Here is a 71,219-nt window from a genome sequence, read left to right as displayed (position 1 = left end):
TCTGCTCTCTGCTCTGCCATGCCCTACCCACTCTGTGTTCTGCTCTGCTCTGCCATGCCCTGCCCAGCTCTGTGTTCTGCTCTGCTCTGCCATGCCCTACCCAACTCTGTGATTCTGCTCTGCTCTGCCATGCCCTACTTGGCTCTGTGTTCTGCTCTGCTCTGCCATGCCCTGCCCAGCTCTGTATTCTGCTCTGCTCTGCCATGCCCTACCCAACTCTGTATTCTACTCTACTCTACCATACCCTACCCAACTCTATATTCTGCTCTGCTCTACCATGCCCTACCCAACTCTGTATTCTACTCTACTCTACATGCCCTTTACATTTAAGTCATTTGCTCTGCTCTTATACCCTACCCAACTCTGTTATCTACTCTACTCTACCATGCCCCTACCCAACTCTGTATTCTACTCTGCTCTACCATGCCCTACCCAGCTCTGTGTTCTGCTCTGCTCTGCCATATCCTACCCAACTCTGTATTCTACTCTACTCTGCCATGCCCTGCCCAACTCTGTATTCTGCTCTGCTCTGCTCTGCCATACCCTACCCACTCTGTGTTCTGCTCTGCTCTACCATGCCCTACCCAACTCTGTATTCTGTTCTGCTCTGCTCTGCCATACCCCTACCCAGCTCTGTGTTCTGCTCTGCTCTGCCATGCCCTACCCAGCTCTGTGTTCTGCTCTGCTCTGCCATGCCCTACCCAGCTCTGTGTTCTGCTCTGCTCTCTGCCATGCCCTGCCCAGCTCTGTGTTCTGCTCTCTCTGCTCTGCTCTGCTCTACCCTGCCATGCCCTGACTCTGTGTTCTGCTCTGCTCTGCCATGCCCAACTCTGTGTTCTGCTCTGCTCTGCCATGCCCTGCCCAGCTCTGTATTCTGCTCTGCTCTGCCATGCCCTGCCCAGCTCTGTGTTCTGCTCTGCTCTGCCATGCCCTACCCACTCTGTGTTCTGCTCTGCTCTGCCATGCCCTGCCCAGCTCTGTGTTCTGCTCTGCTCTGCCATGCCCCTACCCAACTCTGTATTCTGCTCTGCTCTACCATGCCCTGCCCAGCTCTGTGTTCTGCTCTGCTCTGCCATGCCCTACCCAGCTCTGTGTTCTGCTCTGCTCTGCCATGCCCTACCCAACTCTGTGTTCTACTCTGCTCTGCCATGCCCTACCCAGCTCTGTGTTCTGCTCTGCTCTGCCATGCCCAGCTCTGTGTTCTGCTCTGCTCTGCCATGCCCTACCCAGCTCTGTGTTCTGCTCTGCTCTGCCATGCCCTGCCCAGCTCTGTGTTCTGCTCTACTCTGCCATGCCCTACCCAACTCTGTGTTCTACTCTGCTCTGCCATGCCCTGCCCAGCTCTGTGTTCTGCTCTGCTCTGCCATGCCCTGCCCAGCTCTGTGTTCTGCTCTGCTCTGCCATGCCCTGCTCTGTGTTCTGCTCTGCTCTGCCTGCCCTACCCAACTCTGTGTTCTGCTCTGCTCTGCCATGCCTGCCCAACTCTGTATTCTGCTCTGCTCTGCCATGCCCTACCCAGCTCTGTGATTCTGCTCTGCTCTGCCATGCCCTGCCCCCAGCTCTGTGTTCTGCTCTGCTCTGCCATGCCCTACCCAACTCTGTGTTCTGCTCTGCTCTGCCATGCCCTGCCCAGCTCTGTGTTCTGCTCTGCTCTGCCATGCCCTGCCCAACTCTGTGTTCTCTACTCTGCTCTGCCATGCCCTGCCCAGCTCTGTATTCTGCTCTGCTCTGCCATGCCCTACCCACTCTGTGTTCTGCTCTGCTCTGCCATGCCCTGCCCACTCTGTGTTCTGCTCTGCTCTGCCATGCCCTACCCAACTCTGTGTTCTGCTCTCTCTGCCATGCCCTACCCACTCTGTATTCTGCTCTGCTCTGCTCTGCCATGCCCCCAGCTCTGTGTTCTGCTCTGCTCTGCCATGCCCTGCCCAACTCTGTGTTCTGCTCTGCTCTGCCATGCCCTGCCCAGCTCTGTGTTCTGCTCTGCTCTGCCATGCCCTGCCCATCTCGTTCTGCTCTGCTCTGCCTGCCCTGCCTGACTCTGTGTTCTGCTCTGCTCTGCCATGCCCTACCCAACTCTGTTCTGCTCTGCTCTGCCATGCCCTGCCCAGACTCTGTGTTCTTCTGCTCTGCTCTGCCATACCCTATGACTCTGTGTTCTGCTCTGCTCTGCCATGCCCTGCCCAGCTCTGTTTCTGCTCTGCTCTGCCATGCCCTACCCAGCTCTGTGTTCTGCTCTGCTCTGCCATGCCCTACCCAACTCTGTATTCTGCTCTGCTCTGCCATGCCCTGCCATGCCCCTACCCAACTCTGTATTCTGCTCTGCTCTGCCATGCCCTGCCTGACTCTGTGTTCTGCTCTGCTCTGCCATGCCCTGCCCAGCTCTGTGTTCTGCTCTGCTCTGCCATGCCCTGCCCTTGACTCTGTATTCTGCTCTGCTCTCTGCCCATGCCCTACTTGACTCTGTGTTCTGCTCTGCTCTGCCATGCCCTGCCCAACTCTGTGTTCTGCTCTGCTCTGCCATGCTCTGTTCTGCTCTGCTCTGCCATGCCTGCCCAACTCTGTGTTCTGCTCTGCTCTGCCATGCCCTGCCCAGCTCTGTGTATTCTGCTCTGCTCTGCCATGCCCTACCCAGCTCTGTATTCTGCTCTGCTCTGCCATGCCCTACCCAACTCTGTGTTCTGCTCTGCTCTGCCATGCCCTGTACCTACCCAGCTCTGTATTCTGCTCTGCTCTGCCATGCCCTACCCAACTCTGTGTTCTGCTCTGCTCTACCATGCCCTGCTGACTCTGTGTTCTGCTCTGCTCTCTGCTCTGTTCTGCTCTGCTCTGCCATGCCTACCCAGCTCTGTGTTCTGTCTGCTCTGCCATGCCCTACCCAGCTCTGTGTTCTCTCTGCTCTGCCATGCCCTGCCCAGCTCTGTGTTCTACTCTAGTCTGCCATGCCTACCCAGCTCTGTGTCTCTCTGCTCTACCATACCCTGCCCAGCTCTGTGTTCTCTGCTCTGCCATGCCCTACCCAACTCTGTGTTCTGCTCTGCTCTGCCATGCCCTGCCCAGCTCTGTGTTCTGCTCTGCTCTGCCATGCCCTGCCTGACTCTGTGTTCTGCTCTGCTCTGCCATGCCCTGCCCAGCTCTGTGTTCTGCTCTGCTCTGCCATGCCCTGCCCAGCTCTGTGTTCTGCTCTGCTCTGCCATGCCCTACCCAGCTCTGTGTTCTGCTCTGCTCTGCTCTGCATGCCCTACCCAGCTCTGTGTTCTGCTCTGCTCTGCCATGCCCTAACCAACTCTGTGTTCTACTCTGCTCTGCCATGCCCTGCCCAACTCTGTGTTCTGCTCTGCTCTGCTCTGCCCTGCCCTACCCAACTCTGTGTTCTGCTCTGCTCTGCCATGCCCTGTAGCTCTGTGTTCTCTCTGCTCTGCTCTGCCATGCCCTACCCTGACTCTGTGTTCTGCTCTGCTCTGCCATGCCCTACCCAACTCTGTATTCTGCTCTGCTCTGCCATGCCCTACCCAACTCTGTGTTCTGCTCTGTCTCTACCATACCCTACCCAACTCTGTATTCTACTCTACTCTACCATGCCCTACCCAACTCTGTGTTCTGCTCTACTCTGCCATACCCTGCCTTGGCTCTGTATTCTGCTCTGCTCTGCCATGCCCTGCCCAACTCTGTGTTCTGCTCTGCTCTGCCATGCCCTACCCAACTCTGTGTTCTGCTCTGTCTGCCATGCCCTACCCAACTCTGTGTTCTACTCTGCTCTGCCATGCCCTACCCAGACTCTGTATTCTGCTCTGCTCTACCATGCCCTACCCAACTCTGTATTCTACTCTACTCTACTCACACCCTACCCAACTCTGTATTCTACTCTGCTCTACCATGCCCTACCCAACTCTGTGTTCTGCTCTGCTCTGCCCTTCTGACTCTGCCATTCTGCTCTGCTCTGCCATGCCCTACCCAACTCTGTGTTCTGCTCTGCTCTGCCATGCCCTGCCCAATCTGTGTTCTGCTCTATCTGCCATGCCCTACCCAACTCTGTGTTCTGCTCTGCTCTGCCATGCCCTGCCCCACTCTGTGTTCTGCTCTGCTCTCTACCATGCCCCTGACTCTGTGTTCTCTCTGTCTGTTGCCCTCTGCGTTTCTACTCTGCTCTGCCATGCCCTGCCCAACTCTGTATTCTGCTCTGCTCTGCCATGCCCTACCCAACTCTGTATTCTACTCTGCTCTGCCATGCCCTACCCAGCTCTGTGTTCTGCTCTGCTCTGCCATGCCCTACCCAACTCTGTGTTCTCTCTGCTCTGCCATGCCCTACCCAACTCTGTGTTCTCTCTGCTCTACCATGCCCTGCCCAGCTCTGTGTTCTGCTCTGCTCTGCCATGCCCTGCCCAGCTCTGTGTTCTGCTCTGCTCTGCCATGCCCTGCCCAGCTCTGTATTCTGCTCTGCTCTGCCATGCCCTCCCAACTCTGTGTTCTGCTCTGCTCTGCCATGCCCTGCCTTGACTCTGTGTTCTGCTCTGCCTGCCATGCCCTGCCCAGCTCTGTGTTCTGCTCTGCTCTGCCATGCCCTGCTGCTGAGCTCTGTATTCTGCTCTGCTCTGCCATGCCCCCTGCTCTGTATTCTGCTCTGCTCTGCCATGCCCTACCCTCTGGATTCTGCTCTACTCTACCATACCCTACCCAGCTCTGTATTCTGCTCTGCTCTGCCATGCCCTACCCAGCTCTGTGTTCTACTCTGCTCTGCCATGCCCTACCCAGCTCTGTCATTCTGCTCTGCTCTGCCATGCCCTACCCTGACTCTGTGTTCTGCTCTGCTCTGCCATGCCCTACCCAGCTCTGTGTTCTGCTCTGCTCTGCCATACCCTACCCAACTCTGTATTCTGCTCTGCTCTGCCATGCCCTGCCCAGCTCTGTGTTCTGCTCTGCTCTGCCATGCCCTGGCTCTGTGTTCTGCTCTGCTCTGCCATGCCCTGCCCAATCTGTGTTCTGCTACTCTGCCATGCCCTGCCTGAGCTCTGTGTTCTGCTCTGCTCTGCCATGCCCTACCCAACTCTGTGTTCTGTCTCTCTACCTGCAACTCTGTATTCCTCTGCCCTGCCCTGCTCTGTATTCTGCTCTGCTCTGCCATGCCCTACCTGACTCTGTATTCTGCTCTGCTCTACTCTGCCTACCCAACTCTGGTTCTGCTCTGCTCTGCCATGCCCTGCCCAACTCTGTATTCTTCACTCTACCATGCCCTGCCCAACTCTGTGTTCCTCTGCTCCCCTGCCCAACTCTGTGTTCTGCTCTGCTCTGCCTCTGCCCTGCCCAGCTCTGTGTTCTGCTCTGCTCTGCCATGCCCTGCCCAACTCTGTGTTCTGCTCTGCCATGCCCTCTCCCAACTCTGTGCTCTGCTCTGCCATGCCCTACCCAGCTCTGTGTTCTACTCTGCTCTGCCATGCCCTACCCAACTCTGTGTTCTACTCTGCTCTGCCTGCCCTACCTGACTCTGTGTTCTGCTCTCTGCCATGCCCTGCCCAAGCTCTGTATTCTCTCTGTCTGCCATGCCCTGCCCAACTCTGTGTTCTGCTCTACTCTGCCCTGCCCAGCTCTGTGTTCTGCTCTGCTCTGCCATGCCCTGCCCTGCCCAGCTCTGTGTTCTGCTCTGCTCTGCCATGCCCTACCCAGCTCTGTGTTCTGCTCTGCTCTGCCATGCCCTGCCCAGCTCTGTGTTCTGCTCTGCTCTGCCATGCCCTACCCAGCTCTGTGTTCTGCTCTGCTCTGCCATACCCTACCCAACTCTGTGTTCTACTCTACTCTACCATGCCCTACCCAACTCTGTATTCTGCTCTGCCATACCCTACCCAACTCTGTGTTCTGCTCTACTCTGCCATGCCCTACCCAACTCTGTATTCTCTCTACTCTACCATGCCCTACCCAGCTCTGTGTTCTGCTCTGCTCTGCCATGCCCTGCCCTGCTCTGTGTTCTGCTCTGCTCTGCCATGCCCTACCCAGACTCTGTGTTCTCTCTGTCTCTATCTGCTCTGTGTTCTTCTGCTCTGCTATATATCTCCCATGCCCTACCCAGCTCTGTGTTCTGCTCTGCTCTGCCATGCCCTGCCCAACTCTGTGTTCTGCTCTGCTCTGCATGCCCTGCCCAGCTCTGTATTCTCTCTGTTCTACCATGCCCTACCCAGCTCTGCCCTGCCTCTGCCATGCCCTGCCCAGCTCTGTGTTCTGCTCTGCTCTGCCATGCCCTGCCCAGCTCTGTATTCTGCTCTGCTCTGCCATGCCCTACCCAGCTCTGTGTTCTGCTCTCTGCTCTGCCCTGCCATGCCCTCTGTGTTCTGCTCTACTCTGCCATGCCCTACCCAACTCTGTGTTCTGCTCTGCTCTGCCATGCCCCCCTACCCAACTCTGTGTTCTGCTCTGCTCTGCCATGCCCTGCCCAGCTCTGTGTTCTGCTCTGCTCTGCCATGCCCTACCCAACTCTGTGTTCTCTGCTCTGCCATGCCCTGCCTGATCTGTGTTCTCTCTGCTCTGCCATACCCTACCCAGCTCTGTGTTCTGCTCTGCTCTGCCATACCCTACTGACTCTGTGTTCTGCTCTACTCTGCCCTGCCCAGCTCTGTATTCCTGTCTGCCCTGCCCTGCCCTCTGTGTTCTACTCTGCTCTGCCATGCCCTGCTTGACTCTGTGTTCTGCTCTGCTCTGCCATGCCCTGCTTGACTCTGTGTTCTATCTACTCTGCCATGCCCTTTGGCTCTGTGTTCTACTCTACTCTGGCCCTACCCTGCTCTGTGTTCTTCTGCTCTGCCATGCCCCCAGCTCTGTGTTCTGCTCTGCTCTGCCATGCCCTACCCAGCTCTGTGTTCTGCTCTGCTCTACCATACCCTACCCAGCTCTGTATTCTGCTCTCTCTGCTCTGCCTAGCTCTGTGTTCCTCTGCCCTCTGCCATGCCCTGCTCTGCCATCTGTGTTCTGCTCTATCTCTGCCATGCCCTACCCAACTCTGTGTTCTGCTCTATCTACCATGCCCTGCTTGACTCTGTGTTCTACTCTATATCTGCCCTACCCAACTCTGTGTTCTGCTCTCATCTCTGCCATGCCCTGCCCTCTGCCATGCCCTTCTACTCTGTTCTCTCATCTGCCATGCCCTACCCAACTCTGTATTCTGCTCTGCTCTACCATGCCCTGCCCAGCTCTGTGTTCTGCTCTGCTCTGCCATGCCCTACCCAACTCTGTGTTCTGCTCTGCTCTGCCTGCCCAGCTCTGGGTTCTGCTCTGCTCTACCATGCCCTGTGGCTCTGTGTTCTGCTCTGCCCTGCTCAGCTCTGTGTTCTGCTCTGCTCTGCCATGCCCTACCCAACTCTGTATTCTGCTCTGCTCTGCCCATGCCCTACCCAACTCTGTGTTCTGCTCTGCTCTGCCATGCCCTACCCAACTCTGTATTCTGCTCTGCTCTGCCATGCCCTACCCAACTCTGTGTTCTGCTCTGCTCTGCCATGCCCTACCCAGCTCTGTGTTCTGCTCTGCTCTGCTCTGCCATGCCCTGCTCTGCCATGCCCTCTGACTCTGTGTTCTGCTCTGCTCTGCCATGCCCTGCCCAGCTCTGTGTTCTGCTCTGCTCTGCCCTGCCCTGACTCTGTGTTCTGCTCTGCTCTACCATGCCCTACCCAACTCTGTGTTCTCTCTGCTCTGCCATGCCCTGCCCAGCTCTGTATTTCTGCTCTGCTCTGCCATGCCCTGCCCAACTCTGTGTTCTCTACCATCTACCCTCTCTGCCTGCCCCTGCCCTGGCTCTGTGTTCTGCTCTGCTCTGCCATGCCCTGTGACTCTGTATTCTGCTCTGCTCTGCCATGCCCTACCCAGCTCTGTGTTCTGCTCTGCTCTGCCATGCCCTGCCCAGCTCTGTGTTCTCTCTTCTCTGCCATGCCCTGCCCAGCTCTGTGTTCTGCTCTGCTCTGCCATGCCCTACCCAACTCTGTGTTCTACTCTGCTCTACCATGCCCTACCCAGCTCTGTTCTACCCAACTCTCTACTCTGCTCTGCCATGCCCTACCCAATCTGGTTCTACTCTACCATACCCTACCCAACTCTGTATTCTGTGTTCTACTCTGCTCTACCATGCCCTGCCCACTCTGTGATTCTGCTCTCTCTGCCTGCCATACCCAGCTCTGTGTTCTGCTCTGCTCTGCCATGCCCTGCCCGGCTCTGTGTTCTGCTCTGCTCTGCCATGCCCTGCCTGTGTTCTGCCTATCTGCCATGCCCTACCCAGCTCTGTGTTCTGCTCTGCTCTGCCATACCCTACCCAACTCTGTGTTCTGCTCTGCTCTGCCATGCCCTGCTGACTCTGTATTCTGCTCTGTCTCTGCCCTACCATACCCTCTGTATTCTGCTCTGCTCTGCCATACCCTACCCTGCTCTATTCTGCTCTGCTCTGCCCCACTCATTCTGCTCTGCCTGCCATGCCCTACCCAGCTCTGTGTTCTGCTCTGCTCTGCCATGCCCTGCCCAGCTCTGTGTTCTGCTCTGCTCTGCTCTGCCCTGCCTACTGACTCTGTGTTCTGCTCTGCTCTGCCATGCCCTGCCCAGCTCTGTGTTCTGCTCTGCTCTACCATGCCCTACCCACTCTGTATTCTGCTCTACTCTACTCTGCCCTGCCCAACTCTGTGTTCTGCTCTGCTCTGCCATGCCCAACTCTGTGTTCTGCTCTGCTCTGCCATGCCCTGCCCAGCTCTGTGTTTCTGCTCTGCTCTGCCATGCCCTGCCCAGCTCTGTGATTTCTGCTCTGCTCTGCCATGCCCTACCCTGCTCTGATTCTGCTCTGCTCTGCCATGCCCTGCCCAGCTCTGTGTTCTGCTCTGCTCTGCCATGCCCTGCTCAATTCTGCTCTGCCATGCCCTGTGACTCTGTGTTCTGCTCTGCTCTGCCATGCCCTGCCCTGCTCTGTATTCTGCTCTACTCTGCCATGCCCTGCCTTGACTCTGTGTTCTGCTCTGCTCTGCCATGCCCTACCCAGCTCTGTATTCTGCTCTGCTCTGCCATACCCTACCCAGCTCTGTGTTCTGCTCTGCTCTGCCATACCCTACCCAGCTCTGTGTTCCTGCTTCTGCTCTGCTCTCTACCATGCCCTACCCAACTCTGTGTTCTGCTCTGCTCTGCCATACCCTGCCCAGCTCTGTGTTCTGCTCTGCTCTGCCATGCCCTACCCAGCTCTGTGTTCTGCTCTGCTCTACCATGCCCTACCCACTCTGTATTCTGCTCTGCTCTGCCATGCCCTACCCAGCTCTGTGTTCTGCTCTGCTCTGCCATGCCCTACCCAACTCTGTATTCTGCTCTGCTCTGCCATGCCCTGCCCAGCTCTGTGTTCTGCCTCTGCCATGCCCTACCCCAGCTCTGTGTTCTGCTCTGCTCTGCCATGCCCTACCCAACTCTGTGTTCTGCTCTGCTCTGCCATGCCCTGCCCAGCTCTGTGTTCTGCTCTGCTCTGCCATGCCTGTGGCTCTGTGTTCTGCTCTGCTCTGCCATGCCCTGCTCTGTGTTCTACTCTACTCTACCATGCCCTGCCCAGCTCTGTATTCTCTCTGCTCTGCCATGCCCTACCCAGCTCTGTGTTCTGCTCTGCTCTGCCATGCCCCCCAGCTCTGTGTTCTGCTCTGCTCTGCCATGCCCTACCCAGCTCTGTGTTCTGCTCTGCTCTGCCATGCCCTACCCAGCTCTGTGTTCTGCTCTGCTCTGCCATGCCCTGCCCAGCCTCTGTGTTCTGCTCTGCTCTGCCATGCCCTACCCACTCTGTGTTCTGCTCTGCTCTGCCATGCCCTACCCAGCTCTGTGTTCTGCTCTGCTCTACCATGCCCTGCTGACTCTGTGTTCTGCTCTGCTCTGCCATGCCCTGCCCAGCTCTGTGTTCTGCTCTGCTCTCTGCCATGCCCTGCCCAGCTCTGTGTTCTGCTCTGCTCTGCCATGCCCTGCCTGCTCTGTGTTCTGCTCTGCTCTGCCATGCCCTGCCCAGCTCTGTGTTCTGCTCTGCTCTGCCATGCCCTACCCAGCTCTGTATTCTGCATGCCCTGCCCAATCTGTGTTCTGCTCTGCTCATGCCCTAACCCAGCTCTGTATTCTGCTCTGCTCTGCCATGCCCTGCCCAACTCTGTGTTTCTGCTCTGCTCTACCATACCCTACCCAACTCTGTATTCTGCTCTACTCTGCCATGCCCTACCCAGCTCTGTGTTCTGCTCTGCTCTGCCATGCCCTGCCTAGCTCTGTATTTCTGCTCTGCTCTGCCATTGCCCTACCATGCCTCTGTGTTCTGCTCTATCTGCCATGCCCTGCCTGGCCTCTGTGTTCTGCTCTGCTCTGCCATGCCCTACCCAACTCTGCCCAGCTCTGCCTGCCATGCCCTGCAACTCTCTATTCTCTGCTCTGCCATGCCCTACCCAGCTCTGTGATTCTGCTCTGCTCTGCCATACCCTACCCAGCTCTGTGTTCTGCTCTATCTGCCATGCCTGCCCAACTCTGTGTTCTGCTCTGCTCTGCCATGCCCTGCCCGTCTCTGTGTTCTGCTCTGCTCTGCCATGCCCTACCCAACTCTGTGATTTCTGCTCTGCTCTGCCATGCCCTGCCAACTCTGTGTTCTGCTCTGCTCTGCCATGCCCTACCTGACTCTGTATTCTGCTCTGCTCTGCCATGCCCTACTCTGTGTTCTCTATCTGCCATGCCCTCTGTTCTGTGTTCTGCTCTGCCATGCCTGCTTCACCCCCTTAATGTGTTCTATCTGTCTGCCATGCCCTCTGATCTCTGTGTTCTTATCTGCTCTGCATGCCCTGCCCAGCTCTGTGTTCTGCTCTGCTCTGCCATGCCCCAACTCTGTGTTCTGCTCTGCTCTGCCATGCCCTGCCCAACTCTGTATTTCTGCTCTGCTCTGCCATGCCCTGTGACTCTGTGTTCTGCTCTGCTCTGCCATGCCCTGCCCAATCTGTGTTCCATGGCTCTGCCATGTTCTGCTCTGCTCTGCCATGCCCTGCCCAGCTCTGTGTTCTGCTCTGCTCTGCCATACCCTGCCCAGCTCTGTGTTCTGCTCTGCTCTGCCATGCCCTGCCCAGCTCTGTGTTCTGCTCTGCTCTGCCATGCCCTACCTGACTCTGTGTTCTGCTCTGCTCTGCCATGCCCCTGACTCTGTGTTCTGCTCTGCTCTGCCATGCCCTGCCATCGCTCTGTGTTCTCTATCTGCCTGCCCTACTTGACATCTGTGGTTCTATCTCTATCTGCTGCCATGCCCTGCTTGACTCTGTGTTCTGCTCTGCTCTGCCCAACTCTGTATTCTACTGATTGTGTTTTCTCTGTGTTCTACCTCTGCTCTGTTCCAACTCTGCCCTGCAGCTCTGTGTTCTGCTCTGCCACACCCCCCAAGCTCTGTGTTCTCTGCTCTGCCATGCCTACCCAACTCTGTGTTCTTCTACCTACCATACCCTACCCAACTCTGTGTTCTGCTCTGCTCTGCCATGCCCTACCCAGCTCTGTGTTCTGCTCTGCTCTACCATGCCCTACCCAACTCTGTATTCTGCTCTACTCTGCCATGCCCTACCCACTCTGGATTCTGCTCTGCTCTACCATGCCCCTACCCAATCTGTGTTCTACTCTACTCTACTCTGCCATGCCCTACCCAACTCTGTGTTCTGCTCTGCTCTATGCCATGCCCAGCTCTGTGTTCTGCTCTGCTCTGCCATGCCCTGCCCAGCTCTGTGTTCTGCTCTGCCCTGCCATGCCCCAACTCTGTGTTCTGCTCTGCTCTGCCATGCCCTACCCATCTCTGTATTCTGCTCTACTCTGCCATGCCCTATGACTCTGTATTCTGCTCTATCTACCATGCCCACACCCAACTCTGTGTTCTGCTCTGCTCTGCCATGCCCCTACCAGGCTCTGTATTCTGCCCTCTCTGCTCTGCCATGCCCTGCCCAGCTCTGTATTCTGCTCTCTGCTCTACCATACCCCTACCCTGCTCTGTGTTCTGCTCTGCTCTACCACACCCTACCCAACTCTGTATTCTACTATGCTCTACCATACCTACCCAACTCTGTATTCTACTCTACCCTACCCTACCCAGCTCTGTGTTTCTCTCTACTCTGCCATACCCTACCCAACTCTGGTTCTACTCTGCTCTGCCATGCCCTACCCAACTCTTGTGTTCTGCTCTGCTCTGCCATGCCCTACCCAGCTCTGGTTCTGCTCTGCCTCTGCCATACCCTACCCAACACTGTGTGTTCTGCTCTGCTCTGCCATGCCCTACCAATGACTCTGTGTTCTGCTCTGCTCTGCTCATACCCTGCCCAGCTCTGTATTTCTGCTCTGCTCTGCCATGCCCTGCCTCCACCCAGCTCTGTGTTCTGCTATGCTGTGTTCTCTGCCATGCCCTACCCAACTCTGTATTCTTCTCTGCTCTGCCATGCCTGCTGACTCTGTTTCTGCTCTGCTCTGCCATGCCCTGCCCAGCTCTGTGTTCTGCTCTGCTCTGCCATGCCCTACCCAGCTCTGTGTTCTGCTCTGCTCTGCCATGCCCTACCCAGCTCTGTATTCTGCTCTGCTCTGCCATGCCCTACCCAACTCTGTGTTCTGCTCTGCCATCTGCCATGCCCTACCTAACTCTGTGTTCTGCTCTGCTCTGCCATGCCCTACCCAACTCTGTGTTCTGCTCTGCTCTGCCATGCCCTGCCCAACTCTGTGTTCTGCTCTGCTCTGCCATGCCCTGCCCAACTCTGTGTTCTGCTCTGCTCTGCCATGCCCTCTGTGACTCTGTGATCTTCTGCTCTGCTCTGCCCTGCCCCCAGCTCTGTGTTCTGCTCTGCTCTGCCATACCCTGCATGACTCTGTGTTCTGCTCTGCCATGCCCTGCCCAGCTCTGTGTTCTGCTCTGCTCTGCCATGCCCTGCCCAACTCTGTGTTCTGCTCTGCTCTGCCATGCCCTGCCCAGCTCTGTGTTTCTGCTCTGCTCTGCCATGCCCACCCAGCTCTGTATTCTGCTCTGCTCTGCCATACCCCACACCCTGACTCTGTGTTCTGCTCTGCTCTGCCATGCCCTCACCCAACTCTGTGTTCTGCTCTGCTCTGCCATGCCCTACTCTGACTCTGTGGATTCTGCTCTGCTCTACCATGCCCTACCCAACTCTGTGTTCTACTCTACTCTGCCATGCCCTACCCAACTCTGTATTCTACTCTACTCTCTACCTACCCTACCCAACTCTGTATTCTACTCTGCTCTACCATGCCCTACCCAACTCTGTATTCTGCTCTACCATGCCCTACCCAACTCTGTATTCTGCTCTACCCAGCTCTGTGTTCTACCATACCCTACCCAACTCTGTATTCTACTCTACTCTGCCATGCCCTACCCAACTCTGTGTTCTGCTCTGCTCTGCTCTACCATGCTTTGTATTCTACTCTACCATGCCCTACCCAGCTCTGTATTCTGCTCTGAGTCTGCCATGCCCTACCCAGCTCTGTATTCTGCTCTGCTCTGCCCTGCCCTGCCCAATCTGTGTTCTGCTCTGCTCTGCCATGCCCTACCTGCCCTCTGTGTTCTGCTCTGCTCTGCCATGCCCTGCCCAGCTGTGTTCTGCTGCTCTGCCTGCCCTACCTGCTCTGTGTTCTGTCTCTGCCTCTGCCATGCCCTGTGCTCTGTATTCTTCTGCTCTACCATGCCCTCCAACTCTGTGTTCTGCTCTGCTCTGCTCTATGCCCTGCCCAACTCTGTGTTCTGCTCTGCTCCATGCCCTACCCAGCTCTGTGATTTCTGCTCTGCTCTGCCATGCCCTACCCAATCTGTGTTCTGCTCTGCTCTGCCCTGCCCTGCCTTGTCTGTGTTCTGCTCTGCTCTGCCATGCCCTACCCAACTCTGTATTCTACTCTACTCTACCATACCCTACCCAACTCTGTATTCTGCTCTACTCTACCATACCCTACCCAACTCTGTATTCTACTCTACTCTACCATACCCTACCCAACTCTGTATTCTACTCTACCCTCTAACTCCATACCCTACCCAACTCTGTATTCTACTCTGTATTCTACTCTAGTCTACCATACCCTACCCAACTCTGTATTGCTACTCTACTCTACCTGCCCTACCCAACTCTGTATTCTACTCTACTCTACCATACCCTACCCAACTCTGTATTCTACTACTCTACCATACCCTACCCAACTCTATTCCCTACTCTACCATACCCTACCCAACTCTGTATTCTACTCTACTCTACCATACCCTACCCAACTCTGTATTCTACTCTACTCTACCATCTACCCAACTCTGTATTCTCTACCATACCCTACCCAACTCTGTATTCTATTCTACCTACCATACCCTACCCAACTCTGTATTCTACTCTACTCTACCATACCCTACCCAACTCTGTATTCTACTCTACTCTACCATACCCTACCCAACTCGGTATTTCTACCTCTGCTCTACCCATACTCCCATACCCTACCCAACTCTGTATTCTACTCTACTCTACCATGCCCTACCCAACTCTGTATTCTACTCTACTCTACCATACCCTACCCAACTCTGTATTCTACTCTACTCTACCTACCCTACCCAACTCTGTATTCTACTCTAGTCTACCATACCCTACCCAACTCTGTATTCTACTCTACTCTACCATACCCTACCCAACTCTGTATTCTACTCTACTCTACCATACCCTACCCAACTCTGTATTCTACTCTACTCTGTCTGCTCCTACTCTACCACACCCTACCCAACTCTCTATTCTACCCTACCCAACTCTGCCATGCCCTACCCTACCCAACTCTGTATTCTACTCTACTCTACCATACCCTACCCAACTCTGTATTCTACTCTACTCTACCATACCCTACCCAACTCTGTATTCTACTCTACTCTACCATGCCCTACCCAACTCTGTATTCTACTCTACTCTACCATACCCTACCCAACTCTGTGTTCTACCATACCCTACCCAACTCTGTATTCTATGCCCTACCCTACCCAACTCTGTATTCTACTCTACCTCTACTCTCTACCATACAGTACCCAACTCTGTATTCTACTCTACTCTACCATACCCTACCCAACTCTGTATTCTACTCTACTTTACCATACCCTACCCAACTCTGTATTCTACTCTACTCTACTCTACCATACAGTACCCAACTCTGTATTCTACTCTCTACCATACCCTACCGAACTCTGTATTCTACTCTACTTTACCCTACCCTACCCAACGCTGTATTCTACTCTACCATACCCTACCCAACTCTGTATTCTACTCTACCCTACCCTACCCTACCCAACGCTGTATTCTACTCTACTCTACCATACCCTACCCAACTCTGTATTCTACTCTACTCTACCATACCCTACCCAACTCTGTATTCTACTCTACTCTACCATACCCTACCCAACTCTGTATTCTACTCTACCCTACCATACCCTACCCAACTCTGTGTTCTACTCTAATCTACCCTACCCAACTCTGTATTCTACTCTACTCTACTCTACTCTACTCTACTCTACTCTACTCTAATCTACTCTACCATACCCTACCCTACCCAACTCTGTATTCTACTCTACTCTATTCTACTCTACTCTACCATACCCTACCCAACTCTGTATTCTACTCTACCCTACCCTACCCAACTCTGTATTCTACTCTACTCTACCATACCCTACCCAACTATGTATTCTACTCTACTCTACCATACCCTACCCAACTCTGTATTCTACTCTACTCTACCATACCCTACCCAACTCTGTATTCTACTCTACTCTACCATACCCTACCCAACTCTGTATTCTACTCTACTCTACCATACCCTACCCAACTCTGTATTCTACTCTACTCTACCATACCCAACTCTGTATTCTACTCTACTCTACCATACCCTACCCAACTCTATATTCTACTCTACTCTACCATACCCTACCCAACTCTGTATTCTACTCTACTCTACTCTACCATACCCAACTCTGTATTCTACTCTACTCTACTCTACCCTACCCAACTCTGTATTCTACTCTACTCTACTCTACCATACCCAACTCTGTATTCTACTCTACTCTACCATACCCTACCCAACTCTGTATTCTACTCTACTCTACCATACCCTACCCAACTCTGTATTCTACTCTACTCTACTCTACCATACCCAACTCTGTATTCTACTCTACTCTACCATACCCTACCCAACTCTGTATTCTACTCTACTCTACCATACCCTACCCAACTCTGTATTCTACTCTACTCTACCATACCCTACCCAACTCTGTATTCTACTCTACTCTACCATACCCTACTCTGTATTCTACTCTACCATACCCTACTCTGTATTCTACTCTACTCTACTCTACCATACCCAACTCTGTATTCTACTCTACTCTACCATACCCTACCCAACTCTGTATTCTACTCTACTCTACTCTACCATACCCAACTCTGTATTCTACTCTACTCTACCATACCCTACCCAACTCTGTATTCTACTCTACTCTACCATACCCTACCCAACTCTGTATTCTACTCTACTCTACTCTACCATACCCAACTCTGTATTCTACTCTACTCTACCATACCCTACCCAACTCTGTATTCTACTCTACTCTACCATAACCTACCCAACTCTGTATTCTACTCTACTCTACCATACCCTACCCAACTCTGGATTCTACTCTACTCTACCATACCCTACCCAACTCTGTATTCTACTCTACTCTACTCTACCATACCCTACCCAACTCTGTATTCTACTCTACTCTACTCTACCATACAGTACCCAACTCTGTATTCTACTCTACTCTACCATACCCTACCCAACTCTGTATTCTACTCTACTTTACCATACCCTACCCAACTCTGTATTCTACTCTACTCTACTCTACCATACAGTACCCAACTCTGTATTCTACTCTACTCTACCATACCCTACCCAACTCTGTATTCTACTCTACTCTACCATACCCTACCCAACTCTGTATTCTACTCTACCATACCCTACCCAACTCGGTATTCTACTCTACTCTACCATACCCTACCCAACTCTGTATTCTATTCTACCCTACCCTACCCAACTCTGTATTCTACTCTACTCTACCATACCCTACCCAACTCTGTATTCTACTCTACTCTACCATACCCTACCCAACTCTGTATTCTACTCTACTCTACCATACCCTACCCAACTCTGTATTCTACTCTACTCTACCATACCCTACCCAACTCTGTATTCTACTCTACTCTACCATACCCTACTCTGTATTCTACTCTACTCTACCCTACCCAACTCTGTATTCTACTCTAGTCTACCATACCCTACCCAACTCTGTATTCTACTCTACTCTACCATACCCTACCCAACTCTGTATTCTACTCTACTCTACCATACCCTACCCAACTCTGTATTCTACTCTACTCTACCACACCCTACCCAACTCTGTATTCTACTATACTCTACCATACCCTACCCAACTCTGTATTCTACTCTACTCTACCATACCCTACCCAACTCTGTATTCTACTCTACTCTACCATAACCTACCCAACTCTGTATTCTACTCTACTCTACCATACCCTACCCAACTCTGGATTCTACTCTACTCTACCATACCCTACCCAACTCTGTATTCTACTCTACTCTACCATACCCTACCCAACTCTGTATTCTACTCTACTCTACTCTACCATACAGTACCCAACTCTGTATTCTACTCTACTCTACCATACCCTACCCAACTCTGTATTCTACTCTACTTTACCATACCCTACCCAACTCTGTATTCTACTCTACTCTACTCTACCATACAGTACCCAACTCTGTATTCTACTCTACTCTACCATACCCTACCGAACTCTGTATTCTACTCTACTTTACCCTACCCTACCCAACGCTGTATTCTACTCTACCATACCCTACCCAACTCTGTATTCTACTCTACCCTACCCTACCCTACCCAACACTGTATTCTACTCTACTCTACCATACCCTACCCAACTCTGTATTCTACTCTACTCTACCATACCCTACCCAACTCTGTATTCTACTCTACTCTACCATACCCTACCCAACTCTGTATTCTACTCTACCCTACCATACCCTACCCAACTCTGTGTTCTACTCTAATCTACCCAACTCTGTATTCTACTCTACTCTACTCTACTCTACTCTACTCTACTCTACTCTACTCTAATCTACTCTACCATACCCTACCCTACCCAACTCTGTATTCTACTCTACTCTATTCTACTCTACTCTACCATACCCTACCCAACTCTGTATTCTACTCTACCCTACCCTACCCAACTCTGTATTCTACTCTACTCTACCATACCCTACCCAACTATGTATTCTACTCTACTCTACCATACCCTACCCAACTCTGTATTCTACTCTACTCTACCATACCCTACCCAACTCTGTATTCTACTCTACTCTACCATACCCTACCCAACTCTGTATTCTACTCTACTCTACCATACCCTACCCAACTCTGTATTCTACTCTACTCTACCATACCCAACTCTGTATTCTACTCTACTCTACCATACCCTACCCAACTCTATATTCTACTCTACTCTACCATACCCTACCCAACTCTGTATTCTACTCTACTCTACTCTACCATACCCAACTCTGTATTCTACTCTACTCTACTCTACCCTACCCAACTCTGTATTCTACTCTACTCTACTCTACCATACCCAACTCTGTATTCTACTCTACTCTACCATACCCTACCCAACTCTGTATTCTACTCTACTCTACCATACCCTACCCAACTCTGTATTCTACTCTACTCTACTCTACCATACCCAACTCTGTATTCTACTCTACTCTACCATACCCTACCCAACTCTGTATTCTACTCTACTCTACCATACCCTACCCAACTCTGTATTCTACTCTACTCTACCATACCCTACCCAACTCTGTATTCTACTCTACTCTACCATACCCTACTCTGTATTCTACTCTACCATACCCTACTCTGTATTCTACTCTACTCTACTCTACCATACCCAACTCTGTATTCTACTCTACTCTACCATACCCTACCCAACTCTGTATTCTACTCTACTCTACTCTACCATACCCAACTCTGTATTCTACTCTACTCTACCATACCCTACCCAACTCTGTATTCTACTCTACTCTACCATACCCTACCCAACTCTGTATTCTACTCTACTCTACTCTACCATACCCAACTCTGTATTCTACTCTACTCTACCATACCCTACCCAACTCTGTATTCTACTCTACTCTACCATAACCTACCCAACTCTGTATTCTACTCTACTCTACCATACCCTACCCAACTCTGGATTCTACTCTACTCTACCATACCCTACCCAACTCTGTATTCTACTCTACTCTACTCTACCATACCCTACCCAACTCTGTATTCTACTCTACTCTACTCTACCATACAGTACCCAACTCTGTATTCTACTCTACTCTACCATACCCTACCCAACTCTGTATTCTACTCTACTTTACCATACCCTACCCAACTCTGTATTCTACTCTACTCTACTCTACCATACAGTACCCAACTCTGTATTCTACTCTACTCTACCATACCCTACCCAACTCTGTATTCTACTCTACTTTACCATACCCTACCCAACTCGTATTCTACTCTACTCTATGATATTCTGACTGAAACAAAGAGAAGGGAAGATCGGAGACTGCTTCCATTACACCTCTGCCCCACTGACAGAAATGAAATGACCATCTCTGTGTCTGTGTATTAATAACCATAATCTGTCTGAGGCTGACTGGAGTAAGATATCACATAAGATATTAACTCTCTTTCATAAGCACACCGTGCTCAAGGCATCAAATCACTGCTCCAGCATCTCTCTCTCTCCCTGTCTCTCTCTCTCTCTCTCTCTCCTCTCTCCTCCCTCTCTCTCTCTCTCTCTCTCTCTCTCTCTCTCTCTCTCTCTCTCTCTCTTTCTCTCCTTCACCTCCACCTATTTCTCTATTTTCACCTGGACCTGCTTTTGGGAGATTTTTTTAGGTCAGCAACATGAATAAAAATTTGACCTGCGGCCAAAATAATAAACAATATCCTTAAAAAACGGTATTAGTTTCATTATTCAATGTATTGTTTGAACTGACACACGCTATTTTGTGTTTTCCTTCGACTCTGCTCCAGTCCTGATGACTCCCTCCCGTACGCGGTGAGAGCCAATTTACTTAGAAACAGGAGGCCGCCTCATTCCTCACAGCCAGCAGATCCAGGTCAATATGTTTTTAAGAAATGAGGCTGAAGAAAAGAGAGGGACAGAATGGCCAGTATTACTACACAAGGGTAATAATTACATAACTAAGTCTATATTGATTTCAAATGAGGAAGATAGACAGACTAGGAATTGAAGGCAAGTGATGCTGCACACATAAGAAGATCAGACATGCTAAATGAACTCCCTTTGAATATAGAACAAACTGCAAAATGGGTACAGATCTCTGTGTGAAAATGAGGGGGAATTAGGCACTTGGGTGGTGGTGGATAGCAGTTTTATATATATATATATATATATATATATATAGTTCAAATACTGGGCACAGCGGGTACTCATGATGTAACCTCAGCGGGGATGTTAGTCCAAATCTATCTCACTAAGTTCAGAGCAATGCGAAGGGAATTTGGTGACCTGCAAAAGAGCTGTCTCTCAGATTTCTCCAGTGCTTCAAGAAACCAAGGCATTGAGGCGTGTGGGTTCCACTTGAGTTTAATAAAGGCAAAACACTGGTCCTCTGTGATTGGTCAGCTAGTCTAGGCCATTAGATGGGCAATGCAGTGCCATAAAAGATGAGTATGTTTCAAATGCTCTCAGTTCGCTCAGTAGCACTGAATTGGTACTGGTCCATCCCTTTAAAGCTAGACTCAATATCAGCGCCACGAGGAAATATAATTAGCATAATAATACAAATCCTGACGTGACTGACGAGTTTCAGAAGAATGTTTTTTTGTTTCTGGCCGTTTTGAGCCTGTAATCTCACCCACAAATGCTGATGCTCCAGATACTCAACTAATCTAAAGAAGGCCAGTTTTATTTCTTCTTTAATCAGAACAACAGTTTTCAGCTGTGCTAACATAATTGCAAAAGGGTTTTCTAATGATCAATTAGCCTTTTAAAATGATAAACTTGGATTAGCTAACACAACGTGCCATTGGAACACAGGCGTGATGGTTGCTGATAATTGGCCTCTGTACGCCTATGTAGATATTCCATTAAAAATCTGCCGTTTCCAGCTACAATAGTCATTTACAACATGAACAATGTCTACACAGTATTTCTGATCAATTTGATGTTATTTTCATGGCCAAAAAAAAGTGCTTTTCTTTCAAAAACAAGTGTCCCCCAAACTTTTGAACGGTAGTGTACATGTCGGTTGTTAAGCCCTAGGACATCCAAACACTTCACAAGACTCTGAAGGTAGCCCATACCAGTTGAATACATGAATGGAAGTATATATGATAGTATATATAAGTAGTTCAGTGCCACAAGCATTTGTTAAATATGGGTAACAAACTAAGAATAACTTCCTGATCATTCTTATATTTCTCAGATATAGGACATACACTTAAAAAAAAAACTTATTTTAGATTTGTTTCCATGTATTAGTCTGTTATTCAATGTATTTCTATTGGCTGATAGCAGTAAGGCCAAATTCAATGTCTGTTCAAATAATTTTTTCAATATATTTTTCTGATACAATGGAGCAAAAAAAGTATTTAGTCAGCCACCAATTGTGCAAGTTCTCCCACTTAAAAAAGATGAGAGAGGCCTGTAATTTTCATCATAGGTACAAATCTTGCTTGTTTGTAGGTGACCAAATACTTATTTTCCACCATAATTTGCAAATAAATTCATTAAAAATCCTACAATGTGATTTTCTGGATTTTCTTTCTCATTTTGTCTGTCATAGTTGAAGTGTACCTATGATGAAAATTACAGGCCTCTCTCATCTTATTAAGTGGGAGAACTTGCACAATTGGTGGCTGACTAAATACGTTTTTGCCCCACTGTACCTAAAGGGGTCCTAAAATTCCAAATCAAATAGCTAAATGATCCATGGTATGACCATGTTTAAACAATTCCATGTGTTAGTGTCCCGGTCGTCATAAAGAGGAGACCAAGGCGCAGCGTGGTGAGCAAGCATAACTCTTTAATAAAGAAAGAACACTGAACAGAACTAAACAAAACAAACCGTGAAGCAATATGGCTAGTGCAGAACAGGTAACTAAACATAGAATAACAACCCACAAAATAACTAAGGAATATGACTACCTAAACGTGGTTCCCAATCAGAGACAACGATAAACAGCTGCCTCTGATTGAGAACCAATCTAGGCAACCATAGACATATAAACACCTAGAGAAGCAAAACCCATAGACAATACAAAACCCCCTAGACAATACAAAAACTAAACAAACCACCCTTGTCACACCCTGACCTAACCAAATAATAAAGAAAACAAAGATAACTAAGGACAGTGCGCAACAGTTAGCTTAGTAGAACCCCCACCCCCTAATCCCCCTAGAGTCTTGAAGGAAGTTGATGCATGAAATGTCATTTCGGAGAATTACATTTTCTCTGAATGCTTTTATACGGTAATTACAATATTGTCTTTTGATGATCTGGTTCTATTTCACCCTTGCGTTTGACCTGTACGAGTCATTCTACTAGCAAAGATATGCATATTTAAGAACGTTGAATCACTCTAAGATACATTCAGGAAAATACAATCTATTTACATTTATAGAAGTCAGTCATGCCAACTTCAAGTTGGTGGGATGATGAACTTTTCTTTGGCGATCATATTTCCATGGTTACTAAATATCCTTTCACCATGGCAACTGTCGCCTGAGCAACAGAGTGTATCTATGCAACTAGGACGCTCAGCGGAAAAAGGATTTGGGCAGAAATAACTCCCTGCAACATTTTCTTGCCAAACATGCTGTTATTAATATCCTGAGGGTGACATTTCATTTGAAAGATTTCTGGGGGTTAATATTCTCTGAGAGTAGTATTACAGGTGAACTTTTCAAAACTACAATATCTGAGAGTACAATTAATCACACGCAACTTTTGGTACAGCTAATTTGAGCTTGAATTGAGACTATTCCACACAGTGATGAATGGGCCCTGTTACAGGATCCAGAGCAGTCAGTGTTCACTTCACCTATTTAAACATACAGTACATCTATAAATACACAGCCTTTATAGTCTACAGTCTACGCTGAGCATGCAGCGTGAATGACAAGCGAGAGTATATGATCCACTAAGAGACTGTGGGAATAGTCTGTCTTTGTCAATGTGTGTGTGTGTGTGTGTATGTGTTCTCCTGTATGCGTATGTGTGCCTGTGTGTGCTTCCTGGCCTCCCAGTATGATCCTGATGACACTTCTGGCCCCCTCTGCTGGCTTCTCTGGACACTGCTGTCCCCCAGTGGACGAGAGATACAATTGACTGTATATCTATGGAAACAGCTCTGTTTTCAGCATAGCACAGCTGATATTATATTCTATACACACACAAAGGCCCCTAGACAGGTTACATATGTGAGGCTTGATGCTGTACATACTCCTTTTCATTTCCTCAGGTAGGTAGTAACATAGATACTCTACTAGCCGACCTGCCCTGCAACATTGGTCACTCTATGGTCCAGTCTATGTCTGTCCAATCATGCGGTGCCTGTTCTAGTAAACAGAGTTTTACAGGTGACCGCTCGCGCTTGTCTGTAACCCTCCGAGCAGCCATCTGTAAAACAGGCCCACCACCACATGACATCTATCCAGTGGAGCCAGTTGCATATTTCCCTCTCTAAAGCTGATGACATCTGATACACACCTTTGGGGGCCAGTGGGCCATGTTGGCTCCAATGAGAGTCAGTTGATGTTTAACATGACAAAAGACAGAGCCACAATGGCAGTTATACCCACGCCAGTTTCACCCAGACTTGGATGAGTTCTGAGAGTATGAAGTGTATGACCTGTGCTGGTTACTTAGCAGATAAAAATGAACTTGGAGTTAACAGTCGTAAGGTATTTACAAATTCTCGAAATACATTTGAAGTGTTTTTAATATCATAATACCAGCATGGCAAAGACAGATTGGACTTTTGAGTCTTTGTGTTTAGTTTATTAACTAAATGGCTGTCGGTTACTGTGTTATGGTTATAGTATTGTGTGTCAAACTAGTTTTGTACAGCGCTGTAAAGGTATAGCCTACCATCCGCAGTGGTTTTTGTTTCACTCAGTCGCCGTCTTAAGTAATTGTTGCTTCACCTCAGAGGATGTTGTTTGGCTACAACCATGAGATGAAGTTACCTACTACCTGAAGCATTTTATTGAATTACATTACAGTGTAAAGACCGCTACAGGTCAATGACCGACGTGGTCAATATTCTGCTTCAGAATGCAATTCTAAAGATGTAAAATCTTAATTTGATCAGTTAGTAATTTCCACTTTGACATTTCAGACTAGATTTGCCCAAAAGAAAAATGTATCAACCACTACAAAACTGTCCATGATTTATAATCCACATAATAATTCACATTTCCTGTTGCTGCAGAATTATTTTCCTGCTGTAGTAAACTGACTCAAATTAAGTTTCTACGTCTGTATAGTGTTACTCTTGACATACTGCATTACTATGTGCTGTCTATACAGTATATGGTTTGATAGGTTATCCCACCTCTAATCAGGATGTACCACCTTTGTGTAGGTGGATTTTGTAATAGTGCATCATTGCACTGGGCCGTACCATCAGAGTAAAATAGGGGTGTTCACCTGATCTGAGGATCTATCATGCCGCTCTGTGCTGACGACCTTTACTGCCACCAGTTCCAACCCAACACCTTTGACCCCTCCCGCTGTGGTTCGTGCCTGCGCCCGGGACACATGCACCTGAACAGTACCTCACAGGTGAGCCAGGCAGGAGGTGCTAGTGTTGAGGGAAATGGACGATGGACGGCTAATGACTGTTAAGGGTTATTGGGTTTGGAAAAGGTCTGGATTCTTACCTTTGCTGTACAGTAAATTGTGGTATACGTTTGAAACACTTCCAAAAACGTTCATTTTATCTTCCCAAGTGGCAGTACGAGGAGTAACCATTTCTGAATGAAACAAAGGCGCATATTAAACAACATAATGATGCAATAAATACAAATAAAGCCACCAAGCGGGGTAATTCTAATATAAGCTACACTGTAGGTGTGATGAGGACTGACGAACACACAGGTTGGCGTTTGATTATATTATTATTCTATCATTAATTAATGAAAAGCTCATTTGCATTCCTTGGGGGAAAAGATACTAATCTAATCCGCTCACATAACACATTGCACACACACACACACACACACACACACACACACACACACACACACACACACACACACACACACACACACACACACACACACACACACACACACACACACACACACACACACACACACACACACACACACACACACACACACACACACACACACACAACACCAGCCCACTCAACTGAACTCTAAGGATGGACCTGTACCAGAAATACACTTCTACTAATCTTCACTGTCATCAGAGTAATCTAATATGCTCAAACACCACATGCACATAAGCACCCACATTCACAACACCAGCTCTATGGATGAACCTGAACCAGAAGTACACTTCTACTAATCTTTATTTTCATTTGAATAATCCTTTCATTTCAAAATAACAGAATATTCTAGATAGAAATCCACGCCTGCTCACAACACAACACGGAGATCAAAAGTCAAAAGAGAAGAAAGGCTTTTGTGTGTTGTAGGGAGGGCAAGAAGTGAAAGAGGGATCAAGAAAGGGTTGAGAGGAGGATGGGTGGATTCTGGTTGTGGAAGAGCAGCAGACCACTGAAATAATGATGAGCAAGGCCAGGGAGAGGTTGTGTTACCGTCATCCTTGCCGGCCTAATGTATTAGTTCAGGTAGACAAGGTGAAGAGAGGATAGGTAGATGGGGGAGGAGAGAGGGGGAGAGGGAGGAGAGAAGTTGTTGTTGCCACTTGCAGCCTGTCTTAACAGCAGATTTGTAAAGGGACGTCCAAGGAAGCTCTGCAAGCAGGTGTAGTAAAAAGTTAGCATTTTGAGTTATACGGAAAGATAGCTTCTTTTCATTTATTCCACAGGCTGCCATTTTGTCCGAAGTTTGTTTACTTTACTTGTTGGTGCTTTCTCACATGCTTGTTGAATTGACCTTGAGAGTGGTTTCAACTCATTCCTTTAATTCATCTTTAAGCATTGTAATGTCATTGGTCACACTAGGTCATGACTGTCTTGCCATAGAGATACCTGTACACGGCAGAATGTTTGAATTTGTTCGATTTGTCTCCAACTGTACTTTCACGTTACTATGCAACTGTCTGAAAACACAACAGAATGACATACTTTGTGCACCAAGCCTTAAAAGTGACTTTTACACATCTCAGATGGTTTGCTGAATTGACAAAGCCACGGACCAGTTTGACATTCTCGGAATTATTAACGATTGGACGAAATGTGTCCCGTTCCACGAATCAGGACAACCATGACTTCCTGTCGGAGGTGACCAGCTACAGTGATGTCACAAGGAGCGTCTGGACCTATCAGGAGAGCCTAACTCACACTCCGAGCCCTGACTGGGAATTCAATATCTGTGACTCTGACACGGTACACAGGTGAGTGTGAGTGTCATTGGCAGTTGATTTTAGTAACACTACATTAAGGTATACTTAAAGTGATTTATAAAACTTTAATGAACAGTTGAAAAAATTATATTTGAATGAAATTCTACAATTAGGTGGTGATTTCTCTTAAACTAGTTCTACAGTACATTGTGCCAAACTCATAGAGTGTGTACCCCTACCAATGTCCCTCATGCCCTCCCTCTATATCTTCACCCAGCAGTCAGGAGGACCTGTGGGACTTCCTGCCAGACCCAGGGAGAAGTGGCTCTAGTACCCCAGCAGGCTGCTGTGTGACGGGGCCAGAGATGACCCGGGTGGACCCCTCTCCCCACAGACCACCACGCAGCTCACTGATGGAGGAGAGAGGTCGGGAGAGGTTCAGACGACCCTCAGGTCAGACCAGCTCACAGTATTACAGACAGACATTTTGTCTGGGACTGCTGCTACAATTTTAATTCAATTCTATTTTAATTCAAAATGTTATTGTCATTTTTCAGTTAAACATTTAAATGTGTCTTTGCTTTCCATTTGAGTGGGGCTCAATCAAATGGATGATCTATCATGCCATGTCCCTACTCCTCACTTATAGGATCAAGAGGAGAAAGCGGCTACTTCTCTCCGGACAGGAAAGCCTTATTTGATGATGGTCCCCAGGCTCAGGTGGAGGGTGTATCCAAACGGCCTTACCGGCACTATGAGAGGGGCCATCCGCTCCCCAACAACCACAGCCCAGAACCCAAAGCCTCCATCCCCTACCGGAACGTGAATCTCGGAATTCCCTCCCAGAGGAGAAGCGATGAAACGTTCCAGCAGGAGACCTGGAGGAGTGAGTCTCCGCAGAGATACACCTGTCATTCCAACTTCAGACGTGGTGGCACTGATTCTCAAGATCAGTCTCCTAGCCCTCGCTCCCCATGCCCAAACCGGTATAAACTTGCTGAATCTCGATCTGCATCCTCCCAATGTAGAAACTCCCACTCCAAAAGTCACGCTCCTTCTCACGCTCCATCTAACTCATCTCGCTCCTTGTCTCGCCATCCGTCAGGACGGTCCAGTCCCTCTCACAGACGAGGTTCTGTCATGTCTCGCCACCCATCCCCGTCTCGAAACCCGAACTCCTACAAACACACTGACTCCTCCCACGTAAGAAATGGTAAAACAGAGCATTACGCCAATGGGCGTGATCAAGATTCAAGAGAGTCAAGAGAGCCAAGAGAGCCAAGAGAGCCAAGAGACTCAAGAAAGCCAAGAGAGTCAAGAGGATCAAGAGAGCCAAGAGAGTCAAGAGAGTCAAGAGAGTCAAGAGAGTCAAGAGGATCAAGAGAGCCAAGAGAGTCAAGAGAGTCAAGAGAGTCAAGAGAGTCAAGAGAGTCAAGAGAGTCAAGAGAGCCAAGAGGATCAAGAGAGACAAGAGTGTCAAGAGAGTCAAGGGAGTCAAGGGAGTCAAGACGTCCCTCCCACAACTCAAACAGTCACAGTTTGGACTCTGAAAAACTGTACAAAAATCTTGACTCCATCTCTCGATGTGACTCTCCAGCCTTGCAGCCAAACTCCTACGAAGGGTCTCGAAGCCCCCGGCCCAGAACAGATAAAAACCCTTCTCCAACCACTCGCAGTCGTGATAGTTGGGATTGCTCTCCCCCTATAAGTGGCTATGGTACACACAGCCATTCACCCCAAACAGAAACCAAGCATAGCGACACCAGACCTGACACAGCACATAGCTACTCAAGGAGACCAGAGAGGGTCGCTAGAGAGGAATGGACAGAGATGCACCCCCCTAAAACCAACCCCAGCCTCCCTCCAGGCTCCTGGTGTGGCTCCTCCCACTCCCTTCTAAGCCCTGCCCTCTCTTGTAGCTCCTCCCCACCACGACTAGGCATCGACTCCCAGCTGCTTGCCAATTCGTTGAAACCCTACGCTGCGACCGTGGAAATGAATGACAGACCAATCAGTGACAGGAGCAAGAGTAATATAAGGCGGGGCCTGGAGTACCTGTTGACCCGAGAGGAGCCCAAGAGAACCGCCTCAGTGGACTCCCAGGGGATGACCATAGAGGACTACGTCATTCTGGCCGACATCCCCAGACTGGACCTGGGGTCAGAGGGAGAGGGGCGGAGGTGCTACTGGGCCCGAGGAGGAGGACCCAGAGCCCCAGCCCACGTAGAGACCAGAGGCACAGGACACCCAGGTGAGTGAGGAGACTGGAGAGGCGACAGGAGGGACATTATAGAGAGAGAGAGAGGGAGGAGGGAGGGCAGAGGAAGCATGATAAATTGCTATGCATATTGTAAGGACCTACTGCAGGTACAGCATATTGTAAGGGTCTACTGCAGGTACAGCATATTGTAAGGGCCTACTGCAGGTACAGCATATTGTAAGGACCTACTGCAGGTACAGCATATTGTAAGGGCCTACTGCAGGTACAGCATATTGTAAGGACCTACTGCAGGTACAGCATATTGTAAGGGCCTACTGCAGGTACAGCATATTGTAAGGGCCTACTGCAGGTACAGCATATTGTAAGGACCTACTGCAGGTACAGCATATTGTAAGGGCCTACTGCAGGTACAGCATATTGTAAGGGCCTACTGCAGGTACAGCATATTGTAAGGACCTACTGCAGGTACAGCATATTGTAAGGATCTACTGCAGGTACAGCATATTGTAAGGGCCTACTGCAGGTACAGCATATTGTAAGGGCCTACTGGATGTACAGCATATTGTAAGGGCCTACTGGATGTACAGCATATTGTAAGGGCCTACTGGATGTACAGCATATTGTAAGGATCTACTGCAGGTACAGCATATTGTAAGGGCCTACTGGAGGTACAGCATATTGTAAGGACCTACTGCAGGTACAGCATATTGTAAGGGCCTACTGCAGGTAGGGCCTACTGCAGGTATATTGTAAGGGCCTACTGGAGGTACAGCATATTGTAAGGACCTACTGCAGGTACAGCATATTGTAAGGGCCTACTGCAGGTACAGCATATTGTAAGGACCTACTGCAGGTACAGCATATTGTAAGGGCCTACTGCAGGTACAGCATATTGTAAGGGCCTACTGCAGGTACAGCATATTGTAAGGGCCTACTGCAGGTACAGCATATTGTAAGGACCTACTGCAGGTACAGCATATTGTAAGGGCCTACTGCAGGTACAGCATATTGTAAGGACCTACTGCAGGTACAGCATATTGTAAGGGCCTACTGCAGGTACAGCATATTGTAAGGGCCTACTGCAGGTACAGCATATTGTAAGGACCTACTGCAGGTACAGCATATTGTAAGGGCCTACTGCAGGTACAGCATATTGTAAGGGCCTACTGCAGGTACAGCATATTGTAAGGACCTACTGCAGGTACAGCATATTGTAAGGATCTACTGCAGGTACAGCATATTGTAAGGGCCTACTGCAGGTACAGCATATTGTAAGGGCCTACTGGATGTACAGCATATTGTAAGGGCCTACTGGATGTACAGCATATTGTAAGGGCCTACTGGATGTACAGCATATTGTAAGGGCCTACTGCAGGTACAGCATATTGTAAGGGCCTACTGGAGGTACAGCATATTGTAAGGGCCTACTGCAGGTACAGCATATTGTAAGGGCCTACTGCAGGTACAGCATATTGTAAGGACCTACTGCAGGTACAGCATATTGTAAGGGCCTACTGCAGGTACAGCATATTGTAAGGGCCTACTGCAGGTACAGCATATTGTAAGGGCCTACTGCAGGTACAGCATATTGTAAGGGACCTACTGCAGGTACAGCATATTGTAAGGGCCTACTGCAGGTACAGCATATTGTAAGGACCTACTGCAGGTACAGCATATTGTAAGGGCCTACTGCAGGTACAGCATATTGTAAGGGCCTACTGCAGGTACAGCATATTGTAAGGACCTACTGCAGGTACAGCATATTGTAAGGATCTACTGCAGGTACAGCATATTGTAAGGACCTACTGCAGGTACAGCATATTGTAAGGGCCTACTGCAGGTACAGCATATTGGAAGGGCCTACTGCAGGTACAGCATATTGTAAGGACCTACTGCAGGTACAGCATATTGTAAGGGCCTACTGCAGGTACAGCATATTGTAAGGACCTACTGCAGGTACAGCATATTGTAAGGATCTACTGCAGGTACAGCATATTGTAAGGACCTACTGCAGGTACAGCATATTGTAAGGGCCTACTGCAGGTACAGCATATTGTAAGGGCCTACTGCAGGTACAGCATATTGTAAGGGCCTACTGGATGTACAGCATATTGTAAGGGCCTACTGGATGTACAGCATATTGTAAGGGCCTACTGGATGTACAGCATATTGTAAGGATCTACTGCAGGTACAGCATATTGTAAGGGCCTACTGGAGGTACAGCATATTGTAAGGACCTACTGCAGGTACAGCATATTGTAAGGGCCTACTGCAGGTACAGCATATTGTAAGGACCTACTGCAGGTACAGCATATTGTAAGGGCCTACTGCAGGTACAGCATATTGTAAGGGCCTACTGCAGGTACAGCATATTGTAAGGGCCTACTGCAGGTACAGCATATTGTAAGGGCCTACTGCAGGTACAGCATATTGTAAGGACCTACTGCAGGTACAGCATATTGTAAGGGCCTACTGCAGGTACAGCATATTGTAAGGGCCTACTGCAGGTACAGCATATTGTAAGGACCTACTGCAGGTACAGCATATTGTAAGGGCCTACTGCAGGTACAGCATATTGTAAGGACCTACTGCAGGTACAGCATATTGTAAGGGCCTACTGCAGGTACAGCATATTGTAAGGGCCTACTGCAGGTACAGCATATTGTAAGGACCTACTGCAGGTACAGCATATTGTAAGGATCTACTGCAGGTACAGCATATTGTAAGGACCTACTGCAGGTACAGCATATTGTAAGGGCCTACTGCAGGTACAGCATATTGAAGGGCCTACTGCAGGTACAGCATATTGTAAGGACCTACTGCAGGTACAGCATATTGTAAGGGCCTACTGCAGGTACAGCATATTGTAAGGACCTACTGCAGGTACAGCATATTGTAAGGATCTACTGCAGGTACAGCATATTGTAAGGATCTACTGCAGGTACAGCATATTGTAAGGGCCTACTGCAGGTACAGCATATTGTAAGGGCCTACTGCAGGTACAGCATATTGTAAGGGCCTACTGGATGTACAGCATATTGTAAGGGCCTACTGGATGTACAGCATATTGTAAGGGCCTACTGGATGTACAGCATATTGTAAGGGCCTACTGCAGGTACAGCATATTGTAAGGGCCTACTGGAGGTACAGCATATTGTAAGGGCCTACTGCAGGTACAGCATATTGTAAGGGCCTACTGCAGGTACAGCATATTGTAAGGACCTACTGCAGGTACAGCATATTGTAAGGGCCTACTGCAGGTACAGCATATTGTAAGGGCCTACTGCAGGTACAGCATATTGTAAGGGCCTACTGCAGGTACAGCATATTGTAAGGACCTACTGCAGGTACAGCATATTGTAAGGGCCTACTGCAGGTACAGCATATTGTAAGGACCTACTGCAGGTACAGCATATTGTAAGGGCCTACTGCAGGTACAGCATATTGTAAGGGCCTACTGCAGGTACAGCATATTGTAAGGACCTACTGCAGGTACAGCATATTGTAAGGATCTACTGCAGGTACAGCATATTGTAAGGACCTACTGCAGGTACAGCATATTGTAAGGGCCTACTGCAGGTACAGCATATTGGAAGGGCCTACTGCAGGTACAGCATATTGTAAGGACCTACTGCAGGTACAGCATATTGTAAGGGCCTACTGCAGGTACAGCATATTGTAAGGACCTACTGCAGGTACAGCATATTGTAAGGATCTACTGCAGGTACAGCATATTGTAAGGATCTACTGCAGGTACAGCATATTGTAAGGGCCTACTGCAGGTACAGCATATTGTAAGGGCCTACTGCAGGTACAGCATATTGTAAGGGCCTACTGCAGGTACAGCATATTGTAAGGACCTACTGCAGGTACAGCATATTGTAAGGATCTACTGCAGGTACAGCATATTGTAGGACCTACTGCAGGTACAGCATATTGTAAGGGCCTACTGCAGGTACAGCATATTGTAAGGGCCTACTGGATGTACAGCGTATTGTAAGGGCCTACTGGATGTACAGCATATTGTAAGGGCCTACTGGATGTACAGCATATTGTAAGGGCCTACTGGATGTACAGCATATTGTAAGGGCCTACTGGATGTACAGCATATTGTAAGGACCTACTGGATGTACAGCATATTGTAAGGACCTACTGCAGGTACAGCATATTGTAAGGATCTACTGCAGGTACAGCATATTGTAAGGACCTACTGCAGGTACAGCATATTGTAAGGACCTACTGCAGGTACAGCATATTGTAAGGACCTACTGCAGGTACAGCATATTGTAAGGACCTACTGCAGGTACAGCATATTGTAAGGACCTACTGCAGGTACAGCATATTGTAAGGGCCTACTGGATGTACAGCATATTGTAAGGGCCTACTGGATGTACAGTTTATTGGGTCAGGATTTTCTCTCATTGTCTCTCTATTGGTCTCTATTTCTCTAACTTTTCTTCTATTGTAGGTATGTAGAGGAATCTGATCGCTGCAGTACAAGGGTTGAGTCTGATGAGAGAGGGAGAGGCAGAGAGAGGGGGAGAGACAGGAGGGAGAAAGAGAAGGAGAAATATTGCGACTCAGGGGATGGACGACTGTCCCGAACCCAGTCCACAACTGATCTTCAGCCACAGGTAATACGCTTGATACCTTCGAGTACTTTAAAAACAGGTCTGCCATCAAGTCACTCATACTGTAAGTACCATCATATAACCATTATTCATATAATCCATTTGTTACAGAGGTCAGACAATCAAACTAGAAAGGGCCTCAGATCTTCCAAACCACGGCAGAGAGATCTACCTGAAAGTACTCAAACACAGTCTGACCTAAAGGGCTGGATGTCAAAACTGGATGAATATGGGGAGGTAACACTGCAGATGACACACGTGACCATGTGTTAGAACAAACTGGAACAAATAGAGGAAAGCATCATTCAAAACAATAGCAGTGTTTTGAATATTTTGAAGTGTGACTGGTTTGACTGAGTCTGTTCGGCTTGTGTTTCTAACAGTGGAGGAGACACTGGTTTGACTGAGTCTGTTCGGCTTGTGTTTCTAACAGTGGAGGAGACACTGGTTTGACTGAGTCTGTTCGGCTTGTGTTTCTAACAGTGGAGGAGACACTGGTTTGACTGAGTCTGTTCGGCTTGTGTTTCTAACAGTGGAGGAGACACTGGTTTGACTGAGTCTGTTCGGCTTGTGTTTCTAACAGTGGAGGAGACACTGGTTTGACTGAGTCTGTTCGGCTTGTGTTTCTAACAGTGGAGGAGACACTGGTTTGACTGAGTCTGTTCGGCTTGTGTTTCTAACAGTGGAGGAGACACTGGTTTAACTGAGTCTGTTCGGCTTGTGTTTCTAACAGTGGAGGAGACACTGGTTTGTGATGAGGGACGCTGCACTGAGTCTCTACATGGACTCTGAGGCTGAGGAGGTGACGCCATTTCCTATATCGGCAATATCAGTTCCCCAATTATATACCCATAGAAGTATTTCTGAGTCTGTATCACGCCAGTTCCTCCACGCCAGTTCCTCCTTTCTGTTGTAGTCAGATGACCTGGATGGAGAGATAGACCTGACGACCTGTATGAACGTCCAAGACTTTGACGTGGAGAAGAACTATGGATTCCAGATACATGTGTGTTCTTCCTGGTTTTTCTCTCATTGAACATCTACTACCAATACTACTACTACTACTACTACTATTTCTGCTACTACTGCTACTAATACTACTACTACTACTGATGCTGCTACTACTACTATTTCTACTGCTGCTACTACTACAAATGCCGTACCCTAATTTGAGCCAGTTTTCTACAGCAGGACAACAGTCCTGCAGCAAAAGGAAATGTGAATTATTGTGTGGATTATAATTCATTAACATTTTTTTGTAGAGGTTGAAACAAGCCTGGCATTTTAAAGTGGATATTAAAAACTTTAGAAGCCTTTTGAAACCTTGACTAGACTACAAGTTTATGTTTCCTCTTGTGCAGGAAAATTCTCAGCAACAAAAGAGTTGATCAAATGAAGATCTTAAATCTGCACTACTACTACTACTACTGCTACTACTCCTGCTACTACTACTGCTACTGCTACTACTGCTGCTGCTACTACTACTACTATTACTAATACTGCTACTACTACTACTACTACTATCACTGCTACTACTACTACTACTACTACTACTGCTGCTACTACTCCTGCTACTACTACTGCTACTATTCCTGCTACTACTACTACTACTACTGCTGCTGCTACTACTACTACTACTACTACTATTCCTGCTACTACTACTACTACTGCTGCTACTACTACTACATTTACATTACATTTAAGTCATTTAGCAGACGCTCTTATCCAGAGCGACTTACAAATTGGTGCATTCACCTTATGACATCCAGTGGAACAGCCACTTTACAATAGTGCATCTAAATCTTTTAGGGGGGTGAGAAGGATTACTTATCCTATCCTAGGTATTCCTTAAAGAGGTGGGGTTTCAGGTGTCTCCGGAAGGTGGTGATTGACTCCGCTGTCCTGGCGTCGTGAGGGAGTTTGTTCCACCATTGGGGGCCAGAGCAGCGAACAGTTTTGACTGGGCTGAGCGGGAACTGTACTTCCTCAGTGGTAGGGAGGCGAGCAGGCCAGAGGTGGATGAACGCAGTGCCCTTGTTTGGGTGTAGGGCCTGATCAGAGCCTGGAGGTACTGAGGTGCCGTTCCCCTCACAGCTCCGTAGGCAAGCACCATGGTCTTGTAGCGGATGCGAGCTTCAACTGGAAGCCAGTGGAGAGAGCGGAGGAGTGGGGTGACGTGAGAGAACTTGGAAAGGTTGAACACCAGACGGGCTGCGGCGTTCTGGATGAGTTGTAGGGGTTTAATGGCACAGGCAGGGAGCCCAGCCAACAGCGAGTTGCAGTAATCCAGACGGGAGATGACAAGTGCCTGGATTAGGACCTGCGCCGCTTCCTGTGTGAGGCAGGGTCGTACACTGCGGATGTTGTAGAGCATGAACCTACAGGAACGGGCCACCGCCTTGATGTTAGTTGAGAACGACAGGGTGTTGTCCAGGATCACGCCAAGGTTCTTAGCGCTCTGGGAGGAGGACACAATGGAGTTGTCAACCGTGATGGCGAGATCATGGAACGGGCAGTCCTTCCCCGGGAGGAAGAGCAGCTCCGTCTTGCCGAGGTTCAGCTTGAGGTGGTGATCCGTCATCCACACTGATATGTCTGCCGGACATGCAGAGATGCGATTCGCCACCTGGTCATCAGAAGGGGGAAAGGAGAAGATTAATTGTGTGTCGTCTGCATAGCAATGATAGGAGAGACCATGTGAGGTTATGACAGAGCCAAGTGACTTGGTGTATAGCGAGAATAGGAGAGGGCCTAGAACAGAGCCCTGGGGGACACCAGTGGTGAGAGCGCGTGGTGAGGAGACAGATTCTCGCCACGCCACCTGGTAGGAGCGACCTGTCAGGTAGGACGCAATCCAAGCGTGGGCCGCGCCGGAGATGCCCAACTCGGAGAGGGTGGAGAGGAGGATCTGATGGTTCACAGTATCGAAGGCAGCCGATAGGTCTAGAAGGATGAGAGCAGAGGAGAGAGAGTTAGCTTTAGCAGTGCGGAGCGCCTCCGTGATACAGAGAAGAGCAGTCTCAGTTGAATGACTAGTCTTGAAACCTGACTGATTAGGATCAAGAAGGTCATTCTGAGAGAGATAGCGGGAGAGCTGGCCAAGGACGGCACGTTCAAGAGTTTTGGAGAGAAAAGAAAGAAGGGATACTGGTCTGTAGTTGTTGACATCGGAGGGATCGAGTGTAGGTTTTTTCAGAAGGGGTGCAACTCTCGCTCTCTTGAAGACGGAAGGGACGTGGCCAGCGGTCAGGGATGAGTTGATGAGCTAGGTGAGGTAAGGGAGAAGGTCTCCGGAAATGGTCTGGAGAAGAGAGGAGGGGATAGGGTCAAGCGGGCAGGTTGTTGGGCGGCCGGCCGTCACAAGACGCGAGATTTCATCTGGAGAGAGAGGGGAGAAAGAGGTCAGAGCACAAGGTAGGGCAGTGTGAGCAGAACCAGCGGTGTCGTTTGACTTAGCAAACGAGGATCGGATGTCGTCGACCTTCTTTTCAAAATGGTTGACGAAGTCATCTGCATCTACTACTACCACTATCACTAATACTACTACAACTACTACTGCTGCTACTGCTACATGTAATACTACTACTACTACTACTATCACTAATACTACTACAGCTACTACTGCTGCTACATGTACTACTACTATGCTACAACTACTACTACTACTGGCTACTACTACTATTACTGCTGCTACTGCTTCTACTACTACTGGCTACTACTACTACAACTACTACATGTAATACTACTACTACTACTACTACTACTACTACTACTACTACTACTACTACTACTACTACTATTAGTACTGGCTACTACTACTACTACTACTACTGGCTACTACTGCTACTAATATGACTACTACTACTGCTACTACTACTACTACTACTGCTGCTGCTACTACTACTACTACTACTACTACTACTACTACTAATACTACTACTACTACTATCACTAATACTACTACAACTACTACTGCTGCTACTGCTACTACTACTACTACTGCTAATGGCTACTACTACCTACTACCACTACTACTACTGGCTATGACTACTGCTGCTACTACTACTACTACTACTACTACTACTAATGGCCACTACTACCACTAAAACTACTACTACTACTACTACTGCTACTACTACTAATGCTACTACTTCTACTACTACTACTACTGGCTACTACTACTACTACTAATAATAATTCTACTGCTACTGCTACTACTCCTGCTACTGCTACTACTACTACTACTGCTGCTGCTACTACTACTACTACTACTACTACTACTATCACTAATACTACTACAACTACTACTGCTGCTACTGCTACTACTACTACTGCTAATGGCTACTACTACCTACTACCACTACTACTACTGGCTATGACTACTGGCTACTACTACTACTACCACTAATACTACTCCTACTACTACTGCAACAACAACTACTACTACTACTACTGCTGGCTACTACAACTACTACCACAAATACTACTACTACTACTGCTGCTACTGCTACTACTACTACTACTACTACTATTACTCCTGGCTACTACTACCACTACTACTACTACTATTACCACTAATATTACTACTACTGCTGCTACTGCTGCTACTACTACTAGCTACCACTACTACTACTACCACTACTACTACTGCTAGAACTACTGCTACTACTGCTGCTACTACTACTACTTCTGCTACTACTACTACTACTACTACTACTAATACTACTACTACTACTACTACTATCACTAATACTACTACAACTACTACTGCTGCTACTGCTACTACTACTACTACTGCTAATGGCTACTACTACCTACTACCACTACTACTACTGGCTATGACTACTGGCTACTACTACCACTATTACTACTCCTACTACTACTGCAACAACAACTACTACTACTACTACTGCTGGTTACTACAACTACTACCACGAATACTACTACTACTACTGCTGCTACTGCTACTACTACTACTACTACTACTATTACTCCTGGCTACTACTACCACTACTACTACTACTATTACCACTAATATTACTACTACTGCTGCTACTGCTGCTACTACTACTAGCTACCACTACTACTACTACCACTACTACTACTGCTAGAACTACTGCTACTACTGCTGCTACTACTACTACTTCTACTACTACTGCTGCTACTGCTACAACTACTGCTACTGCTAATACTACTACTACTACTACTACTAATACTACTACTACTACTACTACTACTACTACTACTACTTCTACAGTATTGGGCTGCATCTGAAAAGGTATTTTAGTCCATCCATAAATAATGCACCACTTTTGACCAGGGCCCATATAGTAGTGCATTATATATCGTATAGGGTGTCATTTCGGATGCAGTCTAGGTGTCAATATGCTTTAGTTCCTTCCGGTTTGTAACCCCTCAGACGTGGCTTTTCTCTGTTCTTTATCTCTTGATCTCAACCAGACAAAGAAAGTAGTGTTCACTCTGTCAGCCTCGACCTCCAGGATCAGGAGGAAGTGGGTTAATGTGCTGAGACGGACTATCCAACCCAGACACTCTTCCGACATCACACCGTGAGTCTTTCTATTGACTGGGTCTGAAATGGCAGTGTGTCTGAAATGGCAGGGTGTCTGAAATGGCAGTGTGTCTGAAATGGCAGTGTGTCTGAAATGGCACTGTCTGAAATCAAATCAAATCAAATCAAATCTAATATATTTATATAGCCCTTCATCAGCTGATATCTCAAAGTGCTGTACAGAAACCCAGCCTAAAACCCCAAACAGCAAGCAATGCAGGTGTAGAAGCACGGTGGCTAGGAAAAACTCCCTAGAAAGGCCAAAACCTAGGAAGAAACCTTGAGAGGAACCAGGCTATGTGGGGTGGCCAGTCCTCTTCTGGCTGTGCCGGGTGGAGATTATAACAGAACATGGCCAAGATGTTCAAATGTTCATAAATGACCAGCATGGTCGAATAATAATAAGGCAGAACAGTTGAAACTGGAGTAGCAGCACTGCCAGGTGGACTGGGGACAGCAAGGAGTCATCATGTCAGGTAGTCCTGGGGCATGATCCTAGGGCTCAGGTCCTCCGAGAGAGAGAAAGAAAGAGAGAATTAGAGAGAGCATATGTGGGGTGGCCAGTCCTCTTCTGGCTGTGCCGGGTGGAGATTATAACAGAACATGGCCAAGATGTTCAAATGTTCATAAATGACCAGCATGGTCGAATAATAATAAGGCAGAACAGTTGAAACTGGAGCAGCAGCACGGCCAGGTGGACTGGGGACAGCAAGGAGCCATCACGTCAGGCAGTCCCGGGGCTTGGTCCTAGGGCCCAGGTCCTCCGAGAGAGAGAAAGAAAGAGAGAAGGAGAGAATTAGAGAACGCACACTTAGATTCACACAGGACACTGAATAGGACAGGAGAAGTACTCCAGATATAACAAACTGACCCTAGCCCCCCGACACATAAACTACTGCAGCATAAATACTGAAGGCTGAGACAGGAGGGGTCAGGAGACACTGTGGCCCCATCCGAGGACACCCCCGGACAGGGCCAAACAGGAAGGATATAACCTGAAATGACGCTGTGTCTGAAATGGCAGTGTGTCTGAAATGACGCTGTGTCTGAAATGGCAGTGTGTCTGAAATGACGCTGTGTCTGAAATTGCATTCCATTCATTATGTCGTAAAGTAATTATGTGCATTTCTGTTGTGATCTCAGACCACACCAGTCTAAGTGCAGGACTTTGTTTTTGAAATGGAAGTGTGTCTGAAGTGGCACTGTGTCTGAAGTGGCACCCTATTCCCTATTTACTGCACTACTTTGGATCAAAGCTCCTATTAGTCCTGGTCCAAACGAATTAATGCACATCACAGGGAATATAATAGGGTACCATTTCAGACGCAGACAAAGTCCTGCACTTGGACTGGTGTGGCCTAAGATCACAACAGAAATGCACATAATTACTTTACGACATAATGAATGGAATTGGAAGCAGCAAGAGGACAATTAGACAAATGTAATAATATACTAAGAGTACAAATGTAATAATAATAAGAGTAAAAAATGTGACCATGTAACTATATCTGAAACACTTTTCCTATGGTCCCCATTATTATATCACAGACGGTCAGACAGTGAAAGAGAAAACTCTCAGCCTGTGTCGTCTCGCCAGCCTCCCTCTGTGCTCACCTGTGAAGACACCGACCCTCAAACCACTATCTCCACCTCCAACCTTTGTCAAATGGACTCTTTGGCCCCGGATCTAGATGACACCTCCCCCAACATGTCTTCAGACAGTCAGAGAGAGGCAGGAGAGGGCTGGGACAGAGAGCAAGCCAAGCGATTGGAGGAGAGGAACAGATGGTTTGAGGGGGGGATCCCCTTCAGAGAGATGGGCAGCAGATGGGACTCTCTGGATCTGAAGAAAGCTGGCGTACCTGTACCTGTCACTCACACCATGGACGTGGACGTCAACAATAAGTGGGTGGAGTTCGAGAGTCTAACATTCAGGGAGATGAGCGCGCTGTCTCTGATTGGTGCACAGACTAATCAGACCAATCAGACGATTCCTAATCAGACGATTCAGACGACCAGTACAACGGCCCTACAGAGGGAGGTAGATGTAAAACAGTTATTTGTTCATTTGAGTGTTTAACATTTAATAATCATAAGGTTTAGAACTGTCTTGTAAAGGTATTATAGAAACAGAGAGGATGTTTTCAATATACATAATGAATAATTTAGGGAATCTTTCCTCACCCTTCTCACATGTCCTTCTCTCTCTCTCTCTCGCTCTGTCTCTGTCTCTCTCTCTCTGTCTCACACTTCCACTTCCTTCTCCTCTCTTTCCCACTATTTTCTCTCTCCATCTCTCTCTCAACCCTCTTCCCGCTCCCTCTTTCTATCTCTCCCCTATCTTCCTCCCCTCTCTATCCCCCTCTTGACCCACCTCCTCTCCCTCTCTCTCTCTGTCTCACACTTCCACTTTCTTCTCCCCTCTTTCCCACTCTTTTCTCTCTCAACCCTCTTCCTACTCCCTCTTTCTATCTCTCCCCTATCTTCCTCCCCTCTCTATCCCCGTCTTGACCCCCTCCTCTCCCTCTCTCTCAGGCGCTATCACTCAGGCAGCAGGTGGAGTGTCTGCGTAAGGAGCGTGTGGAGATGGGGATGGAGGTGGACAGTCTGTGTGGCCCCTGGGCCCCCTGCGGCCAGCGTCTCGAGGCCATGGAGGTGGCTCACCGCAGGGTCCTGATGGAGCTCCAGGAAAGCCACACCAGGGACGTCAGAGAGCTGCAGAGACAGAGAGAGAGCCTACTGCAGGAGGAGAGCCAGGCCACGGCACAAGGTGGGAAGGAGAGACCTGTTGGGAGTACTGTGTAATATCATGTAGAGGGTTATGTGAATAATTACACTTTTTATAGGGATGATGTCACAAAGCAACATTTGTTGTGGAACAGATTACCTACCCTCCTGTGTCCTGTCCCTCCCCTCTTCACTTCAATGTTTTCTCTTTTCCTTGTCATGTTATGCCACTTCTGTGCTCTATAGCAGTTGAGGCCCTGAAGGAGGCTTACAGGGAGGAGCTGGAGAGGGAGGTGGAGAAAGCCAGAAGGATGACTGAAGGGGGTGGCCATATGGATACTACGCACATAGGACAGACGTGAGATCCATTCTCTTTAGCCACACATCAAAGTGAAAGGCACCAAAAGAATGTGGAAGAGAAAGTTTTCTCTAATGGGATAACTATCCACCCTGTGCTTGTGTATCAGTGTGGTTGTGCATTCATGCATCTGTGCGGACATGCCCACATGCATGTGTGTTAAACATGTGTTCTTGGTTCTCTACAGGCCCCAGGCTGATGCCCTCCACAGTGAGTTAGACGTTCTGTCAGAAAGATATTCCCAGAAGTGCCTGGATCTGAACCGGGCCGAGCAGAGAGGAGGAGACAGAGAAACAGAGCTGAGCTGGAAGGACAGAGGGATGGAACAGCTCCGCAGAGAGAACCAGGTCAGAGAGCAGAAAGAGGGAGAGAGAGCAGAGAGAAAGAGAGCAGAGAGAGAGAGGAGAGAGGGAGAAAGAAAGAGCAGAGAGAGAAAGAAGGAGAGAGTGGGGGAGAGAGAGCAGAGTGAGAAAGAGAGCAGAGTGAGAGCGAGCAGTCTGTCATGAGACTAACTAACAATAAATTAATTATCTAATGAATGTTCTAATTATCAATTTAAGCAATGTACCATACTGTCACACAGTGCAATAGTAGTAAGTATTTTATTTCTTATTCATGTTTGTCTCAGGAACTGCAGGCTCGTCTGACTGAGGAGATAAGCCGCATGCGCCACTTCATCACAGGTCAGAGGTCAGGAAATGCCTCCCCTGGCAACTGTGAGCGCAGTCCCTCGGAATTGGAAGTAAGAATAAAGTTTGACATTCTGATTAGTTGTATTGGAAGCAGAACCGGATTCAAATACATTTTGTATTTGACAATTTATTTAAATGCCTTCTTCTGTGTATGACTATTTTCTAATTCACAGCCTAAAACAAGTACTTCTATTTGAGTATTTGAATGGTTATTTGTATTTGATAGTATTTTCAAATACATATTTCAAATACCTGGGTTAAATGCATTATGCATTGGAGTGTATTTGAGTATTTCCAAACACATTTCAATATTCAACTGCTTGTTTTTTCAAATAAAGTTGATCTGAATACTTGTTTTGAAGTGTATTGAAAAGTAATGGAAATTCCTGAATTAGTATTTGAAACTAGGTCTGATTGGAAGCAAGGCTTACATCGGAGTTGCTCTATTGATTGGTTTGTAGTTTTGTGCCAGCCATTGGTGATTGGTCATGCTGTAATGTTGTCCTCCAGATGCTGCCATCTATTGGCTGGACCAGATTCATTCAAAATCCTGAAAACTTGCCTCAATGACGTGCTGCTGGGGTCCTAAAAATAACCATGTAGAACAACTAGTACTGGTCATCAGTGACATCGGTGCACTATTCATTCATTGTCACAATACTGGTGAAGAAATTATGGAATAATCTTCTTATTGATGAGTATTGCATCACTAAATGCTAAATGACCAAAAATACTAAAGTGATGTATCTGTGTTGCCCTCCAGATGCTGCTACGAGCAAAGGAGATTGAGGCCGAGTACCTACAAAAGGAGATTGGCTGTCTAAGGAATGAAGTGCAGTCTCTAACTAAGGTAATACTGGTATATTCTGTATCCACATGATCAACCCTTACAAAATCCTGATAGCACACCATAAACACAAACACTAAGGTAATTGCATATGGCATTTCTACTGTTCCACTCCAGAACAACCATTCAACCACTATACGTGTTTACACACACACACACACACAACAATGTGGATAAGAAATGTCACTCTACTGGTCTCCTCTGTGATGGTCTATGACCCCCCTCTAGGAGAAGCAGAGTTTGTGTGACCGCTACAAGGAGGTGTACGTGGAGCTGATTGGAATGAAGGGTCGCAGTGAGCTGGAGATCAGGGACCTCAGGGAGCACCTGAGACTGGCCAACGCAGCGCTGCAGGAGGGGAGTCGAGACACCTGAGACTGGCCAACGCAGCGCTGCAGGAAGGGGGAAGAAACACCCAAGACTGGCGAACGCAGCACTGCAGGAAGAGATAGAGTTGGATACCTGCTGTGAAGAGCCAGGAAGCCATACAATAGTTTGTTCTTCATTATAGCTGGCTGTGGTTAGCCTGGAATTCTCCAAACTGATATGGTGTTTCAACATATAACAAAGTGAAACCATGCTGAAATGGAGCACATCAATCTGGATTCCAGGCTAGGCTTCGGTTGGAGTCATAAGAACAAAGAATGCATGTTTTATAGAATGACAGGGACAACCACAAAATAACACCAAAGAACATACCCCAACAAATGTGTTGTTATTTTTTTACACACGTAGACTCTTTATTGAGTAAATAATAAGACACATGCAAAAGTGAAGTCTGACTGTGCTGTGACCTCGCAATGATATCAAATAATATGTAGTAATCTGTGGCAAGGAGGTGAAAGTGGGACTAAAAGAGTGGAGAGAGAGAAAAAAGGCGATGGGGAGGTGGATCATGATGAGGGCAATCTTCTCCTGTAGGGGGCATCTCTCTCTCCTTCCTCATAGTGGCATGCCATATTTATTGCAAAGCACCCTGGGAAGGAATGAAAATGCAAGCAATGTCAATGGTCATTCATTCTCACAGTTGTATTATTTCTCTTCATTCTCTTTTAGATAAATCATTGGTACCATGTCAACATGTTCCAACATGACTGTTTGGATTAGGTACATATCATTATGTAAATAAGATGTTGCACGCATGCACTCTAAACTACTGTTAGGGACAATAGTATATTAAAGATATATTTTAGTTTAGGGTAGCCTATGTGTCACACATCGGACTAGTAATGTTATTAGCCTTTTATACGTCAATAGCTGTATCAATACCTCTCTTCTCATCACTGACCTAGGTTCAGTCGTCATCATCATCATCCTCGGGGACGAAGATGTCATGCTCCTCAAGTAGAGCCGCAAAGTTTTTGCTGATCAGAGTTCCCACGTACAGGAAGGGAATCACGACAGCGGTCATGCGGATAAGGCCGAAGGATATCTGGGTGATAGGGGCGAAAGAAAGAAATTCAGAATATCTACAATCTGAAAAAAGGTTACATTAACTAAAACCGCTAACATCATACAGAAACATGACCACATCAAGCATCATACACAGTATATGGTTCAAAGCCTCAGATAAGATAACATGGGATTTTTCAGAATGCATAAATCCTCAACAATTTCCTAGCTTCACATAATAAATGCAGATTCTCAGGGTGCCATACTCATAATTTTTCTTTTAGAAAAGTTTTAGTATCACAATTCCTTTAAAACAGCTCATATATATTTTGTACATCATTTTTACACATAAAAACAGCATAAAAGCATGAAACACAGCAATTGAATGTTACATTTGAATTTGTTAAAAAGCACATGTTGTTAAAATGTGTACAAATTATTTAACAAAGGTAAAACATTTTTAAGACATGAGAAACATGTTAAAAAGTCTCTTTGTTAAAAAGCTGTCTTCGGTCCATTGTACAGGAGCGGGGTGAGTCGCCTCCTCCTGCTCTCCTGAATCAATCATTGTCCCGTCCTTCGGGGCCCAGAGGAGATCCCTCCCCGAGGCGCCGCAATGCTGTCCGGCCGTGGCCGCCGGGACCGAGGATGTTGTGGGGGACCCTTCGCCTGGGTTCGACCCCCGCACCCCTCCCCCCATACTCATAATAGAATAAATTATGGATCTGAGATGTTTTATATCCCACAAACAGGCTAATTTGTAAGTCGCTCTGGATAAGAGCGTCTGCTAAATGACTTAAATGTAATGTAAATGTAAATGTAAATCATTTGATATGGTCGTTGCCCTAAAAATGGACACTCCAATGTTACACTGGTATATTCTGTGTAAACCAATACTTTATTACATAAAACATGTATATATTAGCTTAATAGTATAATTTTTTCACGAAAAGTGGCTAAAATAACGACAAATTACTTCCGTATCAAATATACACAAGTTCATTGGCTCCCGCAGCTGTCTCTCCAAATTCCTTAAAATATGATTGGCAAAGACTGCTGTCAATCTGCTCCAAGATTCAGGAACCTCCCACATTATGTGTTGGGTTACCCAGCCTGCTTACTAACCGACTTGACCATGCATAGAAACTCACTTTATCCGGCTTCGGTTGAACACCGCCATTTGCTGTTGATACCACATTTCGACATTGGTTCAGTCTCGCTGTGTTAGACGGTTTCAAGACGATGTTACGGCTTACTACCCCCGTATTCCTCGATACGAGGTTCCGTGAGAGCCACAGGACAGCTGTCGCCATTTTTCCAGTTTGGGGTGGGCGGGACAGCAATACTATGGGTGTGTTCAGGACATATTTTCTATCCGTGGTGTTGGCCGAATGCCAAATGCATTTTATGACGACAGCAAAGATTAAACAATAAGATATTAATAAATACATGTAAATCACATCACAATGTATGAATAAAGAATATAGAATAAATAAATAATTCCAGACTTGTTATATTATGTGCTTCTCACACACTGTCCAGTTTAGGCCGATGTGCATTCATATGCCATCTATGCTACAATTTCAAGCACACACGCCACCGTGCTTCTACACCTGCATTGCTTGCTGTTTGGGGTTTTAGGCTGGGTTTCTGTACAGCACTTTGAGATATCAACTGATGTATGAAGGGCTATATACATACATTTGATTTGATTGCGCCTGTACTTGTATTCAGTTGTACTTGCGTTACTTGCGCTAGCATTGACTAACATTTATTATAGCGCTTTGAAAAAAAAAAAAAAAATAGAAATGCGTACGATATCTGACGACAGAGCGATCAAAATGACGTTATGTGCCATTCAGCCAACCAGCGCGCGAGAACTGCAGCATTTTGTGCCGTTCAACCAACCAGCATTTCCTTCGAGGCAGAGCGCGATCGGAAAGAGGAGGAAGTAGAAAAATAAAGGACACCGATTTAATAAATACGTTAGAATATGTCTATGATATTTACGGTCTAACAAGGGACTGTGGTTGGTCTCACAACTACCTAAAAACCTTCGGGTTTACCTCAATAATCCGAATTTGAAATTACACTGCCCGCCACTCAGCATACTGTCCCCTCGCCATACTTCGAGTTGAGAGACTAACGGGGACGGGAAACATTTCGGAATAGGTTTAGCTACCTAATATTTACATTGTAAATTGGTATTACAGACTTGATAATTATAAACGTTAAGGTGGTGGAAGGTCTCAAGAAAAGGTTTTAGCGAGCTAGTTTGTTTCAAACTATTCGTGACGAGAACTTGAGGTTCTCTGAGAAAAGTTGTTCGACGTCCACGAGCCGTCAGAGGCCTGTGGTAGAGGCTGCATGCAGCAAACACCATCGGCGTGTAGTATCGGTGACATAAACAAGAAACATGTCGGCTCAAGCGCAAATGCGAGCGATGTTGGACCAGTTGATGGGCACAAGTAGAGATGGTGAGTAAACGACAAGCTACACATCGTTTCAGTGTCGCTCGATGTTTCGGAGGAAATGTTTTTAACTAGTTGTTATCATGCTATCTGATGTCAGCTAGCTAAGCTACCTTAGCCTGGGGGACAAATGGCTAAATGCTAACGACGGCTAACTACTTGTTGTGTTCAGAGTAAAGTAAACACAAGGAACATTCCGTTTCAGACCTTGTCACATTGTTGATGTTTGCTAGCTGGGATATTGTTGGCCCACGAGATGATACTGACTGGCTACAGCTAACGTTGGACAGATAGCTAGTTTAACTTTAGCAAGCTAATCTAGTTTTGGTTTCAGGAATGAATGATCCACATGGGCATCCGCACCCAGCGTAATCACAATTTTGGATAATAGGAAAGTGGTGTCTGGTATGGACACAGCTATTGCTTCTTGGGATTGACATGACATTGCTCAGCTCACTAACTCTCTCCCCTTGTTTGATTTATTTTCGTGTAGGGGACACCATGCGCCAGAGAATCAAATTTACAGATGAGCGGGTCTGCAAGAGTCATTTGCTGGACTCCTGTCCTCACGACATTCTCTCCGGCACTGTGAGTATATGACACCTTACTTAGTCCAGGGGATCCCAAACTTTTTTGGCCCGTGACCATATTTGGATATATACATTTGTAATTCTTTGGGGCTTAGACAGTCTATTACAAATCAGTATTTCAATCTGAAGAAAGGTTTGAAGTATTGGGAAGTTCAGAAGATCAGGCAATACTTTTTTATGCTCTTCTGTGTAGAAAATAACATCTTCATTGATTTAGTGCCTGGTCTTGTCCACTCTGTTCTATTGTGTCCTGCCATTGTAGAGGGAAACAAAACGAGCGCACATGTTCCTGAGAGCCTTATCTTTCAGTGATGGGATCATAATATTTTTTAGCTTAAACGGTTCTAAAGATAGATCCACATTTTGTAGGAAGAAAACAGTAACCACTGTTTATTACAATCACATCTAGCGGCTACGAAGTTTACTGACGTAACCCCGGTTCTATGAACCAAGCACGATCTATTTATTGTATTTTGGAGTTATCTTGTGACCCCTAGTTTGTGAGAAACTGTCTTTGTCACAATGGTTGTGTGTAGTAGTGTTTTATAGAACACAATGTCAATTGCACTTCAGAGTACAGGACTTGGGTACAGCATTGAGTGAATTATTTAATCAATGTTTCTTGTCGTCGTATAGAGAATGGACCTGGGAGAGTGTGTGAAGGTCCACGACCTGGCCCTCAGGGCTGACTTCGAGATCGCATCCAAGCAACAGGAGTACTTCTTTGAGCTAGATGTGAGTCACGTTGGACTGTCACCTACCCAGTATACATGTCACCTACCCACCTACATGTTTACCACACATACACACACGTTTCCTCTGCATGCAAACTACATGTGATCTGTTGATCAATGGATTGTCTCTTTCTCTCCCTCTTTTTCTTTTCTTCTGTTTTGTCTCCATGTAATATCTATTGATGCCTTTTCTCTAATCTGGCGACTTTAAACTCTCCTCGTCATCCCCTGTCACCGCAGGCTGCTGAGCACCTTCAGTCATTCATCGGTGACTGTGACCGCAGGACTGAGTTAGCAAAAAAGAGACTGGCTGAGACGCAGGATGAGATCAGCGCTGAGGTTGCCGCCAAGGTGACTGACCCCTGTTGTTTGTCTTACTTAGATAGTTCCCCACATGCTCATTAGGTGAATTGACACAATAGTTGGAATCCAGTTCCATGGTATGTGTTGTTCTCCTGGTTTTTCTAGATGAATGTATCTGATTAAATTCAGAAAATGACATTTCAACCGTGTATAAGAAACTGTAATTAAAATGAGATTCTTGTTGCTCTGGTTGTCACCGTGTCATAATTCTAACCCTTTCTCTCTGGTATCAACAGGCTGAGCGGGTCCACGAGCTGAACGAGGAGATTGGTAAGCTGCTGGCTCGGGCAGAGCAGCTGGGGGGCGAGGGCAATGTGGAAGAGGCACAGGAGGTCCTGGAGAAGGTGGAGAAGACTCGCACAATGAAGAAGGAGGCAGAGGTCAGTTGGCAGGGGGTCAAGGATGGTTGTGGTCACAACCAATCATAGGAGCTAGGAATTGTACTGTGATTAAATAAAGATGAACTTGTTAAAACATTTTTATATATGTGTATTTGTATGTATATACAAACCTGTTTCAGCAAGGCCTCTTAGATGTTTAACAGCCAGGTATAAGAGGAATTTCATATGTGCCCTCAAAATAATCCCAAAAGTCAGTGAATATCAGTCATTTGAAAGTGGGTCAGGCATTTGTGTACTATGTCCTAATTAACATTAGTCTTCAACACCGCAACATACGCACTAAGAACTTTGCAGTGTCCTAGTTCTAACGTCAATCTGGTTTACTGTTGCTTTCTCCCAGGACGTATACAGGAACTCGATGCCGGCGTCCAGCTTCCAGCAGCAGAAGCTCCGGGTGTGCGAGGTGTGCTCCGCCTACCTAGGTCTCCATGACAATGACCGCCGCCTGGCTGACCACTTCGGAGGCAAACTGCATCTGGGATTCATTGAGATCCGGGAGAAGCTGGACAGGCTACGGGTGAGACACAACATATCAGTAGTCAGAACCGAGTAGGATATCACTAGTTATGACGCTTACCTTGCTTTTCAGGAAGTGTAAAACCTGAGTTGTCTGAGCACAGTTGTTGCGATGGATTTGTGTACTTAGTTACATGTTTTTTTTTTTTCTGCTACAGAAAGCCGTTATGGATAAGCAAGAAGGATTGCGTCTGAGAAGAAGGGAGGAGCGTGAAAAGGAGGAAGAGAGCGCAAAGGAGTGGGAGCTGGAGCGAGAACGGGAGAGGGAAAAGGAGAGGGAAAAGGAGAGGGAGCGCGAAACTGAACGTGTACGGGAGAGGGAGAGAGAAAGAGAGAGGGGGGAGAGAGATCGCCGGAGGTGAGCTAAATCTAACTTGTTCAGACATCAAACAAATGCTTCAAAATGCTCGTTCTCTTGTATTTTAACAATACACTTTGATGTATTTTTTCACAGGACAAGATCAAGAAGCAGTGAACGATACAGGGAGGGAGGCAGCTCATCCTCCCATCGCTCGAGACGACACCGCTCCTCTCGTCCCCGGGAGGAGGGAGGGGGAGAGCGGGACAGGGAGCGTAAGCATAGACACAAAGATGGGCATCGCTCGCGCTCACACTCTCACAGGAGCAAGAGGAAGAGGTGAGGCCCGAACAGACAGACAGGAACTTTGATGTGATACTTAGAAAATGGCAGCCATTATGTCACTAAAATCAAGCACCAACTAGAACTAGAATTGAATGAAATCAGGAGGTACTACTACCTTTTTTATTTTACCAGGTTTTACCAGGTTGCCTGAACAACAAAAAACGTGGATGTTTTCTTTCCGTTGAAAAATGTTTTTCTACGTACCTTGTGCCCTAATGAACACGACCCACAAAGCCCTTATGTCACTAAAATCAGGCAGCAACTTGATTAAAACAGGGAGGTACAACTACCTTTTTTATTTTACCTTAATTTTACCAGGTTGCCTGGTTTTGCCAGTTTTTACATTGTAAAATGTTTTGCTATACTGTGTGTGCCCTAATGAATACGAACCAGCTCTTTCCAAACAGTTTGTCTAGGTTTCATTTTGTTTGTCTATCATCGGGTGCTTGATCTTTGACCAATTCCTGATCTGTTTCCTTCTACCCAGGTCTTCCAGGGACAGATCCTCACACACCCGAGACAGAGAACCCCGCTCACCATCTGGGCGTTCACCCTCAGGGCGCTCCCCTTCCCAGGAGAGATGGAGGGAGAGCGGAGGAGAGGGCCCACCCCGCTCCCGGGAGCAAGACGACAGGCCTGAGCCCATGACGAGGGAAGACCGGGAGAGATCCACCTCTCCAGAGATGATGGCCAGGGGGAGAGAAAGAGAGAGATCTCTGTCACTAGAGAGGGATAGACGTTCCAGCTCAGATGGGGAGAGGGAGTCGGGGGAGATATGATACAGAGGGGGACATCCGAGGTCATGTTAGAGCAGGGGGGGTTTAGAAAGATGGCGCAACAGCCCATTCTAATGGGCTCCTTACCCCTTCACCTGAGCCATAACCCTTAGATGTTTGCAGATCTATAAGATGGAAGCAATATGGTGGAAGCGACACTGCTTATACCTATCCAGACCTTTCACATCCGCAATCATCAAAGGTTTATGGCCAGGTGGGAGGGAGTGAATTGGGACTGGCTGGAAGAGTCCAGGAGGGTGGTGAGTGACTGTGTTCATTCATGTTGAAGTGCGACAAATTGGGCAGAGAGGAAAAATTGAGACAAGGAAATCAGGATGGGAGCATGCAGATATAGTTGGTGGAGCTTTCGATTGGGATGAATGGGAAAGACCTTGAACGAAAGGAAGGAGGTTGGACTGGGAGCAACACTTTATTTCATGTAATAATTGGATATTGGGATGGGGTTAGTAGAGGGAGATGGAAGTTCTACTCATTTAAACATTATTTTATTTTAGAAATGCTGTTCTGTTTTTTCTATCATCATTATGATTGACTGTTGATGCTGTTGTCATTTTCTGGGTTCCAACATGGATCAAAGATCGGTTTCATATGGGGGAGCGCGTATAGTGTGTACAACTATGATTTATACACAAACAGTGATGAACAACCACATCCTTTGAAAGATAAACATGCTTGAGAGTACCACTTAACTCTTCACACTAATATGGACATGTAGAATTCAATATAGTTGACAACGTACACAAGAATTTTACATACTGTTACTTTATTGTTATTCAGAAGAAACCCATGAACAGACACACACACACACACACAGTCCTTTTGCTGTGAGTCAAGGTGGATGTTTGAGGGATCTACCTTGCTGTGCCATCTACTACAAAGTTAATAAAAGTCCTGCTTCCATTGTGACTCGTGTTTCCTGTCCATTCTTAATGTTGGAATCCTTAGTTGATACACAAAGCAGACACCCCGCCTGGGTTTTGGTAAAAAGCTGAGGGATGGGCCAGGAGAACTGTAACCTTTCAAATTCATAGCTATGGATGCCAGGACTGATCAATCCATGATATAAACAATTATGTTAACAATACATAACCTCAAAACACGGTTAACATTTTGTTTATTAACATTGGAGTATAACAAGCTTAAACTTGCTCATGAGGCATTTATACATTACATTCAAGAATTAATGGATATATATCATTCATAAGTAAAACAAAAAAAATGGATGTAGCAACTATGGTTTCTACCTTTAATTTACTGTTTAGCAAAGAAATATCCGAATTTTGTGCAAAGTGGAGGAAGCAGCAGGATTACATTTATGTAGTTACACTTTTTAGACAGTAGATTGCAGTCGTGCTCCTTAAAATGGCAGCAGAAGAAAGCGTCATGACGTTTAACGGAAGTTTGAAATTACGCGCCACAAAAGTCATAGTTAAATTATTTTATTCCACCATAACATTGGAGTTGTGTATGAATTGTAGTTATTTAGCGACAGGATTGCTGAACGCTTTATATATAACGCAATTTGACTTTTGGAAGTAAAATGTCTTTACTCAAACCATTTAGTAGACATACTGGACTAAACACAGTGGTCCTGTAAGTAACGTTGGCTAGTAAACGTAACTAATTACCAAAGATTATCATTAAACCAATTGTGACATTACTGCTATCCAGATTATTGATACATTTACATAAACAGAAGTCAATATTTGTATCTATGTTTAGACACACCGCTAACTCACCCGTTGTTACTCAATGAATGTGTTTCTTATTTCAGCTGGTGGAGAACGAAGAGCAATTTCAGCAGAAGTTAGCTGACGATGTTGTTCTTCAAGAGAAGACTGTCAATGTCAATGTGTAAGTACTGAATTGAGTTCTCAACTAGCGAGCTTGGTAGGGGTTTTGACTAGATGGTATACAGCTACGGACGGAAGAGGCTGTTCGTAGCATGTTAGGAGATTTAGGTTTAAAAAAGGATTAGAGTTAGCTAAAATGCTCTCCTAACCTGCTACGAAAAGTCACTTGACGAAAGTAGCGGTATACCATCTAGTCACAACCCTTCTAACAGTCGTGTCTTCTTTCTGTACCAGAAGGTTGGCCAGAAGCCTCCCACTACCCATGGAAAACGAGGAGTCTCGGCCACGGATAGATCTGGTGGTTTTCATAATTCACCTAACCTCAGAGCTCAGGTAATTCACATACAGACCATGAGAACCATCCATAGGGAGATGGACCTATTGTGTGGCTTTACTGGCCTCTTCTTCCAGTAGTAATGCTACTGCTTTTCTCTCTCCTCAGCTTCCAGTCAGCAGAGACCTCCCTCAAGTATTTAGACCCAGGTTACTTCCAGGGCAAAGTCTGCTTCCTGGTTACCAGTGGTAAGGAAATGAACTCGCCTGTCTATCCTTCTCCTTTATCCATCTTTCATCAACACTTATCACAATTATTATATATTTTTTTATTTGTACTTTTACCCCGTTTTCTCCCCAATTTCATGGTATCCAATTTGTAGTTAGTCTTGTCTCATCGCTGCAACTCCTGTACTCCGAAACACAACCGAGCCGAGCCATACTGCTTCTTGACACAAAGCCCGCTTAACCCGAAAGCCAGCCGCACCAATGTGTCTGAGGAAACAAAGGTTATGTATGTAACCACGGTTATGTGAGCAATATGGATCACTCCAATATATTGGTATCACTCCGCGGCGGAGGGATACATCCGAGGTGAGGATTTACACCCTGTGTCACATTTGCACCTGTGTCACAGCTGGGGTCCGCCCCTATATATAAACCTCATGGCTGCGACACACGTTCTCTACATAATTTTTGAGGTGACGCTATTCTTTTTATTTCACCTTTATTTAACCAGGTAGGCCAGTTGAGAACAAGTCAAGTCTCATTTACAACTGTGACCTGGCCAAGATAAAGCAAAGCAGTGCGACAAAAACAACAACACAGAGTTACACATGGGATAAACAAATGTACAGTATAACACAATAGAAAATTCTGTATACGGTGTGTGCAAATGAATTAAGGAGGTAAGGCAATAAATAGGCCAATAGTGGCGAAGTAATGACAATTTATCAATTTACACTGGAGTGAGATATGTGCAAGTAGAAATACTGGTGTGCAAAAGAGCAGAAAAACAAACATGAGGATGAGGTAGGTAGTTGGATGGGCTATTTACACATGTGCTGTGTACAGCTGCAGCGATCGGTAAGCTGTTCTGACAGCTGACGCTTAGTTAGTGAGGGAGATATAAGTCTCCAACTTAAGTGATTGTTGCAATTTGTTCCAGTCATTGGCAGCAGAGAACTGGAAGGAAAGGCGGCCAAAGGAGGTGTTGGCTTTGGGGATGACCAGTGAAATATACCTGGTAGAGGTCGACCGATTATGATTTTTCAACGCCGATACCGATTAATCGGCAATTTTATTTATTTTTTGTAATAAGGACAATTACAATAACACTTTTAACTTAATATAATACATCAATAAAAATCAATTTGGCCTCAAATAAATGACATTTTGTTTTTAATTAATTTTTTATTTAAATTTTGTTTAAATAATGCAAAAACAAAAGTGTTGGAGAAGTAAAAGTGCAATATGTGCCATGTAAAAAAGCTCATGTTTGAGTTCCTTGCTCAGAACATGAGAACATATTGTAACGACCCTGGGTTTATAAGCGCGGAAATCGACTCTGCCGCACGAGCATGCTTTTGCGGCACAGTCAATAGCTCGCCAGACCTCGGGCTTGAAGGTCGAGGGTTCAAGACTCGCTCCTTGCTGTTTCATTACATTGGTGTCAGAAGTGATCGGACCTCGCATCCACGACAGTGCGTGTGCTTGGCCGGTGAGCGCGTTCCTGTAAGACGTAGAGCCGCAAGCTAGCACGAGGACACGCTCTTTGAAAGGAGGGAGTAGTGTAACGACCCTGGGTTTATAAGCGTGGAAATCGACTCTGCCGCACGAGCATGCTTTTGCGGCACAGTCGATAGCACGCCGGAACTCGGGCTCGATTGTCGAGGGTTCGAGACTTGCTCCTTGCTGTTTCATTACAATATGAAAGTTGGTGGTTCCTTTTAACATGAGACTTCAATATATAGGTAAGAAGTTTTAGGTTGTAGTTAACATAGTATTTATAGGACTATTTATCTATACCATTTGTATTTCATATACCTTTGACTATTGGATGTTCTTATAGGCACTTTAGTATTGCCAGTGTAACAGTATAGCTTCCGTCCCTCTCCTCGCCCCTACCTGGGCTCGAACCAGGTACACATCGACAACAGCCACACTCGAAGCAGCGTTACCCATCGCTCCACAAAAGCCACGGACCTTGCAGAGCAAGGGGAATAACTACTCCAAGTTTCAGAGCGAGTGACATTTGAAACACTATTAGCGCGCACCCCGCTAACTAGCTAGCCATTTCGGTTACACCAGCTATAGACTGATAGGCTTGAAGTCATAAACAGCGCCGTGCTTGCGAAGAGCTGCTGGCAAAATGCACGAAAGTGCTGTTTGAATGAATGCTTACGAGCCTGCTGCTGCCTACCATCGCCCAGTCAGACTGCTCTATCAAATATCACATCATAGACTTAATTATAACATAACACACAGAAATACGAGCCTTCGGGTCATTAATATGGTCGAATCTGGAAACTATCATTTTGAAAACTAAACGTTTATTATTTCAGTGAAATACGGAATCGTTCCGTATTTTATTTAACATTTGAAACGCTATTAGCGCATCCTTAAGTCTAAATATTCTTGTTACATTGCACAACCTTCAATGTTATGTCATAATTACGTAAAAGTCTGGCAAATTAGTTCGCATTGAGCCAGGCTGCCCAAACTGTTGCATATATCCTGACTCTGCATGCAATGAACGCAAGAGAAGTGACACAATTTCACCTGGTTAATATTGCCTGCAAACCTGGATTTCTTTTAGCTAAAAATGCAGGTTTAAAAATATAAACTTCTGTGTATTGATTTTAAGAAAGGCATTGGTGTTTATGGTTAGGTACAGTCGTTGAACGATTGTGCTTTTTTCACAAATGAGCTTTTGTTAAATCATCCCCAGCGTTGCATCGATTATATAGAGATTGATTGTTTTTTTATAAGATAAGTTTAATGCGAGCTAGCAACTTACCTTGGCTTATTCTACTGCATTTGTGTAACAGGTAGGCTCCTCGTGGAGTGCAATGAGAGGCAGGTGGTTAGAGCGTTGGACTAGTTAACCGTAAGGTTGCAAGATTGAATCCCAGAGCTGACAAGGTAAAAATCTGTCGTTCTGACCCTGAACAAGGTAGTTAACCCAGTTAAATAAAGGTGTAAAAAAATAAAAATAAAATCGGCATCCAAAAATAGTGATTTCCGATTGTTATGAAAACTTGAAATTGGTCCTAATTAATCGGTCGACCTCTTAATACCTGCTGGAACGCGTGCTAAGGGTGGGTGTTGCTATGGTGACTAGTGAGCTGAGATAAGTCGGAGCTTTACCTAGCAAAGACTTATAGATGACCTGGAGTCAGTGGGTTTGGCGACGAATATGTAGCAAGGACCAGCCAACGAGAGCAGTATTATGGGGATTTGGTGACAACGGATGGCACTGTGATAGACTGCATCCAATTTGCTGAGTAGAGTGTTGGGGGCTATTTTGTAAATGACATCGCCGAAGTCAAGGATCGGTAGGATAGTCAGTTTTACGAGGGTATGTTTGGCAGCATGAGTGAAGGATGCTTTGTTGCGAAATAGGAAGTTGATTCTAGATGCTTAATGTGAGTCTGGAAGGAGAGTTTACAGTCTAACCAGACACCTAGGTATTTGTAGTTGTCCACATTTTCTAAGTCAGAGCCGCCCAGAGTAGTGATGTTAGTCGGGCGGGCGGGTGCGGGCTGCGATCGATTGAAGAGCATGCTTTTCATTTACTAGCTTTTAAGAGCAGTTGGGAGGCCACAGAAGGATTGTTGTATGGTGTTGAAGCTCGTTTTGAGGTTTGTTAACACAGTGTCCAAAGAAGGGCCAGATGTATACAGAATGATGTCGTCTGTGTGGAGGTGGATCAAAGAATCACCCGCAGGAAGAGCGACATCATTGAAATATACAGAGAAAAGAGTCGGCCCGAGAAATGAACCCTGGGGCACCCCCATAGACTGCCAGAGGTCTGGACAGCAGGTCCTCTGATTTGACACACTGAACTTTATCTGAGAAGTAGTTGGTGATCCAGACAAGACGGTCATTAGAGAAACCAAGGCTGTTGAGTCTGCCGATAAGAATACTGTGATTGACAGAGTCGAAAGCCTTGGCCAGGTCGATGAAAACAGCTGTACAGTACTGTCTTTGTTTCCTAGTTTCCCAGTACTGACAGTGTTTCCTAGTCTCAGTGCAGTGGGCAGCTGAGTGTAGGCACTCTTATTCTCTATGGACTATACAGTGTTTCTAGCACCGTAGAGGATTGGAGTGATCCACATAGCTCACATAATCGTGGTTACATATGTAACCTTTTATGTTTCACTATATTGGATCACTCCAATATATTGGTGTACCCGTACCAGATTAGTCGGTGCTAGAGGGTCCTGGCCAGCCAGCGGCTTAGTCCCAGTGCTGAACCAAGACGCAGGGACCGTCAATGTGGAAGGGGGGTCCCAAAACAGTCCCCGGAAGTGGAGGCGACACCCAGGACCGCTGAATCCACTGCAGAGGGAGGCGCTACATTTACCTGATAGTACCTAGCAAAGGTGCAAGAGGAAGCCCAGCTGGCCGCAGCACAGTTCTCCTAGAGGGGCACTCCTCTCAGTAGAGCCCAGGATGCAGCCACACCTCGTGTTGAATGTGCCACCACAGATCCCAGCACTGGCATGCCAGCCAGGCGATATGCTGTCGTAATCGTGTCCACGATCCTGTGAGAGAGCCTCTGCTTTGATAGCCCAGCCCCCAGGACTCTCTCACCATAACAGACAAAGAGCTGGTCTGTTGTTCTCACTGACCGTGTCCGCTCCACATAGGCAGTCAGTGCCCTCGCAGGGAACAGCATGCCGGAGGGAGGCCCAGACTCCCCCACCACTGCTGGGAGGTCATAAGCAGACAGGATAAAAGAGATGTTCACATGCCTGTCTGACACAACCTTCGGGAGGACTGAAGAGTTGGGGCGGAGAGATATACTCCTCCCCCAGTGTCCATCCTTTAGCACTCAGAACTTACTGAAAGAGCATGGAGCTCACCCACCCTCTTCATGGAAGTAATTGCTACCAAGAAAGCCCAGGATGCAGTAGCTCAGTTGGTAGAGCATGGCGCTTGTAACGCCAGGGTAGTGGGTTTGATTCCCGGGACCACCCATACGTGGAATGTATGCACACATGACTGTAAGTCGCTTTGGATAAAAGCGTCTGCTAAATGGCATATATTATAAAGCCACCGTTTGAAAGGTGGCTTTGCCAAAGCTGCCAAGACTACATTTAGATCCCAGTTCACCATTGAGCGGGTCCTAACTGGACGCAGGTGACAAACCCCCTTCAAAAACCTGGAGACCAAGGCAAGGGATGGCGTCCCACTGGCCTGTCCATCCAGCCCACAATGCAGGCAGATATTGCGGCCAAATACCATCTCAGTGTTGAGGCTGCCAAGCCCTCATCCAAGCGAGACTGCAGGTATTGGTGAACATACTGCACCCCACATGACTCGGGCACAACCTCAATACCAGTGCACCAAAAGCAGAACAACCGCCAGCACAACTGGTATGCCGCGGTTGTAGCCGGCGCCCTGTGCTCTGCATGGTGTTCATTACACACTCCTGTAGTTCTAACATGGACCATTGGTACCGTTCAGTGGCCAATCCCACAGACTGAGGTGGTGTGGCATCGGATGCCACAGAGTTCCCCGGCCTGAGACAGCAGGTCTGGTCTCAGGGGAAGTTGCCAAGGTGTCCCAGACAACAGGGACAGGAGAAGGCTGAATCAGGGTCGTTGGGCCAGTATGGGACCACCAGAAGCAGACAATGCTCTGATATCCTGGTTCTGTCCAACACAGCCTGGATCAGGGGAAAAGGGGGGAATGTGTAAAGCTTCAGCCCTGGCCAATCGTGAGCCAGAGCATCCAAGCCCAGAGGCCCTGGTGGCTCCAACATGGAGTACCACAGGGGGCAGTGTGCATTGTCCAGGGAGGCAAATGGGTCCCCCTGCACCCTCCTGAACTTGTCCCACAGGTGCTGCACTACCTGGGGATGTAGGCTCCAGTCCCAAGTTGGCGGGCCCTCCCTCGAGAGCATATCCGCTGTCACACTCAGGATGTCAGATATGTGCGCTGCGCGTAGAGACGCTAGACGTCCTGAGCCCAGAGAAGCGGCCAGGAAGGGTGTGTCAGGGGTCCTGTCGGGGCCCGCCTCTCCTCTGGCGCCCTGAGCGCCTGGGTCTCCCATGCACGTCCCTGTGACGGTTGACACCATCACACCTGTAACAAAGGGAAGCCATAAGCTCAACCAAGACAAGGCCACGGAGCAGGGGTCAGACGCCCTGGGAGAGCTTATGTTGTGACCACTTTGGAGGAATAGGTACCCGGTTAGGGATAAATTACCCAGCACCTCTGCAAAAACTGGGAATGACCCGTGTGGGGGAAAAACAGGCTGTTGCTTCACTGCACGCTGTGCTGCTCCCATTGTCGTCCTTTAGCACAAGGTGATGGGGCAGGAGACAAGACACCTCCATCACTTCACGGAGGAGCTCCTTGTCACCTCATGCCCCAGTTCAGGACTGGCAGCAGATGGGCTCTGCCTGCGGTGGCTCCGGCCTCGCTTCCTGGGAATGGTACTGGGCCCGGTAGAGGGACTAACAACTCGCTGCCGCACCACTCCTGTGGGAGGGAGCTCGTCCCCAGCCTGAGCACGAGCTTGGCCGACACACTCACGCATGGCCTCCAATTGCTCCAGGTGCAGGCATTCATTCACACCTGTCACAAAGGGAAGCCATAAGCTCAGCCAAGCCAACAAGGCCACGGAGCAGGGGTTTGGCGCCCTGGGAGAGCTATGTCGTGACACGCTTGGAGGAATAAGAACCCGGTGCGGGATAAATTACCCAGCACCTCTGCAAACACCGGGTAGACTCATGTGGGAAAAACAGGCAGACAGAAAAACAGCGACCAGGTAATGGATTTATTTAATTTTTTTGCCAATATTACCTATCGGTTTCATATCCAAGCAGTAAAAACAGAACCATATGGAGTAACACCTGTTAAGGAACTCCAAAGTTAATGTCTCAACAATGGAAAGAACTCCAAAGTCAATGTCTCTTAGTGGAAAGCCCACTACGATACTCTTACACTCTGCAGGGGAAAGAACATGCAGGATAATTAACAGAGAACCAGCAGCATGTTAAGGCAATTCACAACACACACAGAACAAGCCAGTCGGCAAGTTGTGTAAGGTCATTTACAGTTTGTGGCAGCTAGAGCCACCAATATATTAATGCACACGGATTCGTAGTGTAACGCTAATGAAACGCAAGCATGACAAACCACGGGCGGAAGATACAGATGAACCATGCACAGCGAGTGGAGCACTGAAGAGGGACTGGCCATGTGGCCAGCTGCTCCAGGCCGCAAACAGCCAGTGAGTATACTTCCACGTAAGATATTACACTTACCAGTGACTTACCAAGCGAACTTCAGAAAGTTTGTACCTCAAAACATACAGACGTCCGCCGATAAAATGAAGGAGAACGTGACGCGGCCATGGGGTCTATATATAGGGGCGGACCCCAGCTGTGACACAGGTGTACACAGAAGTAAATATCAAAATCCTCACCTCTGATGTATACCTCCGCCGCAGAGTGACACCAATATATTGGAGTGATACAATATAGTGAAACATAATACCGTACGCCTGGCAACCGTGTCAGCGTGCATTGCGCCTGGCCCGCCACAGGAGTTGCTAGAGCTCGATGGAACAAGAACATCCCTGCCGGCAAAACACTCCCCTAACCCGGACGACGCTGGGCCAATTGTTTGCTGCCCCATGGGTCTCCCAGTTGCGACAGAGCCTGGACTCGATCCAGGATCTCTAGTGGCACAGCTAGCACTGCGATGCAGTGCCTTAGACAACTGTGCCACTTGGGAGGCCCTCACTTATCACATTCTATCATCATTATATTGAAAGATTTCTATCACCTGTGTTTCTGTGGTGTGTCTGTGTCTCCTCCTCCAGCTCGTAATGTGTCAGTGCCCCCTGAGCGGCTGGTCTCTGTGAGGACGCTGGCTGCATCCCTTCACTGCCCCCTATTGTGTGCAGAGGATCAGGTATGAGTCAACTGTATCAGTTAACGCATAGACATGATTGACGGGTGAAACACTATATTTATATTTATTATGCATCGTCATGCTACCAAGGCAGCAGCTACTCTTCCTGGGGTCTGGCAAAATTAAGGCAGTTATACAATTTTAAAAACCTGATTTATTTCTATTTAAATAGGCAAGTCTGTTAAGAACAAATTCTTATTTACAATGACGGCCTACCCCGGCCAAACCCGGACGACACAGGGACAACTGCGTGCGAGAGCTTCGCAAAATAAATGTAGAAATCCTTGTTATTCAATTATTGCACCCACACTGCTCGCGCGCGCCAACGAGCATCTGCGATGCCAAGGGCTAAAATAGAACTCATTCCTATTTCTGAAGTAGATCGCGCTGCAAGTCCTGCATCTCCTCATTGGTTTATAGAAGCAGGTACCCACGTGCCATCTCCTCATTGGTTATACCCACGTGGGTGAATGAAAAATTAACTGTTTTGCCTTGTAGTCGTGGTAATACAATGAAAATGTAGATGTGATCACCATATAAGTTAAACGATGAAAAAGCCTGGAAGGAGGAGAGATGACTAGAAACGATTCGGTTGGCTTTTTTATGTGTGGATTAATTGTCGGAGTAGAGGTCCTTGTGCATTTCAGGTTAAATAACAACTCAATGTTTATATCCCAGGACAAATTAGCTCGCAACAGCAAGCTAGCTAAATAGGATAAATTAACGTTAGCTAGCAGGTGCAAGCTAACTGGCTAAATTGCTATACATGTTTAATGCTTTTCGACATGTCCCCAAATGAATGTCATTGGTTCAGAGTTTGTTTTGATATTTTAACCTGCTTGTCGTGATCGCGTTTAGTGTGGGGGGGGTAAAATAAATTTATACACGATAGCGCACACGCGCAGCCGGTTTGGGTTCCGTGTTAGGGTCTCCCAATCACGTCCGCTGTTCCATAGGGTGTATTTTTATGTTTAAAAATAAATCAGATTTTACTGCTTCTATCAGTTACCTGATGTGGAATAGAGTTCCATGTAGTCATGGCTCTATGTAGTTCTGTGCGCCTCCCATAGTCTGTTCTGGACTTGGACTGTGAAGAGACTATCTCTTGTGGGGTTTGAATGGTTGTCTGAGCTGTGTGCTAATCGTTTAAACAGACAGCTCGGTGCTTTCAACATGTCAATACCTCTCACAAATACAAGTAGGGATGAAGTCTATCTCTCCTCTACTTTGAGCCATCCAAGGGCCAGCCGTGCTGCCCTGTTCTGAACCAATTGCAAATTTCCCTATGTCCTTCTTCGTGGCACATGACTGAACAGTAGTCCAGATGTGACAAAATTAGAGCCTGTAGGACCTGCCTTGGTGATAGTGCTGTGAGTTAATTGTTTGTTTATTTATGAAGCTTGTGTTATGAATAGACTGACAGGTAATACAAACTCATTATCTTTTATAAGTGTGTCATTCTGTTATTTCATGACACTTGTTTTTTTCCATGATTTATTCCTCCATCTTCCTTTCTTTCTCCACTCAGACAACAGAGGGGGTGACCACGGCAGCACACCGATTACTGGCCATTCTCAAGGTAGCGGCCAGTCTTGTCCCTATGGCAACTAGTCTCTACCTGTCCACCTTGACCCGCTGCACTGTGCCCTCTGACATTGACCAGCAGAACTTTGAGTGATCTTGACCTTTTAACCCAGTCCAGAACATCACCTGGACGAGCCAAGTCTGGTTGACCAGGTAGTTACATGGACTGTTACTTGTGCTCAATAGCTATTGCGGTCTCTAAAGCAGATAAATGTAACAGGTTTATATAGAGTGGACTGCATGTGATATCGTTAAAATTTTGTTTGTACAGTGCCATGCGAATGTATTCGGCCCCCTTGAACTTTGCGACCTTTTGCCACATTTCAGGCTTCAAACATAAAGATATAAAACTATTTTTTTTGTGAAGAATCAACAACAAGTGGGACACAATCATGAAGTGGAACGACATTTATTGAATATTTCAAACTTTTTTAACAAATCAAAAACTGAAAAATTGGGCGTGCAAAATTATTCAGCCCCCTACTTTGTAGCGCCACCTTGTGCTGCGATGACAGCTGTAAGTCGCTTGGGGTATGTCTCTCAGTTTTGCACATCGAGAGACTGACATTTTTTCCCATTCCTCCTTGCAAAACAGCTCGAGCTCAGTGAGGTTGGATGGAGAGCATTTGTGAACAGCAGTTTTCAGTTCTTTCCACAGATTCTCGATTGGATTCAGGTCTGGACTTTGACTTGGCCATTCTAACACCTGGATATGTTTATTTTTCAACCATTCCATTGTAGATTTTGCTTTATGTTTTGGATCATTGTCTTGTTGGAAGACAAATCTCCGTCCCAGTCTCAGGTCTTTTGCAGACTCCATCAGGTTTTCTTCCAGAATGGTCCTGTATTTGGCTCCATCCATCTTCCCATCAATTTTAACCATCTTCCCTGTCCCTGCTGAAGAAAAGCAGGCCCAAACCATGATGCTGCCACCACCATGTTTGACAGTGGGGATGGGTATTCAGGGTGATGAGCTGTGTTGCTTTTACGCCAAACATAACATTTTGATTGTTGCAAAAAAGTTCAATTTTGGTTTCATCTGACCAGAGCACCTTCTTCCACATGTTTGGTGTGTCTCCCAGGTGGTTTGTGGCAAACTTTAAATGACATTTTTTTATGGATATCTTTAAGAAATGGCTTTCTTCTTGCCACTCTTCCATAAAGGCCAGATTTGTGCAATATACGACTGATTGTTGTCCTATGGACAGAGTCTCCCACCTCAGCTGTAGATCTCTGCAGTTCATCCAGAGTGATCATGGGCCTCTTGGCTGCATCTCTGATCAGTCTTCTCCTTGTATGAGCTGAAAGTTTAGAGGGACGGCCAGGTCTTGGTAGATTTGCAGTGGTCTGATGATACTCCTTCCATTTCAATATTATCGCTTGCACAGTGCTCCTTGGGATGTGTAAAGCTTGGGAAATCTTTTTGTATCCAAATCCGGCTTTAAACTTCTTCACAACAGTATCTCGGACTTGCCTGGTGTGTTCCTTGTTCTTCATGATGCTCTCTGCGCTTTTAACGGACCTCTGAGACTATCACAGTGCAGGTGCATTTATACGGAGACTTGATTACACACAGGTGGATTGTATTTATCATCATTAGTCATTTAGGTCAACATTGGATCATTCAGAGATCCTCACTGAACTTCTGGAGAGAGTTTGCTGCACTGAAAGTAAAGGGGCTGAATAATTTTGCACGCCCAATTTTTTCAGTTTTTGATTTGTTAAAAAAGTTTGAAATATCCAATAAATGTCGTTCCACTTCATGATTGTGTCCCACTTGTTGTTGATTCTTCACAAAAAAATACAGTTTTATATCTTTATGTTTGAAGCCTGAAATGTGGCAAAAGGTCGCAAAGTTCAAGGGGGCCGAATACTTTCGCAAGGCACTGTACATTTTTGGTTTTGTTCACATTGTAAACTTTTTACCATTTACAATTATTTATTTTTTTGGCTTTGATCTCATTTGTAAAGAAATTGTCTGGTATCTTTGTAAATATAATTGGGGTTACACACTAACCTTACTTTTTAGAATGTCACTTGTTGCTGTGTCAATATACTGACATTAGGTGGAGTGCCTGCTGCCTGGCGAAAGCCTTTGGTTCAATGACTCCAAATTGCTTTCTGGTTGCTATAGAAACAGGATGATGGAAAGGATGTGGTTTTCTGGGATACACCCAACATATTGACGAAATTGAACCATGCAATTGATGTCCCCTTATCTTTCATTATGTAGTGTTTCTTTGACCTATGTGAGAAATAAACGGCTTAGCTTGCTGATACAATCTTAAAGATGCTTTTATAAAGGTTTTGTAAAATTTCAGCCAGTAGTTTTGAAAGTGCTCACGAGTCAAAATAGGTTCCTGAAAATTGTGCACAACGCCAACCATTTTAAAATAATACAATTCGTACAATATGTTACAAATGTGTATGTGCTTAAGATCCTGTTAAACCTCTTTAATCGTGAGCCAGCTATTTGAAGACTCCTGACCTCCTCACTCCTACCCGTCTCCCTCCTATTTCCTCCATCCCTAAAGTTCACATCCCCTTCCTGTTCAGATCAGGTATTTTGATAACCCTTGGTTGAAGATTTCCAGTGTGCTATCCCACTGGACAAAGATATCAGTTCAACGTCATTTGATTGAGTTTTCAACTAACATAAATTCAATGTGAAATAAACATATTTGAACCATGTAATTGGATTTAGGTTTAAAGTTGGGTGAATAAAAGAAACATCCCCGAAATCCCTTTACAGTGAATACTTTTTTTTGCATATCCAATAAGTTTTCCACATTGATTCAACATCATCAAATGTATTTTGTTGTATTTGAAATGGCGTGGAAACAACCATACAGTTGAAGTCGGATGTTTACATACACCTTAGCCAAATACATTTAAATTCGGTTTTTCACAATTCCTGACATTTAATCTTAGTAAAAATTCCCTGTCTTTGGTCAGTTAGGATCACTGCTTTATTTTAAGAATGTGAAATGTCAGAATAGTAGAGTGATTTATTTAAGCTTTTATTTCTTTCATCACATTATCAGTGGGTCAGAAGTTTACATACACTCAATTAGTATTTGGTAGAATTGCTTTTAAATTGTTTAACTTGGGTCAAACATTTTGGGTAGCCTTCCACAAGCTTCCCACAATAAGTTGGGTGAATTGTGGCCCATTCCTCCTGACAGAGCTGGTGTAACTGAGTCAGGTTTGTATGCCTCCTTGCTCGCACACGCTTTTCCAGTTCTGCCCACAAATTCTCTATAGGATTGAGGTCAGGGCTTTGTGATGGCCACTCCAATACCTTGACTTTGTTCTCCTTAAGCCATTTTGCCACAACTTTGGAAGTATGCTTGGGGTCATTGTCCATTTGGAAGACCCATTTCCGACCAAGCTTTAAAACCTCTTGAATCTAGGGGGCACTATTTTCATTTTTGGAAAAATAACGTCCCCAAAGTAAACTGCTATTTTGTCAGGACAAGATGCTAGAATGTGCATATAATTGATAGCTTAGGATAGAAAACACTCTAAAGTTTCCAAAACTGTAAAAATATTGTCTGTGAGTATAACAGAACTAATATTGCAGGCGAAAGCCTGAGAAAAATCCAATCAGGAAGGGACTCTTGTTTAGAAAGCTGTGCGTTCCTATGAGTCCCTATTGAGCAGTGTATGAGATATCAACCAGATTCCTTTTTCTATGGCTTCCCTAATGTGTCTAGTGTCACAATACATAGTTTCAGGCTTTTATTTTGACAAATGAGCCTGAACGTCAACATTGCGTCAGTGGTCAGCTGAAGTCTCTGACTGTTTTGTGCGTAAAGGACAAATGAGGCCATTGTTTCTCTCTATCCTACTCAGAAGCCACCAGTTCCGGTTGATATATTATCAAATAGATATTTGAAAAACACCTTGAGGATTGATTATAAACAACGTTTGCCATGTTTCTGTCGATATTATGGAGCTAATTTTGAATGTTTTTCGGGGTTGTAGTGACTGCAATTTCCGGTCGATTTCTCAGCCAAACGTGAAGAACAAACGGAGCTATTTCGCCTACAAAAATATTATTTTTGGAAAAAAGGAACATTTGCTATCTAACTGGGAGTCTCGTGAGTGAAAACATTCGAAGCTCATCAAAGGTAAACTATTTAATTTGATTGCTTTTCTGATTTTCATGACCAGGATGCCTGCTGCTAGCTAGTCATAATGCTATGCTAGGCTATCGATAAACTTACACAAATGCTTGTCTTGCTTTGTCTGTAAAGCATATTTTCAAAATCTGAGATGACAGGGTGATTAACAAAAGGCTAAGCTGTGTTTCAATATATTTCACTTGTGATTTCATGAATAGGAATATTTTCTAGTAATATTTATGTCCGTTGCGTTATGCTAATTAGTGTCAGTTGATGATTACGCTCCCGGACCCCGGATGGGTAGTATCAAGACTTCCTGACTGATGTCTTTAGATGTTCCTTCAATATAGCCACATAATTTTCTTCCTCATGAAGCCATCTATTTTGTGAAGTGCACCAGTCCCTCCTGCAGCAAAGCACCCCCACAACATGCTGCCACCCCTGTGCTTCACGGTTGGGATGGTGTTCTTCGGCTTGCAAGCTTCCCCCTTTTTCCTCCAAACATAACGATGGTCTTTATGGCCAAACCAGTTACATTGTTGTTTCATCAGTCCAGAGGTCATTTCTCCAAAAAGTACGATATTTATCCCCATGTGCAGTTGCAAACCGTAGTCTGGCTTTTTATGGCGGTTTTGGAGCAGTGGCTTCTTCCTTGCTGAGTGACCTTTCAGGTTATGTCGATTATAGGACTCGTATTTACTGTGGATATAGATACTTTTGTATGTTTCCTCCAGCATCAAGGTCCTTTGCTGTTTGCGAAAAGTGCAAATCAATCCCAAAATACATTCATCTCTAGGAGACAGAACACGTCTCCTTCCTGAATGGTATGACGGCTACATAGTCCCATGGTGTTTATACTTGTGTACTATTGTTTGTACAGATGAACGTGGTACCTTCAGGAGTTTGGAAATTGCTCCAAAGGATGATCCAGACTTCTGGAGGTCTACAATTTTTTTTTCTGATTTCTTGGCAAACTTATTTTGATTTTCCCATGTGGTCAAGCAAATAGGCACTGAGTTTGAAGGTAGGCCTTGAAATACATCCACAGGTACACCTCCAATTGACTCAAATTATGTCAATTAGCCTATCAGAAGCTTCTAGAGCCATGACATAATTTTCTGGAATTTTCCAAGCTGTTTAATGGCCCAGTCAACTTAGTGTAAACTTCTGACCCACTGGAATTGTGATATAGTGAAATAATCTGTAAACAATTGTTGGAAAAACTACTTGTGTCATGTACAAATTAATGTCCTAACCGACTTGCCAAACTGCAGTTAAGAAATTTGTGGAGTGGTTGAAAAACAATTTTTAATGACTCCAACCTAAGTATGTAAACTTCTGACTTCAACTCTAGATTCAACCAGTTGGTGCCTAGTGGGATTTACATCCTCTCCTCTTCCCCATCTTTCTCTCCCTTTCAGCTCTTAAGGTGTCTGTCCATCTCATGGATGTCTTCCTCTTGCTCTTTACCCCAATTCTTTACTGCTCCTCAGGGTGATTCAGTGTGTATGTTGTGTCGCTACTGGTTTAAACATCTTGTTGACGTCTGTGTCGGCCATTGTTGGCTCTGGAGTCTGAGGGACCTGTTGACAAATCCTTTCTGCACTGTAGGACATGACAAAATGAATACTGCATTTCAGAAGGGTTTTGCATTATGCCATCTGAAATGGAGATGTTTGTACAGTGAAACACACAATCTGCCACTCCAGCCACTTTAATGGGAAATGATGTAAAATATCACTAGCCACTTTAAACAATGCTACCTAATATGTTTACATACCCTACATTATTCATCTCATATGTATACGTATATACTGTACTCGATATCTACTGCACTTATGTAATACATGTATCACTAGCCACTAACTATGCCACTTTGTTTACATACTCATCTCATGTATATACTGCACTCAATACCATCTACTGTATCTTGCCTATGCCGCTCTGTACCATCAGTCATTCATATATCTTTATGTACATATTCTTTATCCCCTTACACTTGTCTAAGGTAGTAGTTTTGGAATTGTTAGCTAGATTACTTGTTGGTTATTACTGCATTGTCGGAACTAGAAGCACAAGCATTTCGCTACACTCGCATTAACATCTGCTAACCATGTATGTGACAAATACAATTTGATTTGATGTTGACACACTGTCCCAAATCATTCAGTATGTAATAAGTATGCAGGGGGTGACCACTGACAGACAGGCTCAGGTGGAGACACTAGGATGCACACGTCTTCCTCACTGATCAGGGCTGAGCAAAATAACCAGCAGCTAGGTAGAAGTTGAATGGCGTTTTTGGCTGTTGTCATGTGAACCATAATCTGTTATCCATAAGTGTTAATGGTTACATTTTGTGGAGTGTTAAGAAAAAAATATAGGTTGGGAAGCTGCTTGAAACCTAGTCCTGGTTAGAAAATATTGGGGACACAAGTTTGGGATCCACTGTGTTAATGCTGATTAGAAGTCTAAGGTATCCTGTTTCATCACTAGATAATGCCATTGGACACCATGAGGGAGGGGGGAGGGGGGAGGGGGGGTCAGTTAGGAACAAATTCTTATTCACAATGACAGCCTAGGAACAGTGGGTTAACTGCCTTGTTCAGAATGACAGATTTTTACCTTTTCAGCTCGGGATTCGATCCAACCTTTGTCACTGGCCCAACACTCTAACCACTAGGCTACCTCCATTCGGGCACATCAAGCAGTTTGCAGATGCATTTTGAATTCAGGGAAATGTCCTAAAGAAACAGGGTGGTGGGGATTGTGTATGCGTGCCTGCTGGTGAATGTGAATGTAGCACTTAGGTGTGTTGAGTGCAAGAGAGAATGCACGCGTTTCAGTCAAGGAGGGAGGGGATAGATCGCTTACTGACCGCTTGCTGACCTGCACAACAGAAACCTTTTAGGGCACATCAGTTTGCAGGTGCATATTGAATTCACCATAAATGTGAAGTGGCTGAGATGGGGAACACCTGAGCCCAATGGATGCTTTACTTCATGATAGTTACAGAATGAGTAACCTAAAAGGACTCACGTCTGTTTTGTTTTTCATATGGCTGACTCTTGACTAATGCCCCTGACCTGGGGTCAGCCGGTCTGGTCGGTGGAGACCGGCTGTCCTTGGCGACGGGTCAGCAGAAGAGATAAAGGCAGGCGGGTCACACGAGATGAGGGTGTCAGTGTCTTTCACGTCTGCAGTGCAGCGAGTGACACAGCCAGCCTATTAATAGTCGTTCCTTCAGCAGGGCAATTAACCACAGCTTTGGCAATCAGCTCAATGCCAGCCAGGCCAATGCCAAAACACTTATGACTGGAGACAATGGAAAAGTTAAAGAAACTTTGACCATTACAATTTTGCCCCTAGGCGCAAATGTGTTACAGATGTGGACTTGTACTTTAGATTCAAGAAGCACCACAGAGAAATAGCTCAATCCAGAATTAAGCATAGTATATTTGAATACACCTGATTTATTTCACCAGTACGTGTATTGTAGTCATTCGCATTGAGCTTATGGAAGCAATTATTTAATTCACTAGTGCGGCTTAACCAACCAGGGGCATTCTAGACATGCACTTCCTGAGAGGAAATGCACTGGGCAATCTCCATAGCGCCCAAGCTAACGGGCAC

The 71,219-nt window shown here is 46.5% G+C and overlaps 4 protein-coding genes across 7 annotated transcripts; 3 read left to right on the top strand and 1 right to left on the bottom strand.

Annotated features, from left to right (window-relative positions):
• Positions 1-28,684: 28,684 nt before the first annotated feature.
• On the top strand, positions 28,685-44,492 carry LOC118365686 (TRIO and F-actin-binding protein-like). The gene is made up of 13 exons (XM_052527880.1): positions 28,685-28,891; positions 33,330-33,495; positions 33,604-33,729; positions 34,226-34,294; positions 34,409-34,498; positions 38,953-39,062; positions 40,613-41,105; positions 41,600-41,834; positions 42,038-42,149; positions 42,337-42,496; positions 42,778-42,891; positions 43,605-43,691; positions 43,917-44,492. Exons 3-13 carry the CDS (start codon positions 33,703-33,705, stop codon positions 44,061-44,063), a joined length of 1,644 nt encoding a protein of 547 aa, XP_052383840.1. The 5' UTR covers positions 28,685-28,891; positions 33,330-33,495; positions 33,604-33,702; the 3' UTR covers positions 44,064-44,492.
• LOC127932328 (essential MCU regulator, mitochondrial-like) lies at positions 44,401-46,441 on the bottom strand. Its single transcript, XM_052527882.1, has 3 exons — positions 46,232-46,441; positions 44,977-45,120; positions 44,401-44,664 (listed from the first exon to the last, which is right to left on the bottom strand). The coding sequence occupies exons 1-2, from the start codon at positions 46,391-46,393 to the stop codon at positions 44,983-44,985; spliced, it is 300 nt and encodes a 99-aa protein (XP_052383842.1). The 5' UTR covers positions 46,394-46,441; the 3' UTR covers positions 44,401-44,664; positions 44,977-44,982.
• Positions 46,442-46,982: 541 nt separating this feature from the next.
• On the top strand, positions 46,983-52,501 carry LOC118364779 (putative RNA-binding protein Luc7-like 2). The gene is made up of 9 exons (XM_035746482.2): positions 46,983-47,557; positions 48,045-48,139; positions 48,778-48,876; positions 49,116-49,226; positions 49,475-49,618; positions 49,980-50,156; positions 50,314-50,513; positions 50,610-50,792; positions 51,286-52,501. The coding sequence occupies exons 1-9, from the start codon at positions 47,497-47,499 to the stop codon at positions 51,575-51,577; spliced, it is 1,362 nt and encodes a 453-aa protein (XP_035602375.1). The 5' UTR covers positions 46,983-47,496; the 3' UTR covers positions 51,578-52,501.
• Positions 52,502-52,639: 138 nt separating this feature from the next.
• On the top strand, positions 52,640-65,748 carry LOC118364780 (centromere protein M-like). Of its 4 annotated transcripts, none has more exons than XM_035746487.2 (6): positions 52,640-53,188; positions 53,370-53,449; positions 53,686-53,781; positions 53,891-53,970; positions 61,784-61,875; positions 63,404-65,748. In XM_035746487.2, exons 3-6 carry the CDS (start codon positions 53,711-53,713, stop codon positions 63,551-63,553), a joined length of 393 nt encoding a protein of 130 aa, XP_035602380.1. In that variant the 5' UTR covers positions 52,640-53,188; positions 53,370-53,449; positions 53,686-53,710; the 3' UTR covers positions 63,554-65,748. The 4 variants fall into 4 exon arrangements, with proteins under 4 accessions (XP_035602380.1, XP_035602378.1, XP_035602377.1 ...); XM_035746485.2 differs by having other exon boundaries at positions 53,683-53,781; XM_035746484.2 differs by having other exon boundaries at positions 52,640-53,449.
• Positions 65,749-71,219: the final 5,471 nt, after the last annotated feature.

Source organism: Oncorhynchus keta, chromosome 10, assembly GCF_023373465.1.
Source record: "Oncorhynchus keta strain PuntledgeMale-10-30-2019 chromosome 10, Oket_V2, whole genome shotgun sequence".
In the NCBI taxonomy this organism is placed as follows: Eukaryota; Metazoa; Chordata; class Actinopteri; order Salmoniformes; family Salmonidae; genus Oncorhynchus; species Oncorhynchus keta.
The sequence above is the reverse complement of the archived record's forward strand: the minus strand, read 5'-3'. Positions and strand labels throughout refer to the sequence as shown.

Coding starts and splice junctions, on each gene's coding strand:
- LOC127932328 (XM_052527882.1), bottom strand. CDS start 46,393: ATGGCGACAGCTGTCCTGTGGCTCTCACGGAACCTCGTATCGAGGAAT. Junction 45,121..46,231: donor TTCAACCGAAGCCGGATAAA/GTGAGTTTCTAT, acceptor CCTATCACCCAG/ATATCCTTCGGCCTTATCCG.
- LOC118365686 (XM_052527880.1), top strand. CDS start 33,703: ATGTCAAAACTGGATGAATATGGGGAG. Junction 41,835..42,037: donor GAGCCAGGCCACGGCACAAG/GTGGGAAGGAGA, acceptor TGTGCTCTATAG/CAGTTGAGGCCCTGAAGGAG. Junction 42,892..43,604: donor GCAGTCCCTCGGAATTGGAA/GTAAGAATAAAG, acceptor GTTGCCCTCCAG/ATGCTGCTACGAGCAAAGGA.
- LOC118364780 (XM_035746483.2), top strand. CDS start 53,352: ATGTGTTTCTTATTTCAGCTGGTGGAGAACGAAGAGCAATTTCAGCAG. Junction 53,782..53,890: donor CACCTAACCTCAGAGCTCAG/GTAATTCACATA, acceptor CTCTCTCCTCAG/CTTCCAGTCAGCAGAGACCT. Junction 53,971..61,783: donor CTGCTTCCTGGTTACCAGTG/GTAAGGAAATGA, acceptor CTCCTCCTCCAG/CTCGTAATGTGTCAGTGCCC.
- LOC118364779 (XM_035746482.2), top strand. CDS start 47,497: ATGTCGGCTCAAGCGCAAATGCGAGCGATGTTGGACCAGTTGATGGGC. Junction 48,877..49,115: donor AGTACTTCTTTGAGCTAGAT/GTGAGTCACGTT, acceptor CTGTCACCGCAG/GCTGCTGAGCACCTTCAGTC. Junction 50,793..51,285: donor CACAGGAGCAAGAGGAAGAG/GTGAGGCCCGAA, acceptor CCTTCTACCCAG/GTCTTCCAGGGACAGATCCT.